At 41.1% G+C, this 60,948-nt stretch overlaps 1 protein-coding gene across 2 annotated transcripts; it reads right to left on the reverse strand.

The window, feature by feature from the left end:
• Positions 1-6,027: 6,027 nt before the first annotated feature.
• NXPE3 (neurexophilin and PC-esterase domain family member 3) lies at positions 6,028-60,436 on the reverse strand. Of its 2 annotated transcripts, none has more exons than XM_060198436.1 (6): positions 60,302-60,436; positions 55,155-55,320; positions 40,448-41,202; positions 28,925-28,998; positions 13,785-13,991; positions 6,028-7,716 (listed from the first exon to the last, which is right to left on the reverse strand). In XM_060198436.1, exons 2-6 carry the CDS (start codon positions 55,245-55,247, stop codon positions 7,166-7,168), a joined length of 1,680 nt encoding a protein of 559 aa, XP_060054419.1. In that variant the 5' UTR covers positions 55,248-55,320; positions 60,302-60,436; the 3' UTR covers positions 6,028-7,165. The 2 variants fall into 2 exon arrangements, with proteins under 2 accessions (XP_060054419.1, XP_007532679.1); XM_007532617.3 differs by having other exon boundaries at positions 55,155-55,444; positions 60,306-60,413.
• Positions 60,437-60,948: the final 512 nt, after the last annotated feature.

Here is a 60,948-nt window from a genome sequence, read left to right on the forward strand (position 1 = left end):
GCACCTGGGAAAGGGATGGAGGCGGGGGAAGCTGAATACTTGTTTTCTAAACTTTAGAACATGGTCAGACTCTCATTTGAACTGGGTTGCGTGGGCACAGAGGAGGAGCTGAGGTGGCGGGGAGGGGTACAGAGAGCACTAGCTTAGTGGATTTTTTCTGTACTACGGAAATTCCCAGGCCGAAAAGGTACTGGCAGAGTCCCAGACGTTCCCCTTGAGAGCTCCCTCTAAGACCCGGACTGGAACCTCGTAGAGGAATCAGAAGCAAATCTGTAAGCAAAGATTTTTTCTTAGGGATGCCTTTTTGGGGAAAAAAAAAACAAAAACCTTTTTTAAAGTATCTTAATAAATTCACTGCCAGCCACTGGAGTTACTCACTGGTTCACCTTCTCATTTCATCTTTTCTGTATGGTTTTTATATGTATTGTGGGGGTGGGTTGGAGGAGCACTTTCTACAAAATGTACAAAATATAGTATCCATATGATGGGTGTCCATTGACAAATTGCAGGACAAGGAAGCTGCAATTTTAATAAAGCCATGGTTTTCTAACATGAAGGTCACATTGTTATAGGGATAGCATATGGTGAATTTAAACAGAATGAACTATTGCACAACAAAGGTTTTCTCCTGTTGCGTTTGGTTTCACTGTGGCTTCCTTTCCTTTTGGGACATTTGCTACTGCAGTTTCTATACTGTTTTCTTAATTTTTTTTTCCTTAACTTTTTTTTCTTCTTCCTGCCAGAGCCCTGTTCAACTCTAGTTTATGGTGGTGCAGGGATTGAACCTGGGACTTTGGAGCCTCAGGCATTAAAATCTTTTAACACAACCAGTAGGCTATCTAACACACCACACACACACACACACACACACACACACACTCCCTTTAAAATTTTTTTTCTAAGTTATCTTCCCCAGATCTTTACATTTCAGCTTTTTTTTTTTTTTTTAACATTTCAGCTTTATAATTAAGAAGGATATGTCTCATTCCCCAATAGGAATAGGTATTTAGGTTGAACACCAGAAGTCCTTTAAAATTTTTTTTGGTGTGGTGATGGGAGTAGATAGCCTATGATTATGCAGACTCTCATGCCCAACGCTCCGAAGTCCCAGGTTCAATCCCCCATACCATCCTGATCAATCTCTGGTAAGAAAGAAAAAAAAAAAGACTTGAAAAGAAGCCTGATTAATAGATTAATACACATAAATGCACACACTTTTAAAAAGTTAAAATGTAAGTACACTTACAAAGTCAAATTAGGCTGAACTTGGTTAAGTGCATTTTGTGTTCTGCCACCTTTATCTTCTAAACTTTTGTCCTTAACAGCTCTCTGAACCCTCCACGCTCCAGATTCCTAGGTGTCCCCTATTACTTAAGGACTATGGTCTCAATTTCAAATATCTCACTTACCTTTGAGATATAATTTATTAATCTACTACATACTGAGGCATCAGACATTCTAAGTGCACTGATATTGCACTGTAGACATAAATCTTGGGGGTAAATATACTTAACACAAGAGAACAGATATACTGAAAGTTGAATTTCTGGCAGAAGTGACTGGTTAATGTCAAAAAGCTGAGTTCACTCAAACCACAAAGTAATGTGAGTAGCTTTTCCTAGAAGGTGAGGTGGGATTGTTTCCATCGTCTCTCTTGGGCATTTATTTCTGTATCTTGGGCATTTATCTCTATCTTTCTTAGTAATTACCATTTTCTTTTCTAGGGTCCAGAAACAAAATTCATCTCTGGTGTGTGAAACATTAATGTGTCAATATAAAAACTAACCTACATATTCTTCCCAAGCACCCTGATGTATCAATCTGAAACTACTTGAAGTGAGGACATATCAGTCAATTGCCACCATTCTTTCATTAAAGTAAATAAATATTTTAAAATAGTAAGAATGAATACTGTAACATCAAAGGTTTATTCTGTTAGAAAAAAGGTTACTTTTCTTTTTTAGATAAGGTAGCAGAGAGAGTGAAAAAGACCATAGCCCTGGAAGTCCGGCTGTAGCGCAGCGGGTGCAAAGTACAAGGACCGGTGTAAGGATCCTGGTTCGAGCTCCGGCTCCCCACCTGCAGGGGAGTCGCTTCACAAGCGGTGAAGCAGGTCTGCAGGTGTCTTATCTTTCTCTTCCCCTCTCTGTCTTCCCGTCCTCTCTCCATTTCTCTCTGTTCTATCCAACAATGACAACAATAATAACTACAACAATAAAACAAAGGACAACAAAAAGGGAATAAATAAATATTAAAAAAAAAAAAAGACCATAGCACCAAGGCGTCCTTCAATGTGATAGGGGCTGGGAAATGACAATGCAACACACTATCCAAGTGAGCTATTTCTCTAGCTCAGAAAAGGTTGCTTTTAGGGAACCTGGCGGTAGCGCATCTTAATTAAACACACATGGCACAAAACGCAAAGACCAGTGTAAGGATCCCAGTTCCAGCCCCCCAGCTCCCCACCTGCAGGGGGGGTCACTTCACAAGAGGTGAAGCAGGTCTGTAGGGTGTCTGTCTTTCTCTCCCCCTTCTCTGTCTCTGCTCCTTTCTCCATTTCTCTCTGTCCTAGCCAACAACAACAACCATAAACAACAAGGGCAACAAAAGGGAAAAAAATAGCCTCCAGGAGCAGTGGATTCACAGTGCAGGCACTGAGCCACAATAACCCTGAAGGTAAAAAAAAAAAAAAAAAAAAAAAAAAAAATTGCCTTTAATAGTATAGCTTCTATAAAATACAAATTTCACAGAAGAGCCTCATGAATCAGTCATCTAAATCTAGAAGATACAGAAAAATTAATGCTATAGCCTCCTGTAGAAGGGAAACTTTACAAGTGGTAAAACTGCTACAGATGCTCAATTTCTCTCTGTCCTCTCAAATCTAAGGGGAAAAGAAGGGTGTGGTGTGGTGGGGTGGAGTATGGATGGTCACCAGGAGCAATGAATTCATTATGCAAGCACTAAACCCCAGCAACACCCCTGGTGGCAATAAAAAAAATTAACAAGAAAAACAATAACTTAGTATTATCCCAAAATAAGAATTCATGTTTTAACCCAATGAACATAATTTTTAAACCTTGATGTCCAATCACAATGGCCAACATATGTGAATAATGGTTCTCTCTCTACCTTCTTCATGAATAAATAAAATATTAAGAAAAACTGTCATCGAAAGTTTAGAACCATATGTCTACATTTTTTTTAAAAATTGGGCAGAGGAGATTTCATAACGGTTATGCAAAGAGACTCTCATGCCTGAGACTCTGAGGTCCTTGGTTGGATCCCTCACACTACTATAACCAGAGCTGAACAGTGCGCTGGTATTAAAAAAAAAAAAAAAAAAAAAAGAATTTAAGGGAGTCGGCGGTAGCGCAGCGGGTTAAATGCACATGGCACAAAGCACAAGGACTGGCATAAGGATCCCAGTTCGAGCCCCCAGCTCCCCACCTGCAGGGGAGTCACTTCCACAGGTGGTGAAACAGGTCTGCAGGTGTCTGTCTTTCTCTCCCCCTCTCTGTCTTCCCCTCCTCTCTCCATTTCTATCCTATCCAACAACAACAATTACAACAATAAAACAAGGACAACAAAAAGGGATAAATAAAATTTTTTAAAAGAATTTAAATCTTACAATTTGTAGATTTAAATCTAAAAAGAACACAAGAAATTATTTGCACAAACACTAGCATTACTTGAAAGCCCCAAAGAGGCAATGTCCCCTCCTTGAAATTCTCCTAGAAGATGCCCTCTCAATCTCTTCGAGTAACCCTTAGGCAAAGGTTCAAATGTTACTTCATTAAAAGGAAAAAAAAACTCTTTACAAAAACCCAAGTTGCAGTTGAAGTGAGCTATGAACTCTCCATATATCTCAGTTCAAATCCAAACTCAAGTTTCTCAGCTATAAAATGGAGCTATGAAATATCAAGAGGTTCCAGGTTCAATCCCCAGAACCACCATAAGCCAGAGTTGAGCAGTGCTCTGTTAAGTAAATAAATAAACTATGGGTAAAATTATAAACAAGTAATATAATTCCCTTAGGTCTGTCTGTCTTCCCACTTCTCTTAGTTATTATGTGTTAAATGTAGAAGGTTAGCACCAGGCAGTGGTGTACCAGGTTAAGCGCATATATTACCATTCCCAAGGACCAGAGTTCCAGCTCTACTCTCCACCTACAGGGGGTACAAATGGTGAAGCAGGTATTCGGTGAGCTACCTTTCTCTCTCCCTCTCAATATCCCCCTCCCCTCTCAATTTCTCTCTTTTCTATCAAGTATAATATAAATTTTTTAAAAAAGAAAGAAAAAATGAACACCATGAAACAGTGGACTTATAGTGCCAACACCAAGCAATAACCTTGGTGGCAAAACCAATAAATAAAAGTGTAGACAGAAAAATAAATAAATAAATAAATAAATAAATAAATAAATAAGAAGTGTAGACAGTACCACTATATCACTAGTGTCACTAGACACAATGTGAATTTCACAAGGCCTATGGACCTGGCCCCTAATTCTGCATTTTTATAAAAATAAATTCCAAGTGATGCTTTGACACTATAAAGCTTGAATGCCATTAGAATCAAGTTATCTCAATACACTTAACCTTTACTTGGTCCTCTCTAGATTCAGAAAAATAATTTTAAAATCTTCTTTTTCCATACATATTTTTTATAAATTTGACATGACCCTCAAAACTCAGGAAGATCTTAAAATGTCTTTTTTTTTTTTCAACTTAAAAACTCAAGTTCTTTGACTTAAATTTTTTTTCAGACTGCCACCAGGATTATCTCTCGGGCTTGGTACCTGCACAAGGAATGCACCACTCCCCAGTGGCCATTTTCCTAGTTTCTCCTTTTCTTATTTCTTTTATTGGACAAGAAAGAGAGAAAGTGAGAAAGGAGGGATAAGTAGAGAGGGACAGAGAGAGACCCTGCAACACTACTACACCACTCGTGAAGCTTCCTTTCTGCAGGTGGGAACCAGAAGTTTGAACCTAGATCCTTGAGCATGCTACTGCACTGAACCAGGTGCGCCATCGCCCAGCCTCCAGCCTCCGACTCATTCTTTTTTAAACAGTATACTTCTGAATGCTTTGATCCTCTGTCTTAATTTCTAAAGCCTCCCTAGATTTTGTAACATGTCTAGGGATAACTAAACATACTTACCAAAACGAAAAATACACTTACCAAGTGGTCCCAAGATAACTGAGATTCATTTAATTTTAATAAAGACAGAGGGGGAGCCTTGTCAGAAGATGACTAGAGGGCTCTGAACTCCAATTCCATCATCAAGACCCCAAAACCCAGAGAGAGGAGAGTAAAAAAAGGACATTCGGAAGTAGGAATAAGTTTAAGTGTGGCTTAGAAAGGAAGGGAAGACTGGAACCATAGGGAAAAAATGAGCAAATATATAAAAATATAGATAGTTATACAGATAATAGTCAAGGGGCCAGGTGGTGGTGCACCTGGTTGAGCACACGTTGCAATGTGCAAGGACCCGGGTTCAAGCCCCTGGTCCCCACTTTCAAGGGAAAAACTTTGCGAGTGGTAAAGTAGTGTGGCAGGTATTTCTCGGTCTCTCTTCCTTCTATCACCCCCTTCCCTCGCGATTTCTGGCTGTCTCTAGCCAATAAATAAATAAAGATAATAGGAAAAAAAAAAAAGAAAGAATAGTCAACCTTGGGAGAACTACTGCAGTTTTTAATGGAAGGAATAGGGACACAGAACTCTGGTGGTGAGAATGATGTGGAATTATATCCCTGTTGTCTCATAATTTTGTAAATCAATATTAAATCACTAGTAAAAATACAGTTAATAAGAATTAATAAAGACAGGTAAAATAGACAATTTAATTATTTTAAGATACCCAGTAGAAGTGGCAGGGTCTTTTTATTTCTAAGCATTAGCAAATGTGTGTACTTTATGCTCAAATCAAGAAATATCTGTCATAGATTTCAATATTTAACTTCAAATTCTAATTAGATTTTAACTTATAATTTTGGTATGTGATCCAAAATAACAACCAAAACAAACACTTGTTATTGGTGGAAGTAACTTTCACAACTTTATAATAATCAACAGCATTCTTTACACAATAAATCAATTCTTAAAACCCTCAAGCTTCAGAACACAAAAATTTTAATTTATAGATTTTCCCCTTTCTAATTCCAAAAGTGGTTATTTTATCATCAAGGAAAATGTGGCTGAATCAATAATCACTCAATACAAATATCAGTGCTTTTATACATACTTTACTGATGTAGCTTTTCTAAATCCATGCAGGACGCTGTAAATTTCTCACTAGCAAATTCTGAACAAAGAGACCAACTTTTTTTTAAAATTTTAATCATCTTTATTTATTAGATAGAGACAGCCAGAAATTAAGAGGGTAGGAAAGATAAGAGAGGGAGAAAGAGACACCTGCAGCACTGCTTCACCATTTGCAAAGCTTTCCCCCTGAAGATGGGGACTGGGGACTTGAACCTGGGTCCTTGAACACTGTAACATGTGCACTCAACCAGGTGAGCCACCACCCGGCCCCTGAGACCAACTTTCCTGAAGTAATTCAGACAAAAGCAATGAGTCATCAAGAGAAACTCCCAAGAGTGTATTGTGTGTTTCAGAAGCCACAGATTAAAAAATATTAGTCTCACTAGTTCACTCTCCTGAAGACAGACCAGTTATGCTATTCATGTAGATGTTCACAAGTTCCTTTAGCAGATAAGGCGACAAACATTCAACTGGTGGAATAATCCTCCCACTTAAATTAGAACTGTCACACTTCTTACCATAGGAATCTACCCTCTCAGGAAAAGTGAGTTCAAAAGCACTCATTAGCATCTTTGGTTTTAGGGGCAATACAGTATGTAGATGCTAGTAACGATGGTTCTCTCATCTATGGCTAAGATAACATTGGGAAAACTCCTATAGATACTGATAGATATAAATGGTGGTTACATGTGCACTCGACTAGGTGTGCCACTACCATACCCTTTGATATGTTATGTAACCTGCATTTCCTAAGCTTCTTACAAGTCATTATATAAAGTCCCGTACATTTTGAATTTCTGTACATACTAGTACATCTCTCCATGAAGCTCTCATAAAACTTCGTGTAGTGCAGATGACAGAGGTCATTGAAATTGATTCTTCCAGTTTCTTCCACAGCAGGCTAAATCTCCAAGGGGCACACAAAGGACAAGAACATGTCCAGTTGGTTCTTCACAATAACTTCATCTGGATGTAGCTTGTGGGGTAGATAATGGGCCAAGGTCATTTCCCAGGCATCAACAAGATACACTCCAACCCCTGAGAACATCTTCCGAAGGACAGTGTCCAACTGAAAGTTGTACCAGTCACTGTTGAAAAGGCTCACCTCAGGTCCCAACTCTTGGACATTGGCTGTCCGGATAACAACCACAGTCTTGGGGCTTCGATCCAGGAGATGGACCACTGCTCGGCGAATGTTCCTGAGCCGTCGGATATATACTTCCAAGGGGAAAGTACTAAAATGAGACCATACAGCTATGGCAACCACTGTGTTCTTCCCGCCCACAATACCATTCAGTTCATTTGCCACATAATGGAGTTCACTGCTAAAGACAGTCTTGAAGCGGATGGGTGGTCCATGGCAGCGGTATTTAAGGAGGATATTGTGCTTCTGGTCCACTGCAAGGAAGGGACCCACATTCTTGGGACTACCCAAATTAAACTCCACCAAATCTGAAACAGGGAAAATTCAATCTCATAAAAATGTTCAAACCTAGCACATACTGTCTGATTAATCTTTACTTCGTTACTTCAAGGAACAGCTAAAAAAAAAAAAAAAAAAGTACAACAAAGAGGTACAATACAAATGCAAAGGGAAAATCTATTTCAGTATACTTGGTCCCCTTCAAACCAATGTATCTCTATACTAATGTACTTATTACTTAAACCACAGCATAATACCATCAGCGATAGATTCTACACCCTCATCTATGCATCAGAAGCAAAAATGGCTTGTTTATCTCTAACAGGCCGAGACAGCTTCCTGTTTACACTAGTTGCCAAATAGCTAAAATTAAACTTGGGGGGGGGGTAGTTGACATTTATTTTATTGTTCTAACAGACAAATGGAATCTCTTTCAGACAAGGGCTGTAATTTTTGTTTTATGATCACATATTAGTAACCAAATACCTCTTTTGTACAATAATGAGAGAGGGGAATCAACCCTGTTTCTTTTGATTTTCAATTTCACCCTATGGACAAAAAATCATGTTGGCATCTTAAAGAACTTCTTTCTATGTCATAAGAATAGCAAAAACAGGGAGTCGGGTGGTAGTGCAGCGGGTTAAGCGCACTTGGCGCGAAGCGCAAGGACCAGCGTAAAGATCCTGGTTAGAGCCCCTGGCTTCCCACCTGCAGAGGAGTTGCTTCACAGGTGGTGAAGCAGGTCTGCAGGTGTCTATCTTTCTCTCCCCCTCTCTGTCTTCCCCTCCTTTCTCCTTTCTGTCCTACCCAACAATGAGGACATCAATAACAACTACAATAACTACAATAAAAAAAACAACAAAGGCAGCAAAAGGAAATAAACATAAGGAAAAAATTATATATATATATATATAAAAGAATAGCAAAAACAATAGCAGACGTTAGAATTCCCTTCACTCCCTCCCCTTAATCTAAAGAGCAGCTCCTCCGAGATCTTCAGGAACCTATGATTATTCTCTGCTGGTACTACCAAAAAAGCTCGGTACAGTTCATCACTTTAACATATGCTCCATAAGGAAAGGGGTATATATCAATATCCATAAATATTCCAGTAAGAGCTTTAGAGTGAACAGATTAACTTTTGGCAACCCAATTCAATTAACATTTGCCAGACAAGAATTCAGTTTTGACTACTAGTCAATAATGCTCGAACAGATTAAGTAACAGACTATACTCTCAAGTTGAGAGTTTATAGTCAGTTGGAAAAAATAACATTAAAACTATAATTGCCCAAGGTTTTTCTTAAGGTTTCACTTTTTTTTTTTTTGCTTAGTCCCAAGGTCCTCTGCTAGATATCCTTGCCCAAATTATAACTACTTAGAACTGACTCCACTAAAAGTCAATAAAAGCTCAATCTACCATTCTCTTTTGATGAAGACCAAGCACCAACATAAGGGTTTATCATGTGAAAAATCTGTCTGCAAAGGGTATGGTGAAAACTGATCAAGAAGGGAGTCAGGCAGTAGCACAGTGGGTTAAGAGCACATGGCAAAAATGATCAAGAGAGTAGGGAGTCCGGCGGTAGTGCAGCCAGTTAAGCGCAGGTGGCACAAAACTCAAGGAACAGTAGTAAGGATCCCAGTTTGAGCCCCCAGCTCCCCACTTCACAGGCGGTGAAGCAGGTCTGCAGGTGTCTATCTTTCTCTCTCCCTCTCTGTCTTCTCCTCCTCTCTCCATTTCTCTCTGCCCTATCCAACAACGACGACGTCAATAAATACAACAATAAAACAAAGGCAACAAAAGGGAATAAATATTTTAAAAAATGATCAAGAGATTTAATGTCATCAGTTACCAAAGGAAATACTGTACATCATTGGGACTTTTTTATTTGTTTTTACCAGAGCACTCCTCAGCTCTGGTTTATAGTAGGATGGGGGACTGAACCTGGGACTTCAAAACTTCAAGCATAAGAGTCTCTCTGCATAACCATTATGCTATCTTCCCTACCCTGTCATTGGAATTAAAGATTCAAGCAACTGAAGAGTACTACAGGGCTATTTCTGATCAGCCTCAAATTGTACCTCAAATCATTTCAGCATCAAAGTATTTCTCTTCTCCTGACTTTTAATGTATGATCACCAACTAGAACTCAATTATATGTTTCAATTTTAAGAAATCAAGCAAAACAAAAACTGTTATTAACTTTCCATTTTGAGGGAACTTGTCAGTATTTCCTCTTTTCCTTGTAAAAATTAAATCTGAAACTAAATTGATGTAATAAAAGAGAAAAAGAAAAACATGCACAATTCACAAAAAACCATATACAGTCATCAAAAGCAGTTCTCACAAGATTATCTATGAGCCCTCTATAATATAAGCAGGTTAGTTATTCCTGCTCCTGAATATTTTTTTTCTTCTTTATTGGAGAGTTAATGGATTACAGTACTGCTGTTGACACACAGGTACAATTTCTCATCTCCTTGTGATAGGTGTCTGCCTCTGAATCTTTATTACTGCTTTCTACCCTTCCTCACTGTCCATATCCCTTTTAGAAAGACCCACTATAAGAAATAGCTTTCCAGGGAGTCAGGCGGTTGTGCAGCGGGTTAAGCACAGGTGGCACAAAGTGCAAGGACTAGTGTAAAGATCCTGGTTGGAGCCCACGGCTCCCCACCTGCAGGAGAGTCGCTTCACAAGTGGTGAAGCAGGTCTGCAAGTGTCTATCTTTCTCTCCCCCTCTGTCTTCCCCTCCTCTCTCCATTTCTCTCTGTCCTATCCAACAATGACGACATCAGTAACAACAACAACAATAATAATAATAACCACAACAATAAAACAACAAGGGCAACAAAAGGGAATAAATAAAAAAAGAAAAAAAAAAAGAAATGGCTCTCCAGTGGTCTGGGAGATGGTACAGTGGATAAAGCATCGGACTCTTAAGCATGAGGTCCTGGGTTCAATACCCCACAGTACATGTACCAGAGTCATGTCTGGTTCTTTCTCTCCCCCCTCTTATCTTTCCCATTAATAAGTAAATTAAATCTTTTAAAAAGAAAAGAAAGGAAAAGAAAAGGAAAGGAAAGAAATGGCTCTCCAATGAGTAGGATTTTATTCTGAATTTGAACAGCAGCCTTGAGCCAAACAGTAAAGCCAAGCTGAGTGTGCTTAGGACTCACCCAGACACCATCAAAAGGAACCAGCTCCATCTTCATGTCATACCAATGGAAGTCCCAACAGGGAAAGCACTGTTTTAGGTTGCACTAAAATAAGTCAGTCAGGGGCCAGTTAGTGGCACACCCAGGTAAGTGCACTTTACCATATGCAAGAACACAGGTTCAAGCCCCCTGATGGGAGGAAGCTTCACAAGCGGTGAAGCAGTACAGCATGTGTCTCTCTTATTTCTCTCTCTTCCTTCCCTCTCGGTTTCTCTGTTCTATTCAAAAAAAGGGGGGGTGTGGAGTGGTGGATTTGTTGTGCAGACAACAAGCTCCAGCGATAACATCGGTGGCAATAAAAAAAATAAAGAGTCAGGCAATAGCACAGTAGCACAGCGGGTTAAGAGCAGATGGCGCAAAGTGCAAGGATTGGCAGTAAGGTTCGAGCTCCCAGCTCCCAACCTGCAGGGGAGTCGCTTCACAAGCAGTGAAGCAGTTCTGCAGGTGTCTATCTTTCTCTCCCCCTCTCTGTCTTCCCCTCCTCTCTCCATTTCTCTCTGTCCTATCTAACAACGACGACATCAATAGCAACTACAACAATAATAAAAAAAGGACAAAAGGAAAATAAAAAAATTGTTTTCCCCACACCTATGGACATCTAATCTTTGACAAAGGGGCCCAGACTATTACATGGGGAAAGCAGAGTCTCTTCAACAAATGGTGTTGGAAACAATGGGTTGAAACATGCAGAAGAATGAAGCTGAATCACTGTATTTCACCAAATACAAAAGTAAATTCCAAGTGGATCAAGGACTTGGATGTTAGACCAGAAACTATCAGATAATTAGAGGAAAATATTGGCAGAACTCTTTTCCGCATAAATTTTAAAGACATTTTCAATGAAACGAATCCAATTACAAGGAAGACTAAGGCAAGTATAAACCTATGGGACTACATCAAATTAAAAAGCTTCTTCACAGCAAAAGAAACCACTACCCAAACCAAGAGACCCCTCACAGAATGGGAGAAAATCTTTACATGCCATACATCAGATAAGAGTTTAATAACCAACATATATAAAGAGCTTGCCAGACTCAAGAACAAGACAACAAATAACCCCATCCAAAAATGGGGGGAGGACTTGGACAGAATATTCACCACAGAAGAGATCCAAAAGGCCGAGAAACACATGAAAAAATGCTCCAAGTCTCTGATTGTCAGAGAAATGCAAATCAAGACAACAATGAGATATCACTTCACTCCTGTGAGAATGTCACACATCAGAAAAGGTAACAGCAGCAAATGCTGGAGAGGATGTGGGGTCAAAGGAACCCTCCTGCACTGCTGGTGGGAATGTCAATTGGTCCAACCTCTGTGGAGAACAGTCTGGAGAACTCTCAGAAGGCTAGAAATGGACCTACCCTATGACCCTGCAATTCCCCTCCTGGGGATATATCCTAAGGAACCCAACACATCCATCCAAAAAGATCTGTGTACACATATGTTCTTGGCAGCACAATTTGTAATAGCCAAAACCTGGAAACAACCCAGGTGTCCAACAACAGATGAGTGGCTGAGCAAGTTGTGGTATATATACACAATGGAATACTACTCAGCTGTAAAAAATGGTGACTTCACCGTTTTCAGCCGATCTTGGATGGACCTTGAAAAAATCATGTTGAGTGAAATAAGTCAGAAACAGAAGGATGAATATGGGATGATCTCACTCTCAGGCCGAAGTTGAAAAACAAGATTAGAAAAGAAAACACAAGTCGAACCTGAAATGGAATTGGAGTATTACACCAAAGTAAAAGACTCTGTGGTGGGTGGGTGGGTGGGGAGAATACAGGTCCATGAAAAATGATGAATGAAATAGTGGGGGTTGTATTGCTAAATGGGAATCTGGGGAACGTTATGCATGTAAAAAAAAAAAAAAAAGAAGAAGTAGAAACGCAAAGCAGAAAATGACTGAGTTTGGAGTATGGCACCAAAGTAAGAAAGCAGAAGTATACTAGAGTTTGCAGTGAGTATCTCCCTAATACTTCCTCTCCACTTTTCCAAGCTTTGGGTCCATGATTGCTCAACAATTTGTTTGGCTTTGTATGTTAACTCTCTTTTCAGCCACCAGGTTCCAGATGTCATCAGGATGCCGGCCAGACTTCCCTGGATTGAAGACACCACCAATGTGTCCTGGAGCTCAGCTTCCCCAGAGACCCATCCTACTAGGGAAAGAGAGAGGCAGACTGGGAGTATGGACCGACCAGTCAACGCCCATGTTCAGCGAGGAAGCAATTACAGAAGCCAGACCTTCTACCTTCTGCAACCCTCAATGACCCTGGGTCCATGCTCCCAGAGGGATAGAGAATGGGAAAGCTATCGGGGGAGGGGGTGGGATATGGAGATTGGGCGGTGGGAATTGTGTGGCGTTGTACCCCTCCTACCCTATGGTTTTGTTAATTAATCCTTTCTTAAATAAAATAAAAAAAAAATTGTTTTAATAAATAAGTAAATAAAATGGATCAGTCAGTTCTGTTTCTTTCTAATAAAAATTTGGTGCTGAAGCAAAAAAGTAATACAAGAGAAATAGCTGGAAATATCCACCTTTACAGTCCAGAATACTGAAACTAAAAGACACTTCTGAGGTGATAATATTGCAGTCCCCTGATCTCAAACATGAAGTAAAGCCGTAAAAAGTAAGTGATTTATTGAAGGTCACACAGATAATCAGTGATAGGAAGCAAAGAGAACTCACTGCTTGCATCAATACATCACAACCCCACCAACTGAAATTGTCATACTTATCTCCAAAGTCAGGATACCTCTTTAGTCCTACAGAGAAATAATTACCTCCTCACCTGGTATCTTTCTTCAGGCATGTTGAGTCTGCCTATTTCAAAGCTGATTTCATATATGTGGGAAAGAGTTAAAAGCAAAGTACCAACCTGGAACAAATGTAGTAAGGTATTCAAACCATTGCCTGATTGTTGAGTCACCAAATAAATACACCACTTTTCTTTCTAAGCATTCTGTAACGTTGTTAGGGTCATTAAACTGTCGCATTTGAAATTTTCTGGGTCTCCACTGATCTCTGTAATAATACCCAGAGGGAAAAGTTCCTGAGCCTTGAGACAGTTCTATGTTGTTAGCTTCTGTAAAGGAGAAGAAGAAAAAAAAGTCTCAAATTCTCCAACAAACCATACATGAAAAATGTCCCAAGAAATATAATTGTGCCCATACATTTGTTAGCCTACTAGCATATGGGTTACATTTCCTGCTGTCACAACACATAGTCCCAGATTTTCCCCTTGCTAGAAAGGTTCTTCTTTGTACAAAAACGAGATGTGAAAGTGGTGTGAGGGTATTGGCAGACAGAAGGGAAAGAGGGGACTTAGCATCTCCTCTACTTATGCATGTTTTTATTTAAATAAATAAATAAATAAATAAATAAATAAATAAAAAGCTGGGCAGAAGCCAAAGAAATATGTAGATATAAACATTTTCCAGAATAGTTTCTCATCCAAATGCCTGAGAGTTAAGTGGCAACCTAAATTCATATTTTACATATGTAAAACTATACTATATTAGTCCACTGTTTCTTAGCCCATTACAAAAAAAAAGTTTAATCTGTTAGTTAACCTTATGTGGGTCCTATATCCCAATATTAATTCACCACCCTTTAAAGCAGAGAACCAATGAACATACAGTCTAAAGAATGACTTCCCACAACAGGGGAGATTCAGAAGGTCTTCATGAATGAGCAACATAAAAAATTATCAGTAATGTGTACTAACTGTTGTAGCCTAGCTATACTAAACACAAGTACCAGGATACTTTTCAGAGGGAGAGGCAACACCCATTCTAACAAGCACCTCCCTTGGGAAAATGCCATTGTGGAGACCAAACGCTCTGCATGCTTCAAAACAGACAGGGATTGCTAATAGGGCTTTTTTTTTTTTTTTTTTTTTACCAGAGCACTGTTCAGCTCTGGTTTATGGTGGTAGTAGTGGTAGGGTGGGGGGGACTGATCCTGGGGCTTTGGAGCCTCAGGCGTGAGAGTTTGTTTGTACAACATTATGCTATCTACCCTCCGCCCTGGCTAATATGTCTTGCAAGTTTACTTTAAATCAGACATTGTTCTGAGAAATTAAACATATTGCCGCACATGATGGTCATGATAACTTTTTTCTCTCATGATAACCTTTTAAAGTAGGTTCTATAATTATCCCCCACCTTTAAGGACAACTTGACAAAGGCCCCAACCAAGGTAAAGCCTGATTCTAGTAGGTGAGCCCTAAAGTTCTTAAATACTGTGATTCATGTCTTTCAAAATAGATGGCTATAGAAACATAGCATTTTCATTTTTCACTTTTTCCTTTAGTTAGGTTCCTACTCATTTCCAACATTTATTCAAATACATAACCTTCAAAAAATCAATTATCTTATATCACTTCCTTATAAAATCCCCAATTTAAACCTTGGTCATAATTCAGAAATTCTACTGTCTCACCTATTAAACCACAATTTGAAATTCAAATGCTTATGAAGACTCAGAAAATTAAATTTAAGTTTCCTGGGAGATGGCAGAGGGTCAAGACTTGAAACATGAGTTCCCACCCTACTAGGGAGAGAGGCAGACTGGGAGTATGGACCGACCAGTCAACGCCCATGTTCAGCGGGGAAGCAATTCAGAAGCCAGACCTTCCACCTTCTGCACCCACAATGACCTTGGGTCCTTACTCCCAGAGGGTTAAAGAATGTGAAAGCTTGGTCCAGGAGGTGGTGCAGTGAATAAAGCATTGAATTCTCAAGCATGAGGTCCCAAGTTCAATCCCCGGCAGTATATGTACCAGAGTGATGTCTGGTTCTTTCTCTCTCCTCCTATCTTTCTCATTAATAAATAAATAAATTCTTTTAAAAAAAATGGGAAAGCTATCAGGGGAGGGGATGGGATACGGAGATCTGGTGGTGGGAATTGTGTGGAGTTGTACCCCTCTTGTCCTATGGTTTTGTCAATGTTTCCATTTTATAAATAAATTAAAAAAAGAAAGAAAGAAAGAAAAATGAGTTCCAAGTTTAGCACCATATATGCTAAAATAATTATCTGGTCCTCTCTATTTCACCAATAAATCTTGAAAGAAAGAGACTTAAATTTAGGTGAGTCCTCTACTTCTGACTTTTTATTTAATAACATCCATATTACTCAAAATTATTATTTTTTTTACTCCAGGATTATTGCTGGGGCTCGGTGCTTGTACCTCGAATCCACTGCTCCTGAAGGCTTTTTTTCCCCTTTTGCTGCCCTTGTTGTTGTGTACTCAAAATTATTTTGCCTTGATTCCTTTTAAATAAAATGTTCTGCCCCCACACCTATGGACATCTAATCTTTGACAAAGGTGCCCAGACTATTAAATGGGGAAAGCAGAGTCTCTTCAACAAATGGTGTTGGAAACAATGGGTTGAAATATGCAGAAGAATGAAACTGAACCACTATATTTCACCAAACACAGAAGTAAATTCCAAGCGGATCAATGACTTGGATGTTAGGCCACAAACTATCAAATATTTAGAGGAAAATATTGGCAAAACTCTTTTCCGCATAAATTTTAAAGACATCTTCAATGAAACGAATCCAATTACAAACAAGACTAAGACAAGCATAAACCTGTGGGACCACATAAACTTAAAAAGCTTCTGCACAGCTAAAGAAACTACTACCCAAACCAAGAGACCCCTCACAGAATGGGAGAAGATCTTTACATGCCATACATCAGACAAGAGGCTAATAACCAGAATATATAAAGAACTTGCAAATCTCAACAACAAGATAACGAACAACCCCATCCAAAAATGGGGGGAGGACCTGGACAGAATATTCACCACAGAAGAGATCCAAAAGGCCGAGAAACACATGAAAAAATGCTCCAAGTCTCTGATTGTCAGAGAAATGCAAATAAAGAGAACAATGAGATATCACTTCACTCCTGTGAGAATGTCATACATCAGAAAAGGGAACAGCAGCAAATGCTGGAGAGGGTGTGGGGTCAAAGGAACCCTCCTGCACTGCTGGTGGGAATGTCAATTGGTCCAACCTCTGTGGAGAACAGTCTGGAGAACTCTCCGAAGGCTAGAAATGGACCTACCCTATGACCCTGCAATTCCTCTCCTGGGGATATATCCTAAGGAACCCAACACATCCATCCAAAAAGATCTGTGTACACATATGTTCTTGGCAGCACCATTTGTAATAGCCAAAAGCTGGAAGCAACACAGGTGTCCAACAACAGATGAGTGGCTGAGCAAGTTGTGGTATATATACACAATGGAATACTACTCAGCTATAAAAAATGGTGACTTCACCGTTTTTAGCCGATCTTGGATGGACCTTGAACAATTCATGTTAAGTGAAATAAGTCAGAAACAGAAGGATGAATATGGGATGATCTCACTCTCAGGCAGAAGTTGGAAAACACGCTCAGAAAGAAAAACACAAGTAGAACCTGAACTGGAACTGGCGTATTGCACCAAAGTAAAAGACTCTGGTGGGTGGGGAGAATATAGGTCCAAGAAGGATGACAGAGGACCTAGTGGTGGTTGTATTATTATATGGAAAACTGGGAAATGTTATGCATGTACAAACTATTGTATTTACTGTTGAATGTAAAATATTAATTCCCAATAAAGAAATTAAAAAATATATTAAAAAATAAAAATAAAATAAAATGTTCTATTTTACAGATAGAATGTATTCAGTCTTCTTTTCCTTCTTCTTTTTATTTATTTTTTTTTCTTTTTCTTTTTATTGGGGAATTAATGTTTTACATTCAACAGTAAGTACAATAGTTTGTACATGCATAACATTCCCCATTCCTTCTTCTTATTTAGAGTACTGCTCAGCTCTTGCTAGTGGTTGTATAGGAGACTGAACCTGGGACCTTGGAGCCTCAGGTATGACAGTCAATTTGCATAACCATTATGCTATCTCCCCCTCCCTGAACTTTTTTCTTTTCTTTTTATTTTCTAGCAAGTTGTTTATTTTCTTTTTTTTTAAGGGTTTTATTTATTTATTTATTTATTAAATTTATTTCTTTATTGGGGAGCTAATGTTTTACATTCAACAGTAAATATAATAGTTTGTACATGCATAACATCCCCCAGTTTCCCATTTAACAATACAACCCCCACTACGTCATTTATCATCCTTCATGGACCTGTATTCTCCCCACCCACCCACCCCAGAGTCTTTTACTTGGGTGCAATATGCCAATTCCATTTCAGCTTCTACTTGTGTTTTCTTTTCTGATCTTTTTTTCCAACTTCGGCCTTAGAGTGAGATCATCCCATATTCATCCTTCTGTTTCTGACTTATTTCACTTAACATGAATTTTTCAAGGTCCATCCAAGATTGGCTGAAAATGGTGAAGTCATCATTTTTTACAGCTGAGTAGTATTCCATTGTGTATATAGACAACTTGCTCAGCCACTCATCTGTTGTTGGACACCTGGGTTGCTTCCAGGTTTTGGCTGTGACAAATTGTGCTGCTAAGAACATATGTTTCCAAAGCTTTATTAGCAGATGTAATTAACAAAGAAAAAGTAAGGGGGTACAGTAAATATTCAGTTGGCTTATTTAAAGATAATTTTATAACATGCTGCCAAACCTTGCCCAGTACTCCCCTTCATTCTATCAGCATGTCGGCACTACACCAGCCAGAGCACACTGGAGCAGACACCTGGATCCTAAAGAAAACCTCTAGTAGAATGGGTTTCTACAAAGTGACTTTCATTTTATTCTGTTTTATAAGACAGAGAGGAAATGAGAAGGGAAGAGAAAATAGAGCAGGGGACAGAGAGACACCTGGAGACTTCCTTCACCACTGCAGGTTGGGACCAGGGACTTGATCCCAGTTCCTTGCACATGCTACTACCACCCAAAGTGACTATGCTTTAGGTTTTTCCTTTTGTTTGATTAATTTGATGTTTTTATGACAGAAAGATCAGAGCACTGCTCAGCCATACATGGTTCTGGAGAGCAAATCTGGGGTCTTGCAAGTCCTGTGCTCTGTGACTGAGCTATTTCCCTGGCCCTAGAAAATAAATTTGAGGAGGTCGGGCAGTAGCGCAGTGGGTTAAGAGCACGTAGCATAAGGATCCGGGTTCGAGCCCCTGGCTCCCCACCTGCAGAGGAGTTGCTTCACAAGCAGTGAAGCAGGTCTGCAGGTGTCTATTTTTCTCTCCCCCTCTGTCTTCCCCTCCTCTCTCCATTTCTCTCTGTCCTACCCAACAACAAATAACATCAACAACAACAATAATAACCACAGCAAGGCTACAACAACAAGGGCAACAAAAGGGGAAAAAAAAAATGGCCTCCAGGAGCAGTGGATTCATGGTGCAGGCACCGAGCCCCAGCAATAACCCTGGAGGCAAAAAAAGAAAATAAATTTGAAGTTACAGTTTTTCTCCATGGTAAATTAAGTAGCTGCAGCTAGTCTATATCAAATATATATTATAGAGAAAAGTGTATATCACAAAGGAAACAATTACTACTTCCACTCAAATGCTAATTACATTTACTATTAAGAGTCAAATCATGCAAAGGGAATCAATTAACTTAAGCTGACACTAATTCCTCAAATATGCAACTCAAGATAACAAAAATAATTTCTAGTGTACAATACATGTATCTGTATTGCCCTCTTGTGGTCAGCTGGGATAAGAACATTTTCTGACTAGTTTAATACGGTTTTAAGTAGTTTCTAAAGTTTAACAATGCCATCAGTACTCTGAACTCAGAATGTACTTTTGTAAGATAGCTGATATAAAACTCTTTTTTTTTTTCCTCCAGGGTTATCGCTGGGGCTGGTTGCCTACACCATGAATCTGCTGCTCCTGGAGACCATTTTTTCCCTTTTGTTGCCCTTGTTGTTTATCATTGTTATAATTATTATAGTTGTTATCGCTGTTGTTGTTGTTGGATAGGACAGAGAGAAATTGAGTGAGGAGGGGGAGACAGAGAGGGAGAGAGAAAAAGAGACACCTGCAGACCTGCTTAACTGCTTGTGGAGTGACCCCCATGCAGGTGGGGAGCCGGGGGCTCGAACAAGCATCTTTAGGCTGGTCCTTGTGCTTTGCACCATGTGCACTTAACCCGCTGCACTACCGCCTGGCCCCTGATATAAAACTCTTTTTAGTTGACAATATTTCCCTTAGAATACTTTGCATGTGGAATAAAACTTGGAGAATAAAAATTATTATTCAATTTTATGGTTATTTTGAATACTGATGGTGAAGAAAAATGTTTACATATAGATGGCAGTAAGGTTGATATGAAGTTCTTTATGCTAAGTCAGAAGATATAGTTTTAAATATTTGCATATAAGGACCCTGTTTCAATAACTCTTTTAGCTTCTTTTGAAAGGCCCATTATCCATACATTAGATATGATGAAAGCTGTCTGGGTCAAAAATGGGGAAAATGAAAGAAAAAAAGGAAGTGAGGTATATTTACCTAAACCATCTAGAAATAACAGGACATGGTTACAGTATGAGTTAAGTAAGGCCAAGTACATGTGAGCACACGCATATATGTGCCCTTGAATTCTGAGCTAAGGAATTTTCTGCAGAATTAAGAATGATAAAGTGAAGATCAAAAGGATGATTACACATGGTTCCTGAGGCAGGAAAGACAAGGCACAGACTCAATGGAGTGAAAATTACTACTTGCATCACAAAATAGTACAAAGGACACGTGGGTGCCATCTAGTGGGAATAAGAAACAGTATATCTAGGCTGAACAGTGGAGAACTTAGTAGAGCAAACACACACACACACACCACGTACACAGGTCACAGTGCACACAGACCCAGGTTCAAGCCCCCCCCAACACACACGTTACAGTACACAAAGACCCAGGTTCAAGCCCCCAGTCCCCACTTGAAGGGGGAAAACTTCACAAGCAATGAAATAGTGTTTGCAGGTGTCTCTCTGTCTCCCTCTCTATCTCTTCCTTCCCTCTCAATTTCTCTAGAAAAGAGAGAGGGAAAAGGGAAGGGGAGAGAGGAGGGGAAGGGAAAGGGAAAGAGAAAAAGAAAAGAAACGAACAGTATTTTTAAACATTTTTATTATCTTTGTTTATTTTTTGAATAGAGAAAACCAGAAATTGAGGGAAAGGGGGGAAGAGAGAGAGAGAGAGACTGAGACCTGCAGCACTGCTTCACCACTTGTGAAGCTATCCACCTGCAGATGGGGGTGGGGGCTAAGGAAAGGAAGTATTATCAAGCTGAGGCACACAATGTCAAATCCTGGGAATATGAGAAAGTAGTTAGAGGACCTGAGTTTGTGTTTAGCCTTGAAATTACCCTTAGGGGCCAGGTAGTGGCACACCTGTTGAAGCACAGATATTACAGTCTGACAGGACTTGGGTTCAAGCTTCTACCTTGGGCTCAGTCCCCAACTGCAAGGTAGAAGCTTCGTGAGTGATGAAGCAGTGCTTCAAGTATCTCTTTCTGTTTCTTTTTTTTTTTTTTTTTTTTTGCCTCCATGGTTATAGCTGGGGCTCAGTGCCTGCACCATGAATCCACTGCTCCTGGAGACTATCCCTGTCCCCTTTTGTTGCCCTTGTTGTTGTAGCCTTGCTGTGATTATCACTGTTGCTGTTGATGTCGTTCACTGTTGGATAGGACAGAAAGAAATGGAGAGAGGACAGGAAGACAGAGAGGGGGAGAGAAAGAAAGACACCTGCAGACCTGCTTCACTGCTGGTGAAGCGACTCCCCTGCAGGTGGGGAGCCAGGGGCTCGAACTGGGGTCCTTACGCCCGTCCTTGCCCTTTGCGCCATGTGCGCTTAACCCACTGTGCTACCGCCCAACCCCCCAGGTGTCTCTTTCTATCTCCCTCTTTCTCTCTCTCTCTCTCTCTCTCTCTATATATATATATACATATATATGTGTATATATATATATATATATAGTAAATTTTTTTTAATTACCCATATGAGAGAAGGATGGAATGAGTAGCTTCTATTCAAGCAAAGAACAGTTATTAATAAAAAAAAAAAAACTCTGGGGGGAGAGGGAAGAAAAAAAAAACCTCTTACACATCTAATCTTTGACAAGGGTGTCCAAACTATTAAATAGGGAAAGGAGACTCCTTTCAACAAATGGTGTTGGAAAAATTGGGTTGAGTGATCTGAGAGGTGGCATAGTGGATAAAGCATTGGACTCTCAAGCACCAGGTCCTGAGTTCAATCCCCAACAGCACATGTACCAGAGAGATGTCTGGTTATTTCTCTCATTCCTCCTATCTTTCTCATTAATAAATAAATAAAACTTAAAAAAAAATAAAAATAAAAATTGGGTAGAAACATGCAGGAGAATAAAACTGAACCAGCATATTTCACCAAACACAAAAGTAAATTCCAAATGGATCAATTTGGATATTAGACCAGAAACTATCAAATACTTAGAGGAAAATATTGGTAGAACTCTTTTCCATCTAAATTTTAAAGGCATCCTCAATGATACAAATCCAATTACAAAGAAGACTAAATAAGGGGAGTTGGGCTGTAGCGCAGCGGGTTAAGCGCAGCGGGTTAAGCGCAGGTGGCGCAAAGCACAAGGACCGGCATAAGGATCCCGGTTTGAACCCCGGCTCCCCACCTGCAGGGGAGTCGCTTCACAGGCGGTGAAGCAGGTCTGCAGGTGTCTATCTTTCTCTCCTCCTCTCTGTCTTCCCCTCCTCTCTCCATTTCTCTCTGTCCTATCCAACAACGACGACAACAATAATAACTACAACAATAAAACAACAAGGGCAACAAAAGGGAATAAATAAATAAAATAAAAAAATATTTTTAAAAAAAGACTAAATAAAAAATAAACCAGTTGGACTACATCAAATTAAAAAGCTTCTAGGGGGGAGTCGGGCTGTAGCACAGCGGGTTAAGCGCAGGTGGCGCAAAGCACAAGGGCCGGCAGAAGGATCCCGGTTCGAACCCCGGCTCCCCACCTGCAGGGGAGTCGCTTCACAGGCGGTGAAGCAGGTCTGCAGGTGTCTATCTTTCTCTCCTCCTCTCTGTCTTCCCCTCCTCTCTCCATTTCTCTCTGTCCTATCCAACAATGACAACAATAATAACTACAACAATAAAACAACAAGGGCAACAAAAGGGAATAAATAAATAAAAATAAAATATTTTTTAAAAATTTTTTTAAAAATCAAGACACTTTAAAAAAAATTTAAAAAAAAAAAAAAGCTTCTAGGGAGTCAGGAGGTAGCGCAGCGGATTAAGCACAGGTAGCGCAAAGCGCAAGGACCAGCATAAGGATCCCGGTTTGAGCCGCCGGCTCCCCACCTGTAGGGGAGTCACTTCACAAATGTGAAGCAGGTCTCCAGGTGTCATTCTTTCCCCCTGTCTGTCTTCCCCTCCTCTCTCCATTTCTCTCTGTCCTATCCAACAATGACATCAATAACAATAAACAATAAAACAACAAGGGCAACAAAATGGAATAAATAAATATTTTTTTTAAAAAAAAAAAGCTTCTGTACAGCAAAAGATGCCAACACTCAAAGAGACTACCCACAGAATGGGAGAAAACCTTTACATGCCATACATTAGACAAGAGGTTAATAACCAAAATATACAAAGAGCTCGCCAAACTCAACAACAACAACAACAACAAAAATGACCCCATCCAGAAATGGGGAGAGGATTTGAACAGAATATTCAGAACAGAAGAGATCCAAAAGGCCAACAAACATGAAAAAATGCTCCAAGTCATTGACTGTCAGAGAAATGCAAATAAAGACAACAAGGAAATACCACTTCACTCCTGTGAGAATGTCATACATCAAAATAGATAGCAGCAACAAATGCTGGAGAGGGTGTGGGGTCAAAGGAACCCTCCTGCACTGCTGGTGGGAATGTAAATTGGTCCAACCCCTATGGAGAACAGTCTGGAGAACTCTCAGAAGGCTAGAATTGGACCTACCCTATGACCCTGCAATTCCTCTCCTGGGGATATATCCTAAGGAACCAAACACACACATCTCAAAATATTTGTGTATACCTATGTTTATAACAGCACAATTTGTAATAGCCAAAACCTGGAAGCAACTCAGGTGCCCAACAACATATGAGTGGCTGAGAAAATTGTGGTCTATATACACAGTGGAATACTACTCGCTATTAAAAATGGTGAATTGACCATCTTCACCTCATCTTGGATGGAGCTTGAAGAAATCGTGTTAAGTGAGGTAAGTCGGAAAAAGATGAATATGGGATGATCTCAATCATAAACAGAAGTTGAAAAATTATAACAGAAGAGAAAACACAAAACAGAACTTGGACTGGAGTTGGTGTATTGCACCAAAGTAAAGGCTCTGGGGTGGGAAGAGTTCAGGTCCTGGAACATGATGGCAGAGGAGGACCATGAGGGTGCTTAATTGTTATGTGGGAAACTGAGAAACGTTACAAATGCACAAACTATTGTATTTTACTGCCTACTGTAAACCATTAATCTAATAAATAAATAAATAAATAAATAAGACCTCTTAGGAGTCTGGGTCGTTGCACACCTGGTTGAGTGCATATAGTACCATGTGCAAGGACCAGGGTTCAGGCCCCTGGTCCCCATCTGCTGGCAGAAAGCTTCCCACATCTATGGACATCTAATTTTTGACAAGGGGACCCAAATTATTAAATGGAGGAAGGAGGGTTTCTTCAACGAATGGTGCTGGGAAAACTGGGTTGAAACATGCAAAAGAATGAAATTGAACCACTTTATCTCACCAGAAATAAAGTCAACTCCAAATGGATAAAGGACCTGGATGTTAGACCAGAAGCTATCAAATACTTAGAGGAAAATATTGGTAGAACACTTTCCCATCTAAATCTCAAAAACAAGTTTGATGACATAAAGCCAATTACACAGAAGACTAAATCAAAAACAAATCAGTGGGAATATATCAAATTGAAAAATTTTCTGCATAGCAAAAGAAATTATCACCCAAACAAAGAGACCCCTCACAGAATGGGAGAAGATCTTTACATGATATACATTAGACAAGAGGCTAATAACCAAAATACACAAAGAGCTCACCAAACTTAGCAACAAAAAAGCAAATGACCCAATTCAAAAGTGTGAAGAGGGTATGAACAGAACATTCACTACAGAAGAGATACAGAAGGCCAACAGACATGAAAAATTGCTCCAGGACACTGACTATCAGAAAAATGCAAATAAAGACGAGATACCACCTCACCCGTGAGAATGTCATACATCAGAAACGACAGCAACAACAAATGCTGGAGAGGTGGTAGGGACAAGGAGCGCTGGTGGGAATGTAAACTGGTACAACTACTGTGCAGAACAGTCTGGAGAACCCTCACAAGGCTAGAAATGGACCATCCTTATGACCCAATAATTCCTCTCCTAAGGATATATCCTAAGAAGTCATGCACACCCATCAAAAGGATATGTACACCTATGTTCATAGCAGCACAATTTGCAATAGCTAAAACCTGGAAACAATTCAAGTGCCTGAGAAAGTTGTGGTATAGATACATAATGGAATACTATTCAGCTATTAAGAATAATGAACCCACCTTCTCTGACCCATCCTGGGTGGAGCAAGAAGGAATTATGTTAAGTGAGATAAGTCAGAAAGAGAAAGACGAGTATGGGATGATTTCGTTGATAAACAGAAGTTGAGAAAAAAAGAACAGAAAGGGAAATGTAAAGAAGAAATTGACTGAGTTTGGAGTACTGCACCAAAGTAAAAAACTCTGGGGGTGGGGGGGAGTAGATTTTCAGCTCCACTGTAGGGGGTAGGGAGACAGGCCTTTGGCGGCAGGAAAGATGCTAATATACACTCCTATTAACTTACAGTCTTATATCACTAAGCAATATGAGAGGGAAAAGAGAGATTGAAAGTCTCAAACTTTTTTATGCATACAGCCCAGTTCTGAGTATATATTCATTCCTTCAATCTAAACACTTAAGGTTTCAAATTGCTAACTGATTGAATTTTAACAGTGGGTTTAAATTGTTAATACATTTCTAATGATGGCTTTTTCGTTTAAATATTAAATCACCTATAATCAGACCTGGGAGACCAGAAGCAACTGGTCTTGTTAGTATATAAGATACAGTTATTAAAAAAAAAAAAAAAGATACAGTTATTTGTAAATAGCATTAAGTGACATAAATCATGGTGAGGTCATGTATGATACAGCAAATCCTGACCATCAGATTTTCAAAGTAGACCAAATTCCCAAATAACTAGGTTGCAATAATAACTATCTATTGTCTTCTTAAACTCTAAGACAGCAGTAAACTTCCCCTTTCTCTATAAAACCCGTATTTCTCCCAGTCCTGGAACCTCTGGAGCGTGGCTCTTTTTCCTTCATGCTTCTCTCCATACCATTTGATGCTGCATCTGCTGATCTCAACCAGATCAGTGCAATCGGTACCACCTCGACATGTTCCATTTTGGATTGTGTCCAGAGACGACAGGCCTGGAATGTCAACCCTTCAGTTCCATTAGTCTGGTGAGACCTTTCCTTGCTCAAAGGACTCCTTAATTCCATATCAGGTGGTGTACTTCCTTACAAAGCCACAGAATCCAGATATAGACCAGGGCCAATAAGATAGTGTACATGTGTACATGTATCCATGAGTTAGGGGGAAAATATATGCCTTAAAGTAAAATTGCACAATACTTTGTAGTGACTTAATAACTGCATCAAGCAAGTAGAAAGACCTAAAAAAGATGCCATAAAGTACTTAATCAAATAGTTTCTACTTAGACCTAGATAATCTACTCACCTACTTTCTATTTCACTTTCCTCAATCACTCTAAAGCTACCCTTGTAAGATAAAATGAGAACTACAAAAACTGGATAAGGGCAAGAGACTGGCATATTTCAGTGATGGCTCTCTTGGTCATTACCAGACCACCCTATCATCGGGGCCCTAGTCAGCTAATCCTGGGATTCCTACATAGATATGTGTGGGGAACTGTGAGGCTGAGGTTGAGCATGATGTGGACCTCCTATGAAACAGGTGCCTGGTGGTACAACTGCCCCATCAGACTCCCCCACCTGGGGGGGTGGGGGGGAGATCGGCCTCCAGGATTCTGTCCCCCTACCAGTCACCCTTGCCCCATAAGGGCCCCACATTCTCTAAGCACAAAGGTTCACTTCCTTGTTCTCAAACCGGTTAGTCTGCTTACTCAGCTACTAGAAGGCCCCTCACCTCTTCCCTGTCTCCCGTTCTTGAAACCATTTATGTTCAATTTCCCCTGCCCACACAAAGACCCCCCCCCTCCGTGTGCCTGCTGATAATCTCACTTCCTCATCCCCACCCCCCCAACCAGCCAGACCACCCGCCTAGCAGTTACTGGAAAAACCCTCACCCTTTCTTAAGCTCCTGGTGCCTTACCCAAACTGCTTCCCCCTACCACCCTTTAAAAACTCAGCTCTGCTGCTCAATAAAGAGACTATTTGCTGCCATAGTCTCCTGGGGTAATCCTTGGTCTCGTCTCTTGCCACGGGGGGTCGCAAAGGTATCCCAGCATACTCACCCCTGCTGCCTCTGGTCATGTTCTTGCAGGGGCCCGTCTCCAGTGGCCAAAGGAAAGGTCACGCGGGAGAGTCTATACCCGAGATAGCACCCCCAAGAGAGCCGACAGTTATGATAGGCCTAGACCTCTGACAGACCCCACTCTCCACCACTGCTGGTCATCTCCATCCTGAACAACGAGTGGACCCTCTTATGGGCCTCTACAGGACCTTGCCCTCAGTGTGAAACAATAAAGGTAGGGACTGCCCCACTCTCCGAAGAGAGAATGGGTCAACACACTCGCCACTCAAGGAGGACTGGTCCTACAATGAATGCAGCCTAGACTGTTCCTAGCTATGGCCATGGAATGCGACCTCAGACCTTCAGGGATGCAGAGATTACACAGGCCCCTGTGCTGAATATGGTCTCCAGATCAGATCGATGAGGTTTACAGTTACAGTATTTATATACTTTGTCCATGTTTGGGAGCTACTCTATGCCCTGTTCCAGCTTTCTAGTCTTATTTCCAACTCTGACCCAGATAAAACCTCTAGCCCACCTGCAAGTTAGCTGTTGGGCACAGACAAAAAAAAATAATAATAAAGCTATGGGTACCTTGGAATATACCTTAGATTCTCTACCTTTTTCCAAAATAGAGACCTCAACTCTCATCTGCTATAGTCTTACTTTTAGATTTCTGAATATTAAACAATTTGTTCTGCTTTATATCGTAATGCTTTTCAGGCACCAAGTTGCAGATGCTACCATGACACCAACCTGATTTCAGTGGACAGATGACCTTACCAATGTGTACTGAAACCCCACCTCTCCAGAGCCCTGCCCCACTAGGGAAAGACAGAAATAGGCTGGGAGTATGGATCCATATCCAATGGAGAAGCAATTACGAAAGCCAGACCTTCCACCTTCTGTACCCCATAATAATCCTGGGTCCATGCTATCAGAAAGATAAAGAATAGGAAAGCCTCCAATGGAGGGGATGGGATACAGAACCCTGGTGGTAGGAATTGTACCCCTCTTATCCAATGGTCTTGTCAATATTTTTATTTTTCATAAATAAAAAATTAAAAATAAAATAAATAAAACATCAGACACCCAGACAGCTATTATGGGAAGGTGAGGGATTGTACTTCTCTGTCAACACTGTACATAAATATTAAACCCCCAATAAAGTATGTATTAAAAGTAATACATAAATTATATTTTTTAAATAATTTTAATTTTATAACATTTCATTTAAAAATAGTAACATATTACTAATAGCTACCATAATTTAAGAGCCAAAGAGAGAGGAGACTGGGGGTAAAAGATAACTTTCACATGAGAATAAATATTGAAACTCAAAATCATGCATAGAAGTTCTTATTTAATCAAACATTTCTTTTAGCATTTTCATTTGTGTTCAAAGTGGCCATGGCATATTAAAGGGGGAAAAATTGTAACAGCACTGAAACTACATCACCTCAACTCACTTAGTCAAAATCAAGAAATCACCAAGCTCGTCCCTTTTACCTTTTATTCTCTTGGGAATTACAGTCACCCAATCAGGTCCACTGGCGTTGATTGGCATTTTGATATTGATACCACTTTAAGAGGAATAAAAAAGAGCACAAGCTTAGACTTAGAAACATTGGTTTTTCCATTATGTACCTTTAAATGTAAATAAAAATAGGCTAAGATTTCACAGCATCTTTAATAAGATGGGCTATTCTTATAAGCATTAGCACAATCATTACTAAGCTAAATTTCTTATAATAAGTAGGATATAAGGGTATATAAACTGAATGAGAATCTTAAGTTTTCACTGCTTATGCCAGAAAGTGCAAACTTCAGAATGACAAGTTCTTATCTGATGTACTTCCTCCCCCTTGGACTCACACTGAGAAGGGCTGACACTGATGGAAACATGTATGTTGTCATCACCTAGTTTTCAGGCTGCAAGTCTACACAACTTTACATCACACACAGAATTCTTACAAGTCAGTTATCTTCTCCCCCCCCCACCCTTTGACCAGAGCACTAATCAGCTCTGCCTTATGGTTAGGGAGATTGAACTTGGGACTTAGGAGCCTCAGCTATGATAACCTTTTTGCATAACCATTATGCTATCTACCCCCAATCACACATCAAATTCTTTAGGCCTGGCTCAAAACTAAGGTGAGTCCTAATAGGCACACTTGCTCATACAAGTGTATATGCAAAATACATGTTGATGTGACACCTGCCCATTACCACATCTCTGTACTGTCTTTTCTTCGACAAAAACATACACTCCTCGAACACACAGATAGGTATTCTTGACCTTTTGTCTTCAGCACTTAGCAAATATGTATCAATGATAAATGTTTCAAGTATGATAAATGTGTTCTGATGCCTATTTGTGAGATGCTGAACCATAATGTTTACAACCTACTCTCAAATGACCTGGAGGGAGGGAGGATCACAGACTGATACAAATCTACTAACAAGTGCACAGAGAGAAAGCAAACACAGCAAAGTATGAGCAATGGTGGATCTAAGTTAAACATGTGGGCATTTATTGCTATTGTTCATTAAGTATTACTAAATACTTCAAGGTTTTTTTTTCTTTTTTTTTTTTACCAGAGCACTGCTCAGCTCTGGTTTATGGTGGTGCAGGGGATGGAACCTGGGATTTAGGAGCCTCAGGCATGAGAGTCTCTTTGCATAACCATTATACTACCAACCCCTACCCTTTCAAGCTTTTTGTAAAAAATTTTTTTTGTATTTATTTATTTTCCCTTTTGTTGCCCTTGTTTTTTTTATTGTTGCTGTAGTTATTACTGTTGTTGTTATTGATGTCACTGTTGGATAGGACAGAGAGAAATGGAGAGAGGAGGGGAAGACAGAGAAGGGGAGAGAATGACAGACACCTACAGACCTGCTTCACCACCTGTGAAGTGACTCCCCTGCAGGTGGGGAGCCAGGGGCTCAAACCAGGATCCTTATGCTGGTCCCTGGACTTTGCACCATGTGCGCTTAACCCGCTGTGCTACCGCCCGACTCTCTCCAAGTTTTTAAAATACAAAATTAAAAAGAAAAAAGTAAAAATCATAATAAAATTAAAGGTAAGGTGTTTATGTGATAAATTCATTCTTTCACAAGGGTTTTCCCTTAGATTAATAAGTTCTTTTTATAATTATTGTCAGTTCTACCAAGAATTAATGCTAGCATGTCATCATGGATAATGTATTACCTTAATTTTATTTTTATAATATATACAGTTCAGAGCCCTACAACAGTAGGAATACAATTGCACAGGGAGAGGTAAAGAAAAAAATTTAAATACACAAACAAGTAAAAACTGTAGAATCATTTATTGCTCATTATATTCAAATGTATACGCTTCTTAATCACAGAACACAAAAATATTAGATTATGAAACCATAAAAAAGATAACAATGGGGAATGGATGGTAGCACATTCAGTCGGGCACACATATTACCATGTGCAACGACCCAGGTTCAAGACCCCTCTCTCCACCTGCAAGGGGGAAGCTTCAGGAGCACTGAAGCAGGTCTGCAGGTATTCTTTCTGTCTCCTTTGCTAACTCCCTCTCCCCTCTCAATTCCTCTCAGTCCTATCAAATAAAAAGGGGGAAAAAATGGCCACCAGAAGCAATGGATTCATAGTGTAGACACCAAACCCCAGCGATGACCCTGGTGGTAATAAAAACAAACAAACAAAAAAAGAGAGAGAGAGAGCACATGGTCACCCTTTTGAAAGTGATTTAAAACACTAAGCCCAAGTTTAAATAGTGTGCTGTAAATATTAAGTAATGACTTTTTTAAATATTTATTTTATTTATTTATTCCCTTTTGTTGCCCTTGTTGTTTTATTGTTGTAGTTATTATTGTTGTTGTCGTTGTTGGATAGGACAGAGAGAAATGGAGAGAGGAGGGGAAGACAGAGAGGAGGAGAGAAAGATAGACACCTGCAGACCTGCTTCACCGCCTGTGAAGCGACTCCCCTGCAGGTGGGGAGCCCGGGTTCGAACCGGGATCCTTCTGCCGGTCCTTGTGCTTTGCGCCACCTGCGCTTAACCCGCTGCGCTACAGCCTGACTCCCGTAATGACTTTTTTTTTTTTACTTCAGTATTGTTTTACTGAGGAAATATTGAGTTAGCAGGATTGCTGTCACCACTAGAGTGTATTTCCACATTTCCTTTTTTTTTTTTTTGTCTCCAGGGTTATTGCTGGGGCTAGATGCCTGCACTATGAATCCACTGCTCCTGGAGGCCATTTTTTCTCATTTTTTTGCCCTTGTTGTTGCTGTTATTGTTATTGTAAGATAGGACAGAGAAAAATCGAGAGAGGAGGAGAAACAGAGATGGGGAGAAAAAGACACCTGCAGACCTGCTTCACCAACTATGGGGGGGGTAAGTTAACCCCCCCCAGCAGGTGGGGAGCTGAGGGCTCGAACCTGGATCCCTATGCCAGTCCTTGAACTTTGCAGCTTGAGCCATGTGCACTTAACCCATGTGCACTTAGCCCACTGCACTACCGCTCGACCCCCGTATTTCCACATTTCCATAAGGATATTAATATATTTTTGTTGTTTTTAAGTAGCTCCTTCTTTTTGTTTTTAATGGAGACAGAGAAGCAGAGAGAGTGAGAGATCATAGCATCAATGCTTCCTCCAAAACAGTGGGGGCCAGAGTCAAACCTGGGCTGCCACATGGCAAAGCAGCACACTATCCAAGCACAACACTATTCAGCCGGCCTTTAGTGGGATCTTTAAGTATAGTACTGTTATTCTTTCCAGAAACATTTGTTTCCCAAAAACCAAGGCAGTAAGTTTCTCAATCCTTTCTGAATTAAGCAGCATTGTGAATCACCAAGAAGGAAAGATAAAAATGGGTATTGGCTTAATAGATTCAAGTCATGAGTGCAAAATCCAAAGACCCCTCCAAAGATAAGATTTAACATGATCTGGGAGGTGGCACAGTGGATAAAGTGTTGGATTTTCAAACATGAGGTCCCGAGTTTGATCCCCAGCAGCACATGTACCAGAAGGATATCTGGTTCTTTCTCTCTTTCTACTATTTTTCTCATTAATAAATAAATATTTAAAAATAAATAAATAAAGGAATAAAATTTAGCCTCCCTCTTTTTCTTTTCAATTCAGCTGGTACAAAATTTCAGAAGCTTAACTGAATGAGGCAAAAAAAAAAAAATCAGTATCAGGACCCCATCAACTGTTTGTTTTCCCAGGACATATATAACTTCAAACACCTTTCCCAGAAAACCTTACAGATAATAGAATTTTTCATGATAATACTACGATGGGCAATGAGGTAGCATAATAATTATACAAAATGGTTTTCATGTCTGATTCTATTACAAAGTGGTATCAGTCAGCCTCATCCAGGACTTACAAGTAAAAGCAAGGATAAATATTACTTTATCCTCTGGATTTGCAGGTGGTGTTGAGTTTTTTGGGTTTTTTTAGAAATTTTTTTTAATATTTATTTTATTTATTTATTCCCTTTTGTTGCCCTTGTTGTTTTATTGTTGTAGTTATAATTGTTGTTGTCGTTGTTGGATAGGACAGAGAGAAATGGAGAGAGGAGGGGAAGACAGAGAGGAGGAGAGAAAGATAGACACCTGCAGATCTGTTTCACCGCCTGCAGGTGGGGAGCCAGGGTTCGAACCGGGATCCTTGTGCTTTGCGCCACCTGCGCTTAACCCGCTGCGCTACAGCCCGACTCCCGGTGGTGTTGAGTTTTATTGGTAGGATTTGATGTTAGGAATATTCTTTTAATTTCACATTTACTTAGTTCTCTAAACTTTGTTCCATTTTTCTCCACTTAAAAGTAAGCAAATAGCAAGTTATGTTTCTTCCTCTTTGAGATGAGGCCACTCAAGACAACTCTATATGCAAGTAACTGAGCTAATACACAGAAAGTCCACACACAGATAAATTTGTTCTCAGTCACTGATAAATAACATGGCTGAGCTCTGAAACGAGGATTAAAACTAGCTAAAGTCCTTTCCTATTGAGCCAAGGGGGGAGCACTCGCACAGGGAGAAGCAGTCAGTACAACAGTAAAAGCACTGAGTTGTGCGCCCTCTGCTGGCCTTTTAAAAGTAAGGACTCAGATCTGTTGAAAGGGACCAAGGACTTAAGTAAGGAGGGATTGGGAAAGCAGTTTGCTACAATGGAGGGAAATGGCACTTTGCTGGTGGGTGAGGTGTGCTGGTTTGGGGGATATTTAAAATAGGCGATAGGGATTTTGTAAAACATTTCCTCAATTAAAAAAAATTTTTTTATAAAAAGGGTACATTTAAGGGCAGGGATAGATAGCATAATGGTTATGCAAAGAGACTCTCATGCCTGTGGCTCCAAAGTCCCCTGCACCACCATAAACCAGAGGTGAGCAGTGCTCTGGTAAAATAAATAAATAAATAAATAAAATTTTAAAAGGGAGTGGGCGGTTAAGGGCACGTGGTGCGAAATGCAAGGACCGGCATAAGGATCCTGGTTCCAGCCCCCTGCTCCCCACCTGCAGGGGAGTCGCTTCACAGGCAGTGAAGCAGGTCTGCAGGTGTCTATCTTTCTTTCCCCCCCTCTCTGTCTTCCCCTCCTCTCTCTATTTCTCTCTATCCTATCCAGCAGTGACGACATCAATAACAATTATAACTACAATAAAACAACAAGGGTGACGAGAATAAATAAAAATTTTTTTAAATGGTACATTTAGGGCGGGGGCGGGGGAGGTAGATAGGTAATGGTTATACAAAGAGACTCTCATGCCTGAGGCTTCGAAGGTCCAAGTATAATCCCCAGCACCACCATAAGCTTCAGCTGAGCAGTGGTCTAGATATATATATATACATACATATATAATAAAATAAATAAAATGGTATTGTTAGATTTGGTGCAGTATGATTTTAAGTTTAGCCACTTTTGAAAAGACATTTTCAGGGGCCAGGCAGTGGCACACCTGCTTAAGCGCACACACTACAGTGCTCAGGGACCTGGGTCCAAGCCCCTGGTCCCCACCTGCAGGGGGAAAGTTTCATGAGTGGTGAAGAAGGGCTGCAGGTATCTCGCTGTCTCTTTCTCTATCTCCCCTCCCCTCTCAATTTCTGTCTTTATCCAATAATAAATAAATATTTTTAAAAGAAACAAAAGACATTTTCAACTATTTCCCAGTCCCTGATTTCATCAGATTGTTGCATTTTTCAGGGGAAAAAAAAAAAGATTAATAATAACAATTCTCTTCATGCTCTCTTAATGAATACTACAATACTGTCTTTTTTTAAAAGGTTTTGTTAGTTTTCCCTACAGCACTACTCAACTCTGGTTTATGGTGATGTCAGAGATTGAGGCTGGAACGTCTGTTGCCTCAGACATTTTTGCATTATGCCTGCTAGTTTTATTCTTAATGGAAGTGGGGTAGGGAGAGACAGACATTATATAGCACCATTCAGCTCTAGAACGTGGTGGTGGTGGTGGGTATAAGATCTAAGCCTCAAGCCTGAAAGCCTGGTGCACATGGCTGTGCTATCTCCCAGCCCTTCCTGTCATCATGCTTTTTAAGATAATTATTTAGGATCCAGAGGGTGACACAGGACGTAGGGTGCTGAACTTGGAAGCATGACATCCTGAGTTCAATCCCCAGTATCCTGTGAGAGATTATCTCTCTCTTCTACGTTGTATTAATAAATAAAATCTTCTTGGGAGTCGGGCGGTAGTGCAGCGGGTTAAGCACACATGGCACGAAGCGCAAGGACGGGCTAAGGATCCCGGTTCCAGCCCCTGGCTCCCCACCTGCAGGGAAGTCGCTTCACGGGTGGTGAAGCAGGTCTGCAGATGTCTATCTTTCTCTCCCCCTCTCTGTCTTCCCCTTCTCTCTCCATTTCTCTTTGTCCTATCCAACAACATCAATAATAACATCAATGACAATTAAAACAAGGGCAACAAAAGGGAAAATATATTTAAAAATTTAAATAAAACAAATAAAAATCTTCTTTAAAATGTATTTTTGGGAGTCGTGCGATAGCACAGCAGGCTAAGCGCACGTGGCACAAAGCGCAAGGACCAGCGTGAGGATCCGGGTTCAAGCCCCCAGTTCCCCACCTGCAGGGGAGTCGCTTCACAGGTGGTGAAGCAGGTCTACAGGTGTCTGTCTTTCTCTCCCCCTCTCTGACTTCTCCTCCTCTCTCCATTTCTCTCTGTCCTATCCAACAACGAACGACATCAACAACAATAATAACCACAACAAGGCTACAACAACAAGGGCAATAAAAGGGAGAAAAAAGAAATGGCCTCCAGGAGCAGTGGATTCATGATGCAGGCACTGAGCCCCAGCAATAACCCTGGAGGCAAAAATAAATAAGCAAATACAATGGAACAGGAACAACATAACAGACCCTTTTGTGGGTCCCTATAGGACCCTGCCCTCAATTTGGATCAACAATGGTGGGGAATGTTCCATTCTCCAAAGGGAGGCTGGACAACATACTCTATCTGAGGAAGATGGGTCCTGAAATTACTGTAGCCTGGAATGTTTTTAGCCATGACCATAGAATGCCACTTCAGACCTACAGGGATGCAGAGGTTACATAGGCTCCTGTGCTGACTATGGGTCCCAGATCAAATTGATGGGGTTTACAGTCAACAATATGTATATATACTTTCCCCATATTTGGGAGCTTCTCTCTGTCCTGATCCAGCTTTCTAGTCCTCTTTCCAACTACGACAACATCTCCCCAGACAGTAACCTGGGTCCACCTACATATTAGATGTCAGGCTCAGGCAAAAACTAGTGAAGTCATGGGCCCCCTTGGAATATACCTAAAATAGACCTACTAACTTTTTCCAAAATGGAGACCCAAAATCTTCATCTGCAATGTTCTTGCCTTTAGGTTCATGATTAGCCAACAATTTGTTTGGCTTTATATGATGCCAACATGACTTTTCTGGTCAGATAACCCCACCAATGTGTCCTGGAGTCCCGCTTTCCCATAGCCCTGCCCCATTAGGGAAAGAGAGAGACAGGCTGGGACTATGGATCGACCTGTCAATGCCCATATTCATCGGGGAAGCAATTACAGAAGCCAGATCTTCCACCTTCTGCACCCCATAATGACCCTGGATCCATACTCCCAGAGGGATAAAGAATAGGGAAGCTATCAAGGGAAGGGAGGAGATCCCCTCTTACCCTATAGTCTTGTCAATATTTCCATTTTATAAATAAAAATTAATATATATGTATATATATGTGTATATATATATATACATATATATACATACATATATATATATATATAAAATGTTAAAATAGAGGCTGGTAAGATAGCTCCCATGGGAGGACACCAGCTTTGCCACGCCAGCAATCTAGGTTCTAGTCCCTGACACATCACATCAGAGTACTATGGTACTTAGGGAAAAGTTCAGGGCTGTGGTGTCTCTCCTTTTCAGTCTTTCTGAAAAAGTGGACCCAGATCTGTGCAGTGCCAGTGATGACAGTAAGTAAATAAACAAAAAATAAATAGCATGAGTGCATGAAATATGTGCTTCAAACTGTTCTGGTCAAAAGCTTGAATCCAGTGGTAGAAATGCAAAGGTTTTTACCTTCTGCATCCTAAAAATAATTTTGACCCATACTCCTAGTGGGGGAGAAGTGACAGGAAGAAGAGGGAAGAGGACTCTGAACTCCAGCTCCATCAGACCTGGAGAGAGAGGAGGAAAAAGGGAGGGACATTTGGATGTAGTAACAGGATTATGTGGGCTTGGAGGGGAAGAGAGGACTGGACCTGGAAGAAAAAGGGGGCAATATGTACAAATGTAGACAGCTGTAAAGGTGACAGTTAACCCACGTCTGCAACCTTAGGAGAACTACAGTGGCTCGCAATAGAGGAATTGTGGACTCAGAACTCTGGTGGTGGGAACAGTGTGACATTATATCCTTGTTGACATGTAATTTTGTAAATCAATATTAAATCACTAGTAAAATAAAATAAAAAAAAAAGGTTAGGGGTCAGGTGGTGGCACAGTGGGTTGGGCGCATGTGGCACAAAGTGCAAGGACCAGCATAAGGATCCCCGGGCTCCCCACCTGCAGGGGAGTCGCTTCACAGGCGGTGGAGCAGGTCTGCAGGTGTCTATCTTTCTCTCCCCCTCTCTGTCTTCCCCTCCTCTCTCCATTTCTCTCTGTCCTATCCAACAACGAACAATATCAACAATGGCAATAATAATAACCACAACGAGGTTACAACAAGGGCAACAAAAGGGAGGAAAAATAGCCTCCAGGAGCGGTGGATTCATGGTGCAGGCACTGAGCCCAGCAATAACCCTGGAGGGAAAAAAAAAAAAAAAAAAAAAAGGAAAGGTTTTTATCTTAGGAGCTTCTATAGATTACATCCCTTGTGGTAAAACTTTTCTCCCACTGTTTTATGTGTGAGTATGCATAGTGCAATATTTATGTATTGTGAGTATACATAAAACAAACAAGCAAAGGTTTCCTAAGTTCCACCTGTGAATGAGATCATCCAGTATTCCCTCTCCTTTTGGCTTACGTCACTGAACATTAGTCCAAGTTCCATTCAAGATAAGACTAATGGTTTAGGATACCCAGTTGTAATCAACAAAAATACCTTTCTTGGTTTTTTTTCCTCCTTTTTGTTGCCCTTGCAAGTTGATTGTTGTTGTCATTATTGTTGTTGGATAGGACAAAGAGAAATGGAAAGAGGAGGGGATGACAGAGAGGGGAGAGAAAGACACCTGCCAACGTGCTTCACCCCTTGTGAAGCGACCCCCTGCTCAAACCAGGATCCTCACGCCGGTCCTTGCGCTTTGCCTCACCTGAGCTTAACCCACTGTGCTAAGGCCTGGCTCCCAACAAAAATACCTTTCAACCAGGTGAAATTCAAAAGCTATAAATTTTATTTGTAGTATTATAGATATAATATTATTAAAATTTATGTTTTAATTCTTTCAATAATTGTACTTCTTAACAATGCAACTTCTAAAAACATGTTTCTAGGGGATCAGGCAGTAGCGCAGTGGGTTAAATGCACATGGCGTGAAGTGCAAGGACCAGCATAAGGATCCTGGTTCTAGCCCCCGGCTGCCCACCTGCAGGGGAGTCACTGCATGGGCAGTGAAGCAGGTCTGCAGGTCTCTGTCTCTCCCCCTCTGTCTTCCCTCCTCTCTCGATTTCTCCCTGTCTTATCCAACAACAACAACAGCAATTATAATAGTAGTAATAATGACAACAAAGGTAACAACAAGGGCAACAAAATGGGGAAAATGGCCTCTAGGAGAAGTGGATTTGTAGTGCAGGCACTGAGCACCACCAATAACCTGGAGGCAAAAAAAAAAATGTTTCTTTTTCTTTTTTTTCCCTACCAGGGTTATCACTGAGGGTTAGTGCCTAGACAACAATTCCTAAAATCATATTTCTTAAGTCATTTTACTTTAGAACTATCTGGAATGTTAAGAAAACACATGTCAATTTATACATATTTTATACATTCCCCTCTGCACATTATTCTACATACGGATCATTATTTGAAAAAGCTTTACATTTATGTTCAAAAATGGGAATTTGTACATCTAATGCAATAATTCCAACAACTGCTAGTTTAAAAAATATAATCTTCTGTGGTATCCCTGGCTTCCTATGTTAATACTAAATCCAGCAATGTTGCAATTGCAATGTTCATAGTTTTTCTAGCAACAAAAGGTTATGTCAGAGCTGGAGAAACAGCTTGATAGTTATACAAAAAAGATTTTCATGCCTAAGGCCCCAAAAGTCCCAGGTTCAATCCCAAGTACCAGCATAAGTCAGAGCTGAGCAGTGCTCTAAAAAAAAAAAACAGAAGTGGTGATTTTAACTGATAATAAGTCACTGGAAAACACTGTACCATGGGGCCTGGCAGTGGCGCACCAGGTTAAATGCACATAGTACGAAGCACAAGGACTAGTGCAAGGATCCTTGCACCTGCGGAGGGGGGGTCCCCTTCACAAGTGGTGTAACAAGTCTGCAGATGTCATCTTTCTCTCCCCCTCTCTATCTTCCCCTCCTCTCTCAATTTCTCTCTGTCCTATCTAATGGGGGGGGGGGGGGGATGGCCACCAAGAGCAGTGGATTTGTAGTTCTGGTACCAAGCCCCAGCGATAACTCTGGAGGGAAAAAAGAAAACATGATACCTTATTAGACATAAAGCTAAAACAGCCTAATGACAAGACCCCTGTACTTGGGTAACTTTTAGAAATGTGTTCTGTCAAGTAGAACCTGAAATGGAATTGGCATATTGCACCCAAGTAAAAGACTCTGGGGTGGGTGGGTGGGGAGAATACAGGTCCATGAAGGATGATAAATGACATAGTGAGGGTTGTATTGTTAAATGGGAAACTGGGGAATGTTATGCATGTACAAACTATTGTATTTACTGTTGAATGTAAAATATTAATTCCCCAATAAAGAAATAAATTAAAAAAAAAATGTGTTCTGTGTGGAGTTGGTGTATTGCACCAAAGTAAAAGACACTGGGGTGGGGGTGGGGGGGAGAGTACAGGTCCAAAAAGGATGATAGAGGACCTAGTGGGGGTTGTATTGTTATGTGGAAAACTGAGAAATGTTATGCATGTACAAACTATTGTATTTATTGTCAAATGTAAAACATTACTCCCCCAATAAAGAAATTTTTCAAAAGAAAAGAAAAAAATGGTGGTGACAGTGTTTTACAGACACCTTTCACGAGTAGATGAAAAATTGTACCTGTGTTAATAATTATACTGTAAATCATTAAACCTCCCCCAATAAAATAAGAAAATAAAATAAAACTGGACAGTAAAAGGTCCTGAGTTTAAATTGCAGTAAGTTTCACTTTTAAAAAATTAATCTCAAAGTATAAATCTCTATTTTTCTATTCACCTTTTCTAAATTGGGCAAAGTTCAGAGGAATATAGGAACCATGCAGCCAAAAGAAGAAAGTATCCTAATGTTTCCTAGCCAGGTAAAGCAAAGGATGTTAAATTAGCACCTGAAACAAAGAGAACATACCTCTGGAAGAAAGCATTCTCTGCAGCAGTCAGAAGACCCTTCAGATATCCACCTTTGAAATGGTTAATTCTGCTGCTACAGGGGAGTTTCTTTGGTTTGAAACAGAACCAGGGTTCTCCAGTGTAGAGATCTGTAAAGTTACACAGAGGCCGATTCCCAGGAAGACATACATTGCACTCAGTAGTTTCAGAAATTCTTCCTGAACGGAAAAGACTTTTGAAATAAACTCTGTCTGGTTTATCTTCCTGTAGATGCTGAAGAACTCTGATGCCTTCACTGGGGTGAACCAGAGATATGGATACTTTAACTTTGCCTGGCCAGAGCAAAGTAAAGAAGACCTTGTAAAACCCATTCTGATAGTCTATCACTCTGCCCACAGCCCCTGCCTGCAAGTGACGGGAGTGGATTCTGGCCTGCAGGTAGTCTCCACCATACTTCTTGGGCTTTCTTTGAAAATCCTGTACGTGAACCAGCACCTCCAACTGGCTTCCAACCTCGAAAGCGGCTGCAGAGTTCAAGATGACAAAATAGCTGGAAGAAGGGTCAGTGCTCTTCATAAAGGGGACTGGGCCCACATCAGGCACCTGCCACTGCAAGGCAGCCAGTAAGGAGTCCTCCTCCATACGCTCGTGCGGGGACAGGATCTGGTGCTCATAGCCACAGTAAGGATTCCGGCTAATTCCTATCATCTGAGAGGAAACAAACTGTCCACTGCTGTCAATGAATGTGGCTGAAACAGTCTCACGGTCCAAGTACTAGAGAGAAAGACAAAAACAACAGAAACCAAAACTACAACAAATCTCTAGTTCACATTAGATTTTAATAAAACTTCTTAGGATCCCAAAAAAGCCAGAGCTCACGAGTTTTATAAGGCTATCTTACTGTAATACAGTGAAAGCAAGAAGAGAAATGAAGACACAGAGGGATCCTCTTATGACATTTACCTCCAGAATCAGGAACCTGATTCTGATAATCAGGAGTTGAACCTGATTCTCATAATCAACATCAAAGAAAACTCCCCTCATGTGATCAGGAAAAGGAAAAAAGAAAATTACACCAGAGCAACTCTGTCATTGTTAACAAGTGAAACTCTTGAGCCAACAAAATCTTTCACCTGGATAACGCATTTGCTTTTTGTCATATGTGTAACTCTGAGTTTTGAGCTCAACCCCCACTGCACTGGAGAAATTTGGTGCTGTGGTATCTATCTATCTATCTATCTATCTATCTGAAAAGATTAGCCCAGAGCAGTGAAGACTCAGCTATGACAAAAGAGAGAAACTCTTTTACCAGAGCCTCCCCCTCCCGTCTCCCATCCTCCCGTATCTCCAAACTCAGTGGCCAGTCACCTAACTCAAGTTGGACGTGCTAAGATCGACCCAGTCTGGAAAAGAGAAATTTCCCACGAGTGGTCATCCCACTTCCGGTTATCTTGTCCATCTCCAAAACTCTCTCCCTTTACACTGTCTGAACTGGAAGATGCTTTGAAGAGGGTTAAACCGGGAACAGCTGCTGGCTATGATAACATCACCCCAGAACTCATTCTTAACCTGGGTCCTGCGGCAAAGAAGTGGCTCGCTTCATTCCTGTCCCACATCTTGGAATCTGAGTCTATGCCCAAAGTTTGGCGTCATGCGAAGATAACAGCGGTTTTGAAACCAAAGAAAGACCCAACACTGGCCGCCAGCTATAGACCAATTTCTCTCCTTTCCGTGTGTTACAAACTCCTTGAGAGGCTGCTTCTGTCACGTATTTCTCATCTTACAGAGAAATTCCTATCACCCGCCCAAGCTGGTTTCCGCCCAGGAAGATCTACCTGCAAACAAGCCCTGGCCCTCTCAACTTACATTGAAAATGGATTCCAGAAGAATTTAAAGACGGGTGCTGTCTTAGTTGATCTCACAGCAGCCTATGACACGGTCTGGCACCGTGGTCTCCTAGTCAAGATCTCAAGATGCCTGCCTCCATGGGTGGCCAACACTATATCGTTTCTTCTCCAAAACAGAAGATTCCGGGTGCATCTGGGTGACAAGTCTAGCAGATGGAGACTTGTCTCAAGTGGCCTCCCCCAGGGCTCTGTTCTGGCTCCTACGCTATTTAATATTTACATCAATGACCTCCCAGAAACTTCTTCAAGGAAGTTCATCTACGCCGATGACATCTGCTGTGCAACTCAGGCATCCAAGTTCAACATCCTCGAGGAAACACTCACGAAAGACATGTCTCTGATATCTGATAACTGTAAAAAATGGTGACTAATTCCTAGCACTGCAAAAACGGTATCATCTGTTTTCCATCTACACCATGCCTCGGCCTCGCGTGAGCTTAATGTGCAGCTTGGCGATACAAGAATCCGGCATGAAGCCCAGCCAGTCTATCTTGGCGTTACTCTCGATCGCACCCTATCATTTCACAAACATCTCATAAAAACTGCAGCAAAGGTGGGCACGAGGAACAACATCATTACAAGACTGGCCAGCTCCTCATGGGGCGCGAGCGCTTCCACACTACGATCATCATCTCTGGCATTAAGCTATTCCACTGCAGAATACTGTGCCCCAGTATGGTTCCGTAGCCCCCATGTCCACTTGGTCAATTCCAAATTATATTCCTCCATGAGGATAATTTCTGGAACCATCCGTTCCACCCCGGTTCCATGGCTGCCAGTTCTTAGCAACATCGCCCCGCCAGATATTCGTCGGGATGAGGCATCATCTAAGTTCATTTCCCACGTCTATGCTCGACCGGACCTGCCAATATACGCGGATATCTTCGCCCACCCTGTCCAACGCTTGACGTCTCATCACCCAATCTGGTCCCCTATGCTTACACTGAACTTCTCTGTTCCAGACTCTTGGAAACAGAGTTGGCAGTCAGCTGAGGTAAAGAACAAACACCTCATCACAGACCCCTGCGAGCGTCAACCCGGCTTTGACCTAGCACGTTATGATTGGGCCCTCCTCAATCGCTATCGAACAGGCCATGGCAGGTGCGCCGCTATGTTCCATCGCTGGGGAGCCAGAGACGACCCGAACTGCCCCTGCGGCTACAGACAGACTATGACCCACATAGTCAACGACTGCCACCTCTCCAGATTCAAAGGAGGTCTCGAAACTTTACATCAGGCTCAACCTGACGCTGTTGACTGGCTACGGAAGAAGGGCAAACTCTAGAAGAAGAACCAGAGCCTCATCTATTAAGAGTTTTACCAGAGCCTAATTAACTGACAGTAAGGGATATACCCAACTCCAGCCCATTCTAGACATCCTGTCCAATTTAAGGGGTGGAGGAGAGGATTAAGAGTTTCTTGGGGGGCTGGGATAGATAGCATAATGGTTATCTGAAGTCCCTGGTTCAACCCCCTGCACCACCATAAGCAAGAGCTGAGCAGTGCTCTGTTAAAAAAAAAAAAAGAAAAAAAATACTAAAGTTCATAACCCAGAAGCACAAGATTACTAAAGGACTGAGATTTAGTAATAGTATTATAAAACAGTGCTATAGGTATCTCTTCCTTCCGCCCCTCCCTCCCCCCCCACATCAAAAGGAAAAAAATAGAAAAAAAAAATAACTAGCTGGTAGGAACAGTGGCATTACGCAGACACAGAACCCCAAAGATAACCTTGGTGTGGAAAAAAAATATTTCTTAATAGAAATCAGTGAAGGGGGGGCAGAAAGTAGTACACTTGGTAGTGCAGATATGCTGCTGTGTATAAGGATCCAGGTTCAAATCTCTGGTGGCCACCTACAGTGAGAAGCTTCACAAATGGTGAAGCTTCGCAAATGATAAGGCAGTGTAGCAGATGCCTCTCTCTTCTTCTCTCCATCTCTATCTCCCCTTCCCTCTCAATTTCTCTGTCTCTATACAATGAATAAATAAATAAATAAATATTCAGAGAATGGCAGGGGAGGAAGTTCAGCAGGTCAAGGTTTGGCTTTGCATGCATGAAGTCATGAGTTTGATTTTGAGTATAGCACATGCCACAGTGCTACTCTGATCAGTTGGTCTGTCTGTCTGTCTGTCTATCTACCTATCTACTTTCATATCTCATAAGTAAGTTTAATTAAAATAAACACCAATAAATCCCTTCTCTCCATTTCTCTCTATCCAAATAAATAATTAAGTACATTAAAAAAGGATGGGATAAAGAAAAAAAACAAATAATGGAGACAATGACTGAAAAAGAAAATTAAATGTTTGAACTTTTTTCTTATGATGAGACTATATGCCTCTTAGTAAAAGGATTTTAATCAAGCAAAGCCCTTACTTTTGGTCATATAAAATGTCAAAAGTAAAAAGAAAATACTGAAGTCTCCTAGAAAAAATGTTAACAATAAAAAAAATTAGTTTTTTTAATCTTTACTTATTTGATAGAGACAGTCAGAAATCGAGAGGGAAGGGGGTGATGAAGAGAGACAGAGAGAAACCTGCAGCACTGCTTGACCAGTCACAAAGCTTTCCCCCTACAGGTAGGGACTGGGGGCTTGAACCTAGGTCTTTGCACAATGTCACGTGGGCACTCAACCAGGTGCACCACCACCCAACCCCCAATAAAAAAAACTTTATGTTTTTTCCCTTTTGTTGCCCTTGTTGTTTTTTTTATTGTTGATGTAGTTATTATTGTTGTTGTTACTGATGTCATCATTGTTAGATAGGACAGAGTAATGAAGAGATGAGGGGAAAACAGGGAGAGAAAGACAGATACCTGCAAACCTGCTTCACCGCGACTCACATGTGAAGTGACTCCCCCGCAGGTGGGGAGCTGGGGGCTCGAACTGGGATCCTTACGCCAGTTCTTGCGCTTCGTGCCACCTGCGCTTAACCCGCTGCACTACCGCCTGACTCCCATAAAAAATATTTTAACAAAAATTTTGAAATTAGATTGCCACTAGACTAGTCTTTTCTAACACTGGACACAAGAAAATTATGGGACATGGTTGTCAAGGTTCTGCAGAAAAAGATTTCTGAATAGAAGACTCTAGACCCAAATACAAATCATGCCTTAGGATAAATTAAAGATCATTTCAGACATGTAAGCTTACTTCCCTTAAGCTTACTTAACTTACTTCATACGTTCTTACAGAAAAAAAAAAATTAAAGATTTGATTCAACAAATTGCAATAAAAGAATACAAGAGGGGGGTCGGGCGGTGGCGCAGTGGGTTAAGCGCATGTGGCGCAAAGCGCAAGGACCGGTATAAGGATCCCGGTTCGAGCCCCAGGCTCCCCACCTGCAGGGGAGTCGCTTCACAGGTGGTGAAGCAGATCTGCAGGTGTCTATCTTTCTCTCCCCCTCTCTGTCTTCCCCTCCTCTCTCCATTTCTCTCTGTCCTACCCAACAATGAACAACATCAACAATGGCAATAATAATAACCATGAGGCTACAACAAGGGCAACAAAAGGGGGGGGGGGAATGGCCTCCAGGAGTGGTGGATTCATGGTGCAGGCACCGAGCCCGGCAATAACCCTGGAGGGAAAAAAAAAAATACAAGAGGGCAGGGGTAGAGAGCATAGTGGTCAAGCAAAGAGACTCTTATGTCTGAGGCTCCAAAGTCCCAGGTTCAATCCCATAAACCAGAGCTGAGCAGTGCTCTGGTAAAAAAGAAAAAAGAAAAGAAAAGGAAAGAAAAAAGGAAAGAAGAGGGAAGAAAGGAAAAGGAGAAAGAAGAAAACTTGTGAGTTAATATTAAAATCAATCCATACCCCCAATAAAGAAATTTAAAAAATAAAATAAATCCATGAAGACAATGAATAAAAAACTTAAGAGTAACTGCTGGAAAGCAGGAAGAGACAGCAGGCAGTGTACATTAAGTAGGCAAGACAGCTCTGCTTTGCCACCCACACAGCCCAAGTTAAACCTGTCCCCATACATAGCAGCTTCGGTGTTGCGGTATCTCTCCCTCTCTCCCTCTATGTCTCTGTCAGTACCTTTCTACCTGAAAAAGTCAGCCAGGAGCAATGAAACCCCAGTGGTACCCAAAAACATGAAAAGGAAAAAGAGGACTCTGAAAGAAAAAATAAACTTCAAGACAAAAATGTATCCAACTCAACAATTTATATAAAAGAAGATCCTAATAACACAGTACATAAGGCAGTATTTTTTTCTCTCATCAGAAAAATAAAGGCAATTAGCATTTTTTTTGGGGGGGGAGTTCAAGAAAGGCATGGTTAAAATAGGAAACAAGTTGAAATGTAACATGAAGTAAGCAAATAATATTTTTAAAAATCCATTTGACCTTGATACTTAGAACATTCTCCATCAAGAGATATATTTTTGTATCAAAGGATCATGTTCGATATTGAAGTTTACAAAGTTCTAGTAATTTAATATTGTATTTTTAATCCTAATAATGTAAATACTGTTATTTTAAGTGTAAACAATGCACATTAACTTTAACTATAGATAAAACAATACATCTAAAGATTATAAAACTTGAGGCATGGGGAGTCGGGCTGTAGCGCAGCGGGTTAAGCGCAGGTGGCGCAAAGCACAAGGACCGGCATAAGGATCCCGGTTCGAACCCGGCTCCCCACCTGCAGGGGAGTCGCTTCACAGGCGGTGAAGCAGGTCTGCAGGTGTCTATCTTTCTCTCCTCCTCTCTGTCTTCCCCTCCTCTCTCCATTTCTCTCTGTCCTATCCAACAACAGCAACATCAATAACAACAATAACTACAACAATAAAACAACAAGGGCAACAAAAGGGAATAAATAAAATAAATATTTAAAAAATAAATAAATAAATAAAATAAAACTTGAGGCATGGGTAGATAGCAAAATGGTTATGCAAACAGACTTTCATGCCTGAGGCTCCAAAGTCCCAAGTTCAATCCCCTGCACTACTACAAGCCAGAGCTGAGTAGTGCTCTGGTAAATAATAATAATAATAAAGATTATAAAACTTGTGATCTGGGAGATAGTGCAGTGGATAAAGCACTGGACTCTCAGACATGAGGCCGCAAGTTCAATTCCTGGCAGTACATGTACCAGAGTGATGTCTGGTTCTTTCTCTTTCTCCTCCTACCTGTTTCTTTTTTTTTTTTTCCCCTTTTGTTGCCCTTGTTGTTTATCGTCATTGTTGTTGTTATTATAGCTGTCATTGTTGTTGGATAGGACAGAGAGAAAGAGAGAGGAGGGGAAGACAGGGGAGAGAAAGACAAACACCTGCAGAAATGCTTCACCACCTATGAAGCAACTCCCTTGATGCCAGGAGCCTGATGCCAGGTCTGTGCACTTTCCGCATGTGCACTTAACCCACTGTGCCACCACCCGGCTCCCTCCTATCTTTCTAATTAATAAATAAATAAAATATTTTTTAAACTAAAATAAAGATTACAAAACTTGATGAAGTAACAGTAATCTTACTGGAAGCCAAATCAAATGTAAAATAATGTAAGAGTTCTTTTCTTCGCTAAGTTCCACTTAGAGAAACTCATTGTCTAATATGGTTAGGAAGGGAAGGTCTAAACACCTTAATGTTATTAAGATAATGACAGAAATAACTAACTTTACAAATTCCAGAAAAACAGAAAGCATGAGTCAGTAGATAATCTTGTTTTTCATTATATTAATGAAATATACTACCATCTCCTGCAGTAATTTGAATGTTGTATTAGAAAATTGATGTGGGCTTGGGAGACGGCATGATAGTTATGTGTAATGTCACACCCGAAGCACCAGTGGCCCCAAGTTCAATCCCTAATACCAAAAAAAGCATATGCCAGAATTGAGTAGTGCTTGGATGAGTGGGTGGACGGACAGACAGGTGGACAGATGGACAGCAGATATAAACAACCTGGAAGGTGGCACAGTGACACAGCTCTTGACTTGTAAGCATGAATCTTGAGTTCAATTCCCGCCGATGCATGTACCAGAGTGCTGCTCTGGCCTGCTTCTCTCATGAAAATAAAAATAAATCTTAAAAAATCATAGTCAGCAGTGACAGTCAACATGTATTGAGCATTTGTGTGCTGGATACTCTTTTAAAGACTACGTAAATCTTTTCTATAGATTTACTCATTTGGCAACAAGGGCAAGGAAATAAATATCAAAAAAAAAAAAAGATTTACTTATTTGGGAGAGATCAAGAGAGATAACCAGAGCTTCACTGGGATGTGTGATGCCAAGATTAAACTCGCAAACTTACTTGCAAGACTGCTACCTGCTATGCCACATGATTCTTCTAATAACAGCATTCAAATTTCTTCGTAAGTCATATATCTTTATGTCTTTGTTTTTACAATGTATTTGTTTTATTTTTATTATTATTTTATAAAAAGGAAACACTGACAAAACCATAGGATAAGAGGGGTACAACTCCACACAATTCCCACCACCAGAATTCTGTATCCCATCCCCTCCCTTGATAGCTTTCCTATTCTTTATCCCTCTGGGAGTATGAACCCAGGGTCATTGTGCAGAAGGATGCAGAAGGTGGAAGGTCTGGCTTCTGGAATTGCTTCCCCAATGAACATGGGTGTTGACAGGCTGATCCATACTCCCAGCCTGCCTCTCTCTTTCCCTAGTGGGGCAGGTTTCTGGGGAGGTGGGGCTCCAGGACACATTGGTGGGGTTGTCTGTCCAGGGAAGTCTGGTTGGCATCATGATACCATCTGGAACCTGGTGGCTGAAAAGAGAGTTAACATAAAGCCAAACAAATTGTTGATTCATCATGAACCTAAAGGCTGGAGTAGTGCAGATGAAGAGTTGGGGGATTCTTCATTTTGTAGATAGCTAGTAGGCATATTTTAGTTATGTTCCAAAGTGCCTGTGACTATTTTATTTGATAGGACAGAGAGAAGCTGAGAGAGGAAGAGGAGATAAGAGATGGAGAGAGACGGCTATAGCACTGCTTCACCACTCCTATGTGAGCTTTCCTCCTGCAGGTAGGGGCGGAGGGCTTGAACCCGGGTCCTTATGCAAGGTACCTGTATATTGAACTGGGTACTCTTATCACCTGGTCCCCAAGTTCTATATTTTTAAGATTTTTTTTTTTGCAATGAAAGAAATCAGAGTGCCTCTACTACTATATGCTATCCAGGTCTTCACATATGCAACTGAATGTGGTCTATCTACGGGACCAACCCTTCAGCCCCAACTCAATAAGTTCTAGTGTGATGGCCATTTTATAGACAAGGAAACTGAGGCAAAGAGTGGCTTGTTTGCCCAAAGTCACATAGATTAGAAACAGTAGAACTAGGTTTAGATGCCAAGCTTCTGTCTTCACATCTGTGTTCTTCCACACCCAGACTACAGTGCTTCACGTGGAGGGGTCAGGAGGTATAATGTAAATATACAAATCAAATCATGTGTAATTAATTCTAGTTATGCAATTAATTAAATGCAGTAGAAAAACAACACATTTAGGAAGTCGGGTGGTAGCGCAGCGGGTTAAGTGCACATGGCGCAAAGCCCAAGGACCCGCGTAAGGATCCAGGTTCAAGCCCCTGGCTCCCCACCTGCAGGGAAGTCGCTTCACAGGCAGTGAAGCAGGTCTGCAGGTGTCTTTCTTTCCTCCTCTCTGTCTTCCCCTCCTCTCTCCATTTTTCTCTGTCCTATCCAACAACAATGACATCAATAACAACAACTACTACAACAATAAAAAAAAAAGGCAACAAAAGGGAATAAATTTTTTTTTAATTTTTTTAAGTTTAAAAAAAAGAAAGAAAGGAAATTAAATAATGCAGACTGGCAAGTTTCAGGGTCTTTCCCACTCCTAAGTTACTTACTGTCATCACAGTTATAGGTTGAACAGCTGAAAGTCATGAATAGTATCCTCGTCCAAGACAATTTGTCCCTTCTGGGAAAAAAAGGGAAAATTCTGGGCAGGGTAGACAGCATAATGATTATGCAAATAGACTCTCATGCCTGAGGCTCCTAAATCCCAGGTTCAAAGGTTCAATCCCCTGCACCACCATAAGCCAGAACTGAGCAGTGCTCTGGTGTTTCTGTGTCTCTCTTTCTCTCTCTTCATTTCTCAAAAAATATAATAAATAAAATATTTAAAAGGAAAGAAAGGGAAAATGCTTTACTACAGAACACCAAAAAAATGTATTTAATATTTTCAACGTTAGAACTGACTTGACTCGTGGTCCAGGAGGTGGCGCAGTGGATAAAGCATCAGACTCTGAAGCATGAGGTCCTGAGTTCAATCCCTGGCAGCACATGTACCAGAGTAATGTCTGGTTCTTTCTCTTTCTCTCTCCTTCTCTCTTCATGAATAAATAAATAAAATCTTTAAAAAAAAAAAAAAAAAAGAACTGACTTGACTCGTTTATAATTACTATCTTCTTTCTCCATTACTGTTCAGTTTTTGTGCTGACAATTAGCTCTTAGATGGCACTCAGTTCAGAAATCTCCAATATCTAAAGTAAGACCACTTCCTGGCCCACAATAATATTATTGATGGGAGACTATGGCCTTCCTTCCCTCCCGCATCTCTCTCTCACCCTTTCCTGCCTTCTTACACAGGCACTCTTTTCTCTTTTATTTTTTTAAAGAATTTATTTATTTATTCCTGAGAGAGATAGGAGAGAAAGAACCAGACATCACTCTGGTACATGTGCTGCCAGGGATCGAACTTGGGACCTCATGGTTAAGAATCCAATGCTTTATCCACTGCGCCACCTCCCCGACCACTCTTTTTTTCTTTTAAAGATGGATTTTTTTTTTTTATGAGAAAGAAAGATAGCCAGAGCATCACTAGGGGTTATGCATTGTCAAAGAATTAACTCAGAGCCTCATGCCTAAAAATACAATACCTTCCATCTGCATATCAGATGGCAGGCTCAAGAGAAAGAAAAAAAAACTAGTATAGTCATAGGCTCTTTGGACTATAATTATAATAGGCCTACTAACTATATACAAAATGGAGACCCCTCAACTCTTCATCTGAACTATTCCAGCCTTTAGGTTCATGATTAATCAACAATTTGTTTGGCTTTATATGTTAACTCTCTTTTCAGCCACCAGGTTCCAGATACTAACATGATGCCAACCTAGTGTTCCTGGGCAGACAACCCCACCAATGTGTCCTGGAGCTCTGCTTCCCCAGAGCCCTGCTCCACTAGGGAAAGAGAGAAGCAGGCTGGGAGTATGGATCGGCCCGTCAATACCCATGTTCATCGGGGAAGCAATTCCAGAAGCCAGGCCTTCCACCTTCTGCATCCCATAATGACCCTGGGTCCATACTCCCAGAGGGATAAAGAGTAGGAAAGCTATCAGGGGAGGGGATGGGATATGGAGCTCTGGTGGTGGGAACTATGTAGAGTTGTACCCCTTTTATCCTATGGTTTTTGTCAGTTTCCTTTTCATAAATTAATTTTTTTTAAAAAAAGTACAATACTTTGGTGGTCTGGGAGGTGGCACAGTAGATAAAGCACTCAAACATGAAGTCCTGAGTTCAATTCCCAGCAGCACATGTACCAGATATCTGGTTCTTTCTCTCTCTCCTCCTATATTTCTCATTAATAAATACAATCATTAAAAAAAAAAAAAAAAAGGAATGCTATTTTCGCCGGGCTATGTTGTTTTCGCTGGGCTGGCTTCACAGGCGGGTAACAGACGACCAGGGACTCATGGTTGAGCTGTAGGCAGTATCTCTTTATTCATGCAGGACGCAGCACAATCTAAGACGAGCTAAGTTAAACTCAAGGTACTCTAAAACTCACAATGCTGTCTTTATATATACTTGCCAAGTAGGGTGGAAACAGGATGTGACATAGAGAGGGTGGACAGAAAAGTGACTGGTGAAAATCAGAGTGTGACAAGGAGGGGGCAGAGCAGGTGAGAATCCTATCACTGAACCACCAATGCCCTGGAGGGAGGGTGGTGCTTGTTAACAGTGGTTATGTAAATAGAATGCAGTGGTTATGTAAATAGAATAGTGTTAAGCAGGGGGGATTTAAACCAAATGAAACAGAAGGGGTCTCATGCATACCAACAAAGGAATACAACACTTATTTCAGTTGGAAGAAAAGTCTTTTCATAAGGATCCTGTTCGAGCCCCTGGCTCCCCACCTGCAGGGGAGTCACTTCAGGTGGTGAAGCAGGTCTGCAGGTGTCTGTCTTTCTCTCCCCCTCTCTGTCTTCCCCTCCTCTCTCCATTTCTTTCTGTCCTATCCAACAACAATAACAACAATAATTACAACAACAATAAAAAACAACAAGGGCAACAAATGGGAAAGTAAATAAATAATAAAAATAATAATAATAAAAGGAAAAAAAAGTGTTTTCAAAATTAGAGCAATCCGAACCACTTGGATAGTGTGCTACTTTACCATGTGTACCACCATGTGTACCACCATATGTACCACCCAGGTTTGAGTCTGGAAGCCATTACTTTGAAGGAAGCTTTGGTGCTTTGGACTATTCCCCCCCTTTTCTAGAATAAAAAGAAAACCCTAGAGAGATCAGAATTTAAATTGAAAAAAATCAGGAATTCAATACACATATCTGAAAAATGGATGTTAATTTTAAAATATTATTATTATTTTTTTTTTTTTTTATTAATGAGAGGGATAGGAAGAGAGAGAAAGAACCAGATATCATTCTGGTACATGTGCTGCCAGGTTTCAAACTCAGGACCTCATGCTTGAGAGTCCAGCACCCTATCCATTGTGCTACCTCCCGGATCATGGATGTTACTTTTTTATCTTGAGTAAAAGGAATGTCAAATATTTTAATGCAATTTTTTATATCTATTTATTTATTCCTTTTTGTTGCCCTTGTTTTTTATTGTTGTAGTCATTATTGTTGTCATCATTGTTGGATAGGACATAGAGAAATGCAGAGAGGAGGGAAAGACAGACAGGGGGAGAGAAAGATAAGACTCCTGGCAGACCTGCTTCACCGCTTGTGAAGTGACTCTCCTGCAGGTGGGGAGCCAGGGGCTCAAACAGGGATCCTTACGCCAGTCCTTGCACTTAGTGCCACCTGCACTTAACCTGCTGTGCTACCGCCCAACTCCCATGTCAAATATTTTTATGTTCACGTTATAACCTAAATAATAAGCCAAAATAATTAGAACCCACAGGACAGAGCAACAGGAGAAGTTCTGCCCAGAGAAGATTCAGAAGATCAACAGAGTCTTTCCCCCCTACCCCTAGTACTCAGCCAAATCTGCAGTGCTCCTACCCCTAGTATTCAGCCAAATCTGCAGTGCTCCTACCCCTAGTACTCAGCCAAATCTGCTGTGCTCCTACCCCTAGTATTCAGCCAAATCTGCAGTGCTCCGACGTATATAGAAATGACTGCAGGCTGGGTGGGGAGAGAAGCTAGTGAAAGTACAAAGTTAACTGCAGCTCTCACAGAGCCAGGATATTTGGGGGAATACTGACATCTCCAGCAGGGTTGGGAAACAGTTCTGCAAGGGCCATCTGGATATTTATAACATCATTTGCAGGTCATACAAAATTACCAACTTAGGAATTAGTACTTGAGTCTAAGGAGACAACACAATGGTTAAGCAAAAAAGACTTTTATCCCAGAGGCTCTGAGATTTCAAATTCAATCCCCAGCACTATCATAAACCAGAGTTGAGCAGTGTTCTGGTATTGGTATCTCTTATTAAAGTAAATTTAATTTTTTTAAATTAGAACTTAATGTTGCTAGGAAAAAAAGCCCCTAGATTTATTGAATTTCAAGTCCTGCCTGTGGTTGCCTTGGCAGGCTCCGGTCTGTAGCAATACTCAATAAGGAAGAAAAAAGGAAGGGAGGGAGACAGACAGAGATAAATAAAATTAAAGAAAGAGAGGAAGGAAGGAAGATTCCTAAATTGAACTAATATCCTGAGAAATAACACAGTCGACAAAGAAAAATGACAGCATTATTTTACATAGAAACGACGTCAGGGCCAGGGGAAAATGTCTGTATTAGGCCCTGGTTTAGACCCCACGCCATATTTGACAGAGTGGTTCTTTTTGTGTTTCTCTTTCTCTAAAAATAAATATTTTTTTAAAAAGATTGAAATATATGATCCAGGAGGTAGTGGCGTGGATAGACTATTGGATTTGAAAGTATGAGGTCCTGAGTTCAATCCCTAGCACCATGTGTGCCAGAAATAATGCTTTGGTTTTCTGTCTCTCCTCTTTCTTGTAAAATAAATAAATAAATATCTGAAATTACTCGGTAACTTTTACTCAAAGGCCTGCTGAACACATGAAAATCAAAAACAACACCAGGTGGGGCCAGGTGGTGGCACACCTGGTTGAGAGCACATGTTACAATGCGCAAGGACCCGGACTCAAGACCCCGGTTCCCAACTACAGGGGGAAAGCTTTGCAAGCGGTGAAACAGTGCTGCAGGTGTCTGTCTGTCTTTCTCTCCCTATCACGCCCTTCCTTCTCGATTTCTGGCTGTCTCTACTCAATAAGTAAATAAATATAACAATAATAATAATAAAACCAAAGTGACACAAGGATAAGATTCTTTGTTCATGCATAACATTTCCCAGTTTTCCATATAATAATACAACCCCCACTAGGTCCTCTGTCATCCTTCTTGGATCTGTATTCTCCCCACCCACCCACCCCAGAGTCTTTTACTTTGGTGCAATTCCAGTCAGGTTCTACTTATGTTTTCTTTTCTGATGTTGTTTTTCAACTTCTGCCTGAGAGTGAAATCATCCCATATTCAAGGGATAAGATTCTTGATGATAGTCCCAAATTTATAGAACTGGTCCCATTAATTGTGAAGGAATACAGTGAGCACTTACCTCTACCTGAGTAACATTGATGATCAGTACCACCACCATCAGCACTGCAAGCACACAGCAGAAAAGTCGTAGTTTGAAGAAGTTGATCCACATTGTCTGTGTCTTGATCACCCATGGCCGACACCATGCTACGTTCACTCCTCAAAACTCCATGATTTTTTTTTTTCTGAACTGCAAATGAGCTTTTGGTTTAATTTGCTTCTTTTCTGTTATTATCCTTAAGTTATTTGCATAGAGGAGACATTGGCTTGATTTAAGAAACACATTTTTCTTCAAAAAAAAAAAAAATCCTTCAAAGGGGGAGATACAAAAAACAGGTTACCCATGACAATGATCAACAACTAAGTAAGAAAAAAGGCAGGTTTTCTCTTCCTTACTTTCACTGCATATCCAGGCATGAGAAAAAAACAAAGAGCTATACAGCTCAGTAACATTTTTACACTTTCACATAATCACCTAAAATCAACCCCAGAGGCAGGGGTAGATAGCATAAAGCTGATGAAAAGGAGTCGGGCAGCAGCGCAGCGGGTTAAGCGCATGTGACACAAAGTGCAAGGATTGGCATAAGGATCTGGGTTCAAACCCCCGGCTCCCCGGCTCCCCGGCTCACAGGTAGTGAAGCAGGTCTGCAGGTGTCTATCTTTCTCTCCCTGTCTGTCTTCCCCTCCTCTCTCCATTTCTCTTTGTCCTATCCAGCAACGACGACATCAATAACAGCAACAATAATAGCTACAACAATGAAAAACAACAAGGGCAACAAAAGGGAATAAATAAATAAATATTAAAAAAAGAAAGAAAGCGAGACATCTGCAAACCTGCTTCACCACTGACATGCCCCCCCTGCAGGTGGGGAGCAGAGGCTCCAACCCAGTCCTTGCACATGCTAATATGTATACTTAACCAGGTGTGCCACCACCCAACCCTGTGTGTTGAACTTTTTAAAGCACAAGGTCCTATATGCACACCTATGTTCATAGCTGCATTATTCACAACAGCCAAAGAGTGGAAGCAGCCTAAATGCCGACCGACAGACAATTGGTTAGCGAAGTTATGGGATATATATTTCCATGGAATACTACTCTGCAATCAAAAATGCAATATTGTGTCCTTTGGGACAAAATGAATAGAACTAGAGGGGATTATACTTATCAAAATAAGAAAGAGATAAAAGACAACTATCTGTGGTCTGGGAGATGGCACAGTGGATAAGGCATTGAATTCTCAACTATGAGGTCCCAAATTCAATCCCTGGCAGCACATATACCAGAGTGATGTCTGGTTTTTACTCTCTCTCTCCTCCTATCTTTCTCAAAAATAAATAAACAAATTATTAAAAAAAAAAAAAAAAAAAGACAGCTACCTGATGGTCTCACAATATGTGAAATCCAGAGAACTGAGATACATGAATTTAAAATAAGTAAATAACACAAGCAAACTGTTCCTAAGACTTTATGAGAAATTTAGTGGTTATCTTTGGGCAGTGAAAGGATGGGGACAGAGAATTTTGGTGGTAGGTGCAGTGTGGAACCTGTAATCTTACCATGTTATAACACACTATTAATCACAATTTTTTTTTAAAAAATGGAAAAAAGTAAAATAAAATAAGCCATAAGATCTGTGTTCAACCCACAGGCTCAAGTGTGCCAGACTGGTGCTCTGGTCATCTCGCTCCTGTATTAATAAATAAGTAAAGCTTTGCCATGTGCACAACCCAGGTTCTAACCCAACCTCCACTGCACTAAAGAATGCTTTGGTGGTGCTGTGTTCTCTTTCAATCTCTGCTTCTCTGTCCCTATCAAAAAAAAAAAAAAAGATGAGAATAATCATGTAGTTTGATCATCCATACTACCACTATAAAAAGCAAGTACTATCTAGATAGATTTAAAAGTTATGATAGCTACATGAGAAATTTAAACTTGAACTTCTCAGGGTATGTTACTGTTTTAGTTCTGGATTTTTTAAGAGTTTTGATTGTTTTTGTCTTTGCTGGGACTTCACCACTCAGGGTATTTTTTTTTAGACAGAGATAGAATAACATAGGTAAGGGGGAGGTAGGGAGCAGGGTAAAGATAACATCACTGAAGCCTCCTCCCATCTGATGGGGATCATGCTTGAACCTGATCCTTGCTTATATGACAAAGCAGGAGCACTATCCAAATGAGCTATTCTGCCAGCCTACTATCTGGTTTTCAAATCTTCCTAAAATATCAGTCCACCCACCATTTAGTCACACTTCATAGTGATAATCAAACAAGAAACAAAAAATAAATGCAAGGTCTGTTGGAACTGTTTTGATTCATTTTGATCAAGACTACTTACCAGCCAATCTAATTTCTTTATGGCCTGTGGCAACACCTCTGACTCAGGCACTGGACTTCCTATCTCCATCTCACAAGAGAATGACAAAGTGATTGCTTACATCACTTGGAGTTACAATTTCAGTACAAATGGAATATCTGAATTCAGTAATAAAAAGAAAAACAGGCAACAGGCCCATCATTTAGAAAGCTAGTGTTCTTAAGTAACCACTTCACAAAGACAATGTATTAGAAATATCCAATCTGATGGTCAATTGCCTAAATATTCTGACCTGATATCCAAATAAATGCAATCAAACACATCAGAGAAAAGACCGAGAATTTCACTTCAGAATACATGCCCCCCCCATACGAAAGACAAAAGCAAAGACTTAGATGGGAGTGTAACCATGTTTGAATCTCAGACTTTTCAAAGAGCAACTATAATTAAGGATCCTGAATATGACTTTGAAACTCAACAGGGCATAGTCTAGAGAAAGAACTGGAGACTTATCCAAGACTGTGACAATGATGGGCCAAGCAAACAGGACAACCCAAACTGGAAGATTATGAAGCAGGACATGCTGGGGTAGCTTCACGGGAGAGAGACCAGGAACTCATGGCGGTAGCAATACAAATCTTTATTCATGTGGGAGCCCCAGAATCAGGTGTGAGCACAGCTGGTTAAGCCACTTGGCACCAAACTGCAATGGCCAGCGTCCACCTCCCCCTGCACACCTGCCCTCCTCTAGGTCGGGACCTGAAGAAGAAGAGGAGAAGAGAGAGAAAGCAGAAACAGAAGTGGTTTTATAGAATAAAACCACAAGTGGCAAGTCGGAAACAGAAATGGCTAGGAAAAGGGGTGGAGAAAGGAAAAAGGCATCCTGGGAAGGTAGAAGCTTCCTTAGCAACTGTTGCAAGGGCTTTAGCAGGTGGGATTAATGTTACCCTGCAGGCAGGGTGGGTCTCCAGGTAGAAAAAACATATATCAATGGGTAGGGATCTTCCAGGCAAAACATTGATTATGTAAATAGGCCACATATCAGCAATGGAGCAGGGGGTCTGGCTTAATGCTAACAGGACAGATATCTGCAACACTTGCTTTCCCAGATTCCTTTCCTCTTTTATATAACACACACACACACACACACACACAAACTTGCCCAAAGGGCTGACTCATCTAGGCCTTCCCTTCCTGGTTCTTTTTCCCAATTAAGACCCCAAATTAGGAGTATTTCAAATACTTGCCCTGTTTCCAAGGGGTAGAGAAGTTAACAAATTTAGTTAAATAAACCATAGAGTAGCAAATGCTATATGCAAAGTAGAGCATTTTTGTAGGCCTGTGGTGTTCAACTTAGAGTGCAGATTAACATCCAAGAAGTTTTTAAAAACTCAAATGCCATTACTGTATTTTACTGTCAACTGTAAGCCATTAATCCCCCCAATAAAGAAAGGAAGAAAGAAAAAAAGAAAGAAAGATGCCTAGCCTACACCCACCAACTGAATCAGAATCTGTAGGAGTAGGGTCCATTTAAAAAAAGTTTTTTTCTTTTTTTAAAAGGTCTCCAGATGGCTATCATATGCAGCCAGGAGGTGTTAACAGCATTGGCTGTTAATAACCTTTCTACAACAATATAATTTGAATTGCGAGGGGCCAGGAGGTGGCACACATGGTTAAGTGCTCACATTACAGTACACAAGGACCAAGGTTCAAGTCCCTGGTCCCCACGTGCATGGGAAAAGCTTTACGAACGGTGAAGTAGGGCTGCAGGAGTCTGTCTCTCTCCCTCTCTATCTCCCCTCTCGATTACTTTCTGTCTCTATACAACAAATAAATAAAACAAAATAAAAGATAATTTGAATTGCAATTTGCATTGTTCCAAGACAGCCAACCCTACTTCAGTCATCTAGCCCTGTGTCCCCTTCCTAGAAAGCTGCACTTTATCAGGCCCAGTGAGACTGTAAAGATAAGAGACATGGAAAGAAGATAACAAACAGAATCAAAGGAAAAACAGAAGCCAAATAGACTGGTGTGCTGCCGCCTCCACCGCCTCCTGGAAACAAGACAATTAATGAGATGGGGTCTGGGAGTCCCGCCAGCTTTAAACAAACCCTGATGTTCCACACGATAATCAACCACAGTGCAGAGGGAGCAGGCGATACGATTATTTATTTATTTATTTATTTGGAAATGGGATAACGATTCTCCTTTAGAGTAAAAAATGAACAGCGAGGGGGATTTCAGAGTCAGTCATACTCAAATTGTATATGCCTCCTGCTTAAAGGCCCTCCTAAACACCTACTGGCCTTTGATGGGAGTGGAGATGGGTGACAAGGCAGGCTGTCCACATCACACCTTGTAAAGTCACACTCCTGCCACCACCACCACCCCCCGAACGACCTGAATCTGATGTCCCACACAAGGCCGCCGCCGGCTAAGGGGAGACTGAAGCTGGGCCCCGGAGCAGCAAAGGCATCGGAGACCCGGGTCGGGGAACGAGGGGCCCCAAATGCCCCTGCACCCGGCTGGGGGCCGCGGCCGGGAGTCTGCACTCGGCAGCGCTGAAGCTGGACCTGCCCGCGCCGCTGCAACTCCAACCCCGCCCCTCCCTCCCAGCCGGGACCTGCGGCGGCAGCCCGAGTGTCCACTCTGCCTCCGCCCTGGGCCCCAGCCTCCCTGCGCGGCTCCAACGCCCGCGCCCCGAGTCCCCAGGGCACCTTGCACCTCCCTCGTCGCCGGGTTGGGGGCTCGGAGACTGGAAAGCCGGCGCATCTCTGCCCAGAAGCACGCCCAGGAGGCAGCTCTGCTCTAGGTCTCTGCGGCCGCAGAACCCGCGCACAACCCCGCACTCACCTCCTGGTCCCGCAGTCTGCAGCGCACAGCCCCGCGGCGGGGACACACAGCCACCGAGTCCCGAGTCCAGGAGCCAGGACTGGCTTCCTGGCCCCGCTACGTCGGCTCACCCCCGACCCCCGCCTGTGATTGGTCCAATTCTGGGAGGGGCGGGTCGAAGACGTTGACTGACAACCGCGGACGCCCAGAGGCGAGGATGCAGATTTGGCGCCCCTCCAGGCTCTGAGTTGCCAGGCTGTGGCTTGCGAGGCGGTCGCGCAGCTGTTGCCCAGTTTTCTGAACTCCGGCTTGGAGACTTTTTTTTTTTTTATTCTTGTCAGGGAAAGTGGCCACACCGGAGTTGCCCCTATACTTGGCTTCCATACTTGGCTTCCACCCAGTGCCGGAATTGATTGGTCCTTGTATTTCTTTTTCTTTCTCTCTCTCATAAAATATTTTTTATTTATTATTAGATAGACAGAAATTGAGAGGGGGGAGGGAGATAGAGATAAACAGAGAGAGAGAGAGAGAGAGAGATACCTGCAGTCCTGCACACATGAAGCTTTCCCCTTGCAGGGGGGGACCAGGGGCTTGAGCCTGGGTCCTTGCGCACTGTAATGTGTGTGCTTAACCAGGTGCGCCACTGCCTGGCCCCGGTGATTCT

This window comes from Erinaceus europaeus, chromosome 9, assembly GCF_950295315.1.
Source record: "Erinaceus europaeus chromosome 9, mEriEur2.1, whole genome shotgun sequence".
Taxonomy (NCBI): Eukaryota; Metazoa; Chordata; class Mammalia; order Eulipotyphla; family Erinaceidae; genus Erinaceus; species Erinaceus europaeus.

Bases quoted from the DNA above. Each gene is read 5' to 3' on its own strand.
- NXPE3 (XM_060198436.1), bottom strand. From the start codon at position 55,247: ATGTGGATCAACTTCTTCAAACTACGACTTTTCTGCTGTGTGCTTGCA. The intron at 28,999-40,447 runs GTATGTTCTCTT...TTCCTCTTAAAG, and splicing joins GAGAATGCTTTCTTCCAGAG to TGGTATCAATATCAAAATGC. The intron at 7,717-13,784 runs GTTGGTACTTTG...TCCCTGTTTCAG, and splicing joins CCTTACTACATTTGTTCCAG to ATTTGGTGGAGTTTAATTTG.